General features: G+C 46.0%; 1 long non-coding RNA gene and 1 other non-coding gene across 3 annotated transcripts; both read left to right on the plus strand.

The window, feature by feature from the left end:
• The first annotated feature begins 29911 nt into the window (after positions 1-29911).
• LOC131485961 (uncharacterized) lies at positions 29912-57359 on the plus strand. Of its 2 annotated transcripts, XR_009249110.1 has the most exons (4): positions 29912-30782; positions 46114-46219; positions 49625-49679; positions 56787-57359. It is a non-coding gene; the product is annotated as an uncharacterized LOC131485961 (long non-coding RNA). The 2 variants fall into 2 exon arrangements; XR_009249109.1 differs by lacking the exon at positions 56787-57359 and having other exon boundaries at positions 49625-49779.
• TRNAH-GUG (transfer RNA histidin (anticodon GUG)) lies at positions 33822-33906 on the plus strand. Its single transcript has one exon. It is a non-coding gene; the product is annotated as a tRNA-His (tRNA).
• Positions 57360-60948: the final 3589 nt, after the last annotated feature.

Consider the following 60948-nt stretch of genomic DNA (forward strand, 5'->3'; position numbering starts at 1 on the left):
CACCCAGGCACCAGGAGAGCCCCACTCTGGCATCGGCACCCTCTGCGGTCATTGGAAGAGGCAGTGTGTTTCTGTAAAAGCCCTCGGAACTGGCCTGGAAGAGAGATGCTTCCTTTCTCTTTTCCCCTGACTGCCAATTGGAGAAGACGGCTTGTTTTACTTGTTAGGTTTTTTTTTTTTTTTTTTTTTTTTTTTTTAGAGAGAGCGAGCAAACAGGGGCATGGGGAAAGAGAAGCAGAGAAGGAATCTCAGGCAGGCTCCACACCCAGCGCCAAGTCTGATGCGGGGCTCGATCCCACCACCCTGGGATCATGACGTGAGCGGAAATAAGAGTCGGACGCTCGAGCAACTGAACCACCCCGGCGCCCTTTGCTTCTTGGTTTTAAAAACCTTTTCCGTGGCTTGCGAAAGCGAATGTTTCAGTTCGCTCAGAAAGAAAGACTTCATTTCATTAGCTCCTGAGTTTTTTTTATATCAGTCCCAGCTGGGGGTACTTGTCTATGCTGTTCACGAGTCGATCCTACAAAGCCCAGAGTGGCCACTCTGCCACCAAAAGATATATTGATAATTAAGAAGGATAATAAAATTAGAATACTACTGTGTCTTGAGAATTTATGGTTTTGCATGCATTGTCACTTTTAATTCCACAAGAACCTTGTGAGATAAAGCCGTTATTATGTATACGTTCTAGAAAGAAAACTGAGGTCTGCACAGGTTGAATTATCCCTAAGTTTCTGCAGCTAGTAAATAGTAGAGAACCTGGATTTCTGTCCAAAACAAATGCTCTGGAACATAGTCCAGCAGTGATTTTCAACCCAAGGGTGATTTTGCCTCCCGGAAGACATTTGACAATGTCTGGAGACATTTTTGGTTGTCACAACAGAGTGGGGAGTGCTGTTAGCATCTAGTGAATAGAAGCCAGGGATGCCGCTAAACATTCTACAGGGTACAGGACAGCTCCCCAGAACGAAGAATGTTCTAGCCCCAGGTGTCGAAGTGCCATGTTTGAGACATCTTGTGACACAAGGACAGGTAGTTCCATCCAAAGCATTTCAGATTGCTATTTGTATTCTCTATTTTGCTGGGACCCATGTACTCAAAAATTTAAAAAAAAATTTTTTTTTTCAACGTTTTTTATTTATTTTTGGGACAGAGAGAGACAGAGCATGAACGGGGGAGGGGCAGAGAGAGAGGGAGACACAGAATCGGAAACAGGCTCCAGGGTCCGAGCCATCAGCCCAGAGCCTGACGCGGGGCTCGAACTCACGGACCGCGAGATCGTGACCTGGCTGAAGTCGGACGCTTAACCGACTGCACCACCCAGGCGCGCCCCCATGTACTCAACTTAAATATAGTGTGATCAACATTACGAGACTTTGAATTATGTACACTTGTGTTTCTTTGAAATTTTAAAAATTATATGCATTTAAAATAGTGTTATGTAAAATATCAAAGGGGCGTCTGGATGGCTCAGTCAGTTGAGCATCCAATTTTGGCTCAGGTCACGATCTCATGGTTCCATCTGTGGGTTGGAGCCCTGCATCAGGCTGTCTGCTGACAGTCCAGAGACGGCTTTGGATCGTCTGCACCCCCCCCCCCCCCACCTCTCTGCCCTTCCCCAGCTCGCATGCTCTCTCTCTCTCTCTCTCTCTCAAAAATAAGCATTAACAAATTTTGAAAATAAAATACTAAAAATGTGTCATCGACCACAAAATTTGATGTATTGTGAACGTCCTCTCAAATTGCAAATTTGTCAAGAAACATAATTTTGGAGCCAGGAAGTTGAGGGAGTTATAAAGCGTTTATGGTATAGGCACATGACAATGCCGGTAAGCTGGCAAAGAGAAATGTTTTGAAGTGTCCGATTCATTCAGTTGCAAATCCCTTGCAAAAAATACACCGGCCCTGTGTGGAGAGCCGAAGGAAAGAACGGTAGGCATTCTTTGATTTATATTTTTGATTTATCTCAAATCTATATAGATTCGCCATAAACTATCCTTTAACCGATACCCTAGGCTCGTGCATAATGCTTCACAAATTATTCCTCAGATAATTTGCACTTATCAAACTTGTAATTATCTCAACAAATACGAAGTTGTCTTTGAATGAGACTATTTCCATAACATACAAAGCTGGATAATTTTAGATTGTTCCCGTGTGTGTGAGTCTCCCGGAACGTCTGTGGGCATCTGGAGGCGAAAAGTGTGTTTATTCTTCAGTGCAAATGATTGTCATTGTCGTGAGAGACACTGGAAGACGGCACAGGATTGCTCCGACCTTGCAGCAGATATCAGGGGAAATGCCTCTTCCAGCTCAGATGTTCCTTGAATGGTCTTTGTTAACGGGAGTTACAGCAAGAATGACGAAGAAACGCTGCGGTCATGATGGAGGACTGCTTGGTTCACCTGTTATATTTGGGCCTATTCGCATCTCAGCGAACTGAGTCACCCTGAGGTACAATGCATTTTCCCAAAGATAGAAAGGGAGAGAGTAAAACAAGGCCAGACAGGAGCTATTTTCGGGCTTGGGGGCCGGACAGCCTCTGTCGGAATTACTAAACGTTGCCTTTGTAGTGTGAAAGCAGCCATAAACAATAGATAAATGAATGAACGTGGCTGTTTTCCAATAAAGCTTTATTTACAAAGGCGGGCAGCGGGCCTCGTTGATCAAACCCTGGAGTAAAGCATAAATAGATAAAGATACAGATATGAATAGGTATAAATAGATACTTGGGCTGTGGCAGAGAATGTTAATTGCCTCTTTACCACCCATTTCTCCTTCTTCTTTAAGAACAGAACCTTCATGCTGTAGAGGCCAACTGTAGCCTCAACTCTTGCCAATAAAGGTGATTCTTGAAAGCAGAAAACCTAGATGAGATGTCTGGGAATGCTCTGTAAAGAGGCCTCATCTAGCTGGCGGGTGATATTTTGCCTTCCACTTTTCTTTTTTCTTGCTTGGAACATGGGAACGATTGCTGGCACTCCAGTGGCTATTTTGTGACTAAGAGGGCAAGTCCAAGAACACATCAGAAACCTCCTTCTTCTTCTTCTTCTTCTTCTTCTTCTTCTTCTTCTTCTTCTTCAAGTGTTTTGGGGCACCCTGGGTGTCTCAGTTGGTTAAGCAACTGACTTTGGCTCAGGTGATGATCTTGTGGTTCGTGAGTTCATGTCTGCTCAGAGCCTGCTTGGATCCTCTGTCCCCCTGTCTCTGTACCCCTACCCCACTCTCTCTCAGAAATAAATAAACATTTTTTCCTACAAAGTTTATTCATTTAAGTAATCTCTACACCCAACATGGGGCTCAAATTCATGACCCCAAGATTAAGACCAACATGCTCTACCTACTGAACCAGCCAGTTGCCCAGAAACCTCATCCCCTTATGTCACTGAGCCAGTGAACCAAAGCCAGCAGTAGCTGACCTCCAGACTTCTTAAAGGAGAAACAACCCTTATAAGCTTAAGCCACTGGTTAATTCAGGTCTCTACTTGCTGTATAACCAAACTTCTGATACATGTTGATAAGGATCACGGATGTAATCGTTCAACGTACAGATATTGGAAGCAATGGTTAGTTAAGGCTATGTTAACTATGCAGAGCCAGGATTTACAACTGAAGATTCTGAATCCATCAGATCTGGTGGTCAATCCTGACTCCACTACTGACCTCAGATAATTACTTTCTCTATGCCTCAGTTTCTTCTTCTGCAAAATAGGAATAATGTTACGTGACTTACGGTATTATCGAAAGCCTTAGATATAAATGCGTGCATGTATGAAGTGACTGGCACTTTATATTTGGGAGTAAGTGCTCCCAAAATATTAATCTAATCTGATTGTCACTGTTACCATTAATTTGTTGAATTACCATTGCCATCTGGTGAATGACCATTCGCCTCTTTGAAAGAAGGATATCACTGGGGACAATTAGTGATGGCATTTCTTCGCCACCACTCACTTTGTGGGCCTCCCCTCCATTATTAGAACAATCCATAGAAATCCACCCACGGTCTCCGGGTTTTTCGTAGTTATTATACGTCTGGCAGAGTGCAAGGTTCTGGGAGTTCCGAGGTGAGGAAGACGGTTCCTGTCTTCAGTAAGCAACAGCCACCTGCAAAACAATTAAACATTTGAAAAACAGTATTGAGTGGATGCTAGAAAGATAAATGGGCATGGTGGGGAGAAACAGGGCTTTGGTTCCACATCGTTGTGTGGAAAGGCTCTAGAAATATAGGGGAACTGGAATCTAAATGTAAGTAATGAAGAGAGTGGTTTCTAATATTATCTGTTATGAATAGCCAAAGATAATAAGAGGGAGAATTTTAAATGTTTATTTATTTGGGGGAGAGCGCCAGCGGGGGAGGGGCAAAGGGCAGGGGACAGAGGATCGGAAGCTGGCTCTGTACTGACAGGCTGACATCAGCGAGCCTGATGTGGGGCTGGAACTCACAAACTGCAAGATCGTGACCTGAGCTGAACGGAGCCACCAAGTGCCCCATAAGAGGAATACTGTTGAGATCACTGACATGTTATATATTGTTCTTTTTCTCCTCTTGATCCGCTTTTCAACCTGCCTCCCTTTCTGGCCTGTATGGACAGACTCTTCCGCTCTGGTTTCCACTTGGGTCTGGCCAGCGCGAGGCACCTGCGGGAGACTGGCAGAAGGGCAGTGAGGTCGGGGTATTTATTTGCCCAGCTCCCCGCCTGCCCCCGGCTGGCTGCTTCCTCTACTGAAGGTCGCCTGCTCTTATCAGGTGGCTTTCTCCCACAGCTACTTTCTTCGGGTCCTGGCCACCACACCTTACCCTTGTGTCTTCTGGCCTGGGGGCAGGTCAGGTTCCCTGACAAAATTGCTAGCCTCAGAGTGTTCACCGGGTCTTAGTCCTTTCTCTTAGCCGTGCTCACGCCTTTGCAGTCCTCCCTATTTCAGGAAGGTGTCCGGTGTTTGCGTGGGCCCACAGACGCAGTTGCTAGCAAGGGCAAGATCTGAGTGAAGTGGCCCGAGGACAGGGCGACAGGGAAGGGCGGTGACTGCGGCGTCCTGGGCAGCGCTGGACCGACAGCTGTTCCTCAGCTCTGGCAGCTTGTGCCGTTTGAAGAGCTGACCCTAGGGGCTGCCAGACCTTCTAAGTTGTGGGTGGAAACTAAAAATACGCATTAAAAATTTTTTTTGATGTTTATTTATTTATTAAAATTGTTTCAAGTTTATTTAGTTATTTTGAGAGAGACGGAGACAGTGCGAGTGGGGGAGGGGCAGAGAGAGAGGGAGAGAGAGGATCCAAAGTGGGTTCTGCGCCAAGAGTGGAGAGCCTGACGAGGGGCTCAAACTCACGAACCGTGAGATCATGACCTGAGCCAAAGTCCGATGCTTAACCGACTAAGCCACCCAGGTGACCCGAGAATTGCTCTAAGGCTGCACCCAGGTAAGAACCCACAGTAAGATTGTGGAGCCTGAATGCCTCATCTGGGGCTCTCACCTCCCTTCCTTCCTTCCTTCCTTCCTTCCTTCCTTCCTTCCTTCCTTCTTCCTATTTGTTTATTTATTTATTTATTTACTTATTTATTTATTGAAAGTAACCTTTATGCCAAATGTGGGGCTCAAACTCACGACCGTGAGATCAAGCCAGGCGCCTCCTCCCATCTTCTTCATTAACTGGGTCGCCTTGAGTGAGGCACTGGGCTTCAGCCTTTCTTAGCTCTCTATATCTGTGTCTGAATCAACTTTTTTATTTAACTCGGATTTTATGATGTTAACCTGGGGTCCATGGGTCCCCCAGATAATATATAGGTGGTTTCTAGAGAAGTCTTTATTTTTTAATGTTTATTATTTAGTTATTAAAGTTTTACATGTTTATTTATTTATTTATTTATTTATAATAACGTCATTTAACTTTATTTTTTCCAGCCTTTTAAAATGTAATTTATTGTCAAGTTGGCTAACATACAGCGTATACAGTGTGCTCTTGGTTTTGGGGGTAGATTCCCATGATTCATCCCTTACGTACAACACCCAGTGCTCATCCCAACAAGTGCCCTCCCTAATGCCCGTCACCCCTTTTCCGCTCTCCCCTGCTCCCCCATCAACCCTTTAAATACAGTTTGTTCCCTGTATTTAAAAGTTTTGAGAGAGAGAGAAAGAGAGAGAGAGCGTGCATGAGTGGGGGAGAAGCATAGAGAAAGAGAGACAGAGGATCCGAAGTGGGCTTTGCACTGACAGCAGGGAGCCGGACGCGGGGCTCGGACTCACGAACCGTGAGGTCATGACCTGAGCTGAAATCGGAGGCTTAACCCACTGAGCCACCCAGGTGCCCCAAAAAGTCTTAAAAATCATAGGCCAATTTTTTAGGTGCTTATGTATATTTTTGGGGGTGGGGAGCTGTGCTACAACTTTCCGCAAAAAATTAAGACCATCTGTGATGGTGTTGGAAGACAAATTAAAGAATAACTCAGACCTGTTAGGTGGCTATCATAAAAAAAAAGAAAGGTAAATAACAAGGGGTGGTGAGGAGGTGGAAACACTGGAGCCCTTGTACGTTGCTGGTGGGAATGCAAAATGGTGCAAGTATTTTGGGAAACGGTTTGCAAACTCCCATCCCCCCAGCACCAACGCTGAGTTGAACACCCGTGAGGCTATGTACTGTGCTAAGAGATGAGACTAAAAAGGTGAGCAAACACAGCCCTGCTTTTGCCCTCTGAGATCCCATGGTACTATGGCAGAGAAGGCCTCGATCAAACAAACAGATAAACACAAAAACTCCAATCTTGACAAGTGTGACGAACACGAAGCGGATGGTGTTACAAAATTATGTGAGGATCAGAGGAACCTAGCTTGGTCCCGGGGTGGGAGCATCAGAGAAAGGCATCCCCAAGGGACAAGGGAGGGGAGACCTGGGGGGGAAATAGGAGTGGAGTTTGGAGAGGGGAAAGCAAACCACTTGAGCAAAGGCCCTGTGATAGGAAGCAACCTGGACCATTTAAAAAGTCCTGTGTGGGTGGAGCTAAAATATATGACAGGAGGGTGGGGGAGAAGCCTAGAAAGGAAGGCAGAGGCCTGGCCAGGCGGGGGCTCAAAGGCTATTCTGGCTGAATTGTGTCCCCACCTAAAAGATGTGGTGAAATCCTAGCCCCCAAGGGACTCACAAGGTGATCTTACTTGGAAGCAGGTAGGCTTCAGGTCCAGTAAGACTGGCGTCCTTCTGAGACACAGACACGGACACACAGGGAAAGGCCCTGTGACAACAGAGGCAGAGATTGGAGTGGTGTGGCTGCCGTCCAAGGAAGCCAAGGGCTGAAGGCCAGCTGGGAAGAGGAAGGATTCCCCCTACAGCTTCCGGAGGGAACACGGCCCTGCCACCACCTTGCTTTCGGACTTCCAGTCTTCAGAACCATTCGGTGATACATTTCTGTACTTTTATGACACTCAGTTTGTGTGTGTGTGTGTGTGTGTGTGTGTGTGTGTGCGTGCGCTTTGCTATGGCATCTGTGGGAAACTAATGGAAAAGTTATTGCAGAATTTTGGTCTTTGTCCAAAGACGATGGGAGGAAAGGGGGTAAGAGCACGTTCAGGGAGACTAGTTAGGTGACTGCAGGCAACCAGTTAAGAGGCGGCAGGGAGACTGGTTAGGCACCTGAGGGGGATAGGAGGCTACAGGGGATAGGAGTTTGATGTGGTTTCCCGGGGGAGAGATGCCGGCAGCTTGGAATAGGGGTTGAGGATTAAAGAGGAAGCCACATGAACGGATTTGGGATCCCTAAAGGTGAGTGAGAGACGGAGGCACGTCAACAGTGGCTTCAAGGCTTCTGGCTTGCCCCCCTGGCCGGATGGTAGCACCGATCACCGAGCAGGTGAACCCGAGGAAGACCAGACTCTGCTCCGCACAGGGTCTGCACAGTCAGCAGAGGAGGTTCAATGCAGTAAAACAAACGCACACACAACAAAGCCCTTTTTATTCGTATAAACAGGATTGAAATACGCACAGGTCTGTAATGTTTTGTTTTGTTTTTTTACTTTTTACAAAATAATATATCTGAGTGGCTAGTACAAATCGGCATGTGGGAATTGATCTTTTTCTCATGAACAACTGCTTGATAATTCATGGGGTGGATGTTGCTTAACTTATTAAACCAATCTCCTATTGATGCATTTAGGTTGTTCCTAGGTTTTAAATATTCGATGGTGGGTTTTCCCATTTTTAACTTGACCCACTAAAAGAATTATGTACATTTTTACATAGGGACCCACTATACACACACACACACACACACACACACATTTATTTACATAGCAGAAGTTTTACAGAACAGATCTTCTCCTTCCTATGTATTCTACATCCTATCCTATCCTATCCAAAAAATGATAGTTGGGATCCACTAAACTACTCTCAGCACCTACTGATAGGTCACAGCCTGCAGTTTGAAAAACATTTCAGGGCATGTTTATTAAGTAAAAAGACAAAAGCGCTTACTTATACTCTGTATCATTCTGAACATTTTGTGAATAACAACTTATTTCATCCTTGCAAAGTCCCAGTGGGATAGGAACACGTATTATCCCCATTTTCCAGAGACGAAAACTGAGGCACAGAGAGGTTAGACAAGTGCCCACGGTCACAAGCTCATATGGTGGGGAGCTGTACTTCGGACCTGGACAATCTGACTGCTGTTTACACTCTTAGCCATCAGCCCACGTAGTCTTAGGAATTGATGTGACACCAGCCAACTGTTTAGGAATGTACGGTTCTAAATAGCCTCATTCAGTATTTCATAGTCCTCATTCAGGGTCTATTCCTATACAAGACGTTTAAACAGGACACGACAAATGTACGTTGCTATTCAATACCTTGATGACTGTAGAAGGTAAACAAAGAATCCCCAAATTTACCAGTCTTCTCCAGAAACTCCGCATCAGCAACACACACACACACACACACACACACACACACACACACACATCCCAAATCCCCAAATCCTCAAACCCCAGATGTAATAATATTAGAGAGGCACTTCTTATTCAGAGGCAGTAGGGAGCTTCCCTATTATTTATTGATTTCCCCCCAAAGTTATCAAGTTCTAAAGCCTAATTATTGGTGTAATAGTTAGCCACGATGTTTGGAGAATTGTAAGCCCCTTTAGCTAATGCATGGCATATGTCAGAGGGATTCAGCTAATTCACATATCTGTCTGCACTATTAATAGAGAAGGTTACATGCCAATTATCCAGGCTTCAATCAGCCTGTTTGGATACAATAGAGTCAGTGTTCACACACTCGATGTGCCACATTCCTTCTAGACATCAGAAGCAGCTGGTCCAGATAAAGACCACTGGGGTTTTGATATTTAGGGATCACATCCACCGAGGAGCTGGAATTGAGACTTGATTGCTACATCTTGACTGCAGGTATCTTTAACCTGGATTCTTTTGAAAACTGCCTAGTGGGTTTGCAGTTCACTGGTCTTTAAACGTTTCCTGCTCAGACTTGTTGGGTGGGTGGGTGGGTGGAGGTGCTAAGAAGAGGAGAGAGACAAAGGCACGAATAGCTGAACCGACAAAGGACAGAATAATAGGAACGGGTGAATGGATTCCAGGGAAATAAGGAACCCACACATATTCTTGTGCCCAGTTTTAGGATCAAAGAGGCTAAGATATTTTGCCCCCAAGATTTCGACCTTGCTTGTTGAAAAAACATATATAGGTGTTTGTATGCGTGTGTATGTGTATTTCACCTCCCCCCGCCCCTTTCATTTATTTTTTTCCCTCTGCTTCAGAAACTGGTCTGGAAGTGCCACCATCTCATCAGAAAATGCCGCTTCCGGTGGTATTTTTAACCAGGAACAGAAGCAGAAGTGTCTGGAATCACCCGAGAAAGCCCCAGTTCTCCGGAGAGCTGTTCTCAAATTTTGCTGGCACAGAGCACTGGATCAGTGATCAGGGAGTTAAAATGGCAGATGTTGGGGGCTTTGCGGGGGGAGGGGAAGCAGATACCTGAGACTCTCCAGCCGGTTTTCCTATCCTTCCCCTTCCCTCAGTGTCTCCTATCACAGCACTAAATCAGAGCCGCTGCCCACTTGCCTAAGGTCACACAGCCTGACTCTGGCACAAATGTAAACAGTCCGAAACAGCCAGTTGCGGGGCTGCTGTCTCATTACCCTCCCCGACACTATCTAAATACCGCCGTAGACCATCATACCTTCCAAAAAACACTACCAACAGCTAATAGACAACAGGCAGATACAACATGCCAGCCGTTGTTTTGTGTGCTATTCAGCTCAGTGTGTATTTTTTCCCACCCTCCCAGATGAAAATACAGTAATTAACTCCATGCAGGAAGGGGGAGGGGGGGAAGAAACTCTTTTTTTTTTTTTTTCTTTCCCTAGACTTGAAAAGAAATTCTGGCAGATAATTTGGCTGAACATGAAAAGAGAGAGGCTGCTTACAGCCGCCCAAATAAAGTGCTAGGTTGGTGAGGCTCTTCGGGCTGAGTTGAGTATTTCACGGCATGAAAAGCAGACATTTATCTGTTCCCATGGAGATGCGTTTTCTACTAGTCAATCAGACACTGAGGAGGTCAGACAATAGCCCGTGGATCCTTTTTGAATCTTGAGAGACAGTCAAGTCTTCCTTCATTTTAACATTCCACCGAAATTTAAAGGGGTCTAAATGATGTCTCAGATATACCTACAAACGCTGCCATTGTAATTTCAAGGGATGCAAAATAAGTGAAAACTCCATCTGTCAATGAGGAAGACGGGTGCCACGGACCCCCCCCCCTTCCAATTTCAAATCAGAGACCGTTCTGTCACAGTCCTCATTTGCAAAAATTTGGCTTCCAAACGGAACCCCTCCCTCCTGAATAAAATAATTCATAAGGTCATAAATTAAATGCTGATAATTTCCAAATGACTGTTGGAGACAGAGCAGGGGCACTTCAAACAGAAAACTTCCTGGAAGCAAGAAAAAGCTGCCCCAGAGAGACCGCCCCCCCTCCCCCAACTGCTGGAAGATAGATGCGTTGTAAACTTCATTCCTGGTATTTCCTTGCCTGAAAATGCATGCAAGGCTTGCAGAAGTGATTAGGGCTGCTATTTGACCTTATGTGTTTGTTATCAATCCCAGAGAACAGATGATGCTGGCTTGCAAAATATGTTTATTTCAGTAGGTAAATTACAATGTAAATGCCTGGAAACTGGGACTCGCATAAAGACTTTCGAAACAATCTTTCAAGTGTGTCTCTTCCTACATCATTCTTGCGCATGCCTAAGGCAGAAGAAAATGTAACAGAGGTCTTTCTAGAGCTAATTGAGAAGGGAGAGGGTATTTCCATGGGATCACGTTGGAGGCAGGCTATCAAATGGGTCTTAAACAGAAGCCTGTTCACAGAATGGCAGCTTCACAGAAAACAGCAGACGGCCAAAGTCAGGATTTTGTCATAGAGGAACCTCATTCTTGTTAATGGAGTCATTCAAGAGCGGCTCAACCGCGCAAGGCAGGAAAGTAAATACAAGTATGAGCCCTGCTTGTAACAAGACAGGCCTTTTCCTTGGCTTGGCATTTCCGTGTCCCTGAAGGCAGAGATTCCTTCTCTGCCTGCTTCTCCAGGCGGGCTATCCGGAGCAAAGACACCAACCGGGACACTTGGGACACCTCGGACACCTCGGAAAGCAATTTGGAGCAGTCCTAGCAAATAGCATTTGGGGGAAGGAGAAAAGCTCCCGTATATCTAATAATGTATAATATCCCATCATTAAGGAGGCAAAAAGCAGAAATTTAACATTCTTGGGAGTTTCATTTCTGTGGAAAGACATGGCCCACATTTCTCATGCATTATGGGTCAGTATTTGACCATTTCCTCCTCTTATTTTCTTTCTCTCTTTTTAAAGTAAGCTCTACGCCCAACCCGGGGCTTAAACTCACCACCCCGAGATCAAGAGTCACATGCTCTACCGACTAAGACAGCCAGGCACCCCTCATTTTAGTTTTTAAAATTTAAAATAGGAGCAGTAATAATCTCATTATGTACTAAAACACTCAAACAGTCTAAAGTTCCAGTAAAAGAATAAAAAATTCCTCTTTCCCTTTATTTAACTCCACTAGCTTAGGAGCTTACTAGAGAGAGCTAATAACTACTTTTAATAGTATGACACATATCTGTCGGGACATGTTCCATAAATATGCAAGTGTGTGTGTGTGTGTCTGTGTGTGTGTACATAAACTCTTTGTTTTAAATGTATCAGCAAAATCATATTTATAGACACCAGGACAACTTTTTGTTTAATCAAAGTATCTATCATGGGCAACTTTCTTTTCTTTTTTTTTTTTTTTATCATGGGCAATTTTCTATAATAACATGGAGTTTTTTTTAAAAAATTACCTATACATTTTGGGAAAAAGGTAATACAGGCTTCTGATTGGGGGGAATTCAAATCAAAGGGTTTGTGGGGAAGAGAAAGTCCTCCTCCTCCCCCACAGAAAATCACTAACAGTTTTCAGTGTATCATTCCAGAAATAGTCTACACACAGATCAGCATATATATATATATCAAATACACCTTTCTTTGTCTTTACCTTGCATTTTTCACTTAGATCTTTTGCAGAGCATTTCATGTTAGAAAAAATGTGCTTTTTAAATGGTGGCATAGTATTTCTCTGAAGGCTGTTCCTTAATGTATTTCACTTGTCCCTCTTGATGGACTTTGGGTGGATTTCAGTCTCTACCTCTGGAAACAGGGCTGTAATAAATACTCTAGTCTAGTGTACACCCTGTGATTCTTTGCTTAAACACGCCCACTGCTTTCTGAAAGCAGCAGCTTTACTCCACACTTATCCTTAATTTTTAAAAAATGTTTGTTTTTGAGCGAGAGAAACACAGAGCAAGCAGGGGAGGGGCAGAGAGAGACAGGGAGAGAGAGAATCCCAAGCAGGCTCTGTGCCCATAACAAGACACAGGGCTCAAACCCATGAACTATGAGACCATGACCTGAGCCGAAATCAAGAGTCGGATGCTTCACCAGCTGAGCCACCCAGGCGCCCCCAACACCTGTCCTTAACTTGCCTTAACCCGAAGGAGAACTGATTGAATTAAGTTCTTTTTTTTTTTTAAGTGAGGGTTAAAAACAGAATGAATAAGCCATTAAAAATCTATTATGAACACGTGCCCTTTCATGTAGTTTTTAGTCTTCCTCCAGCTTGAGGCTCATGAGGAAGAAAAAAAAAAGTCATGTTCCCTTCACCCCCCCCCCTCCCCAACCCCACCCAGAGGTCAGCCTTGCCAGATTCATTGCGTTCGCATCCCATGCCTGCTAGTTACAAATGCCGGCTACAGATTGTGTAATTCTGTCCCATCTACTGCTTTCATCGGGGGCTCAGAGCAGGATCACGGCTCACTCTTACAATTTAGGTTAAAGCTTCCTGTTCTTTTTTTGTGTGCAGGAGTGAAGCCTTGGGGATTTAGAACAAAGTGTGTCCTTGGAAAGAAGTGGGTGGGATTTTGCGTGCGCCGTAAGTTGGGGAGGGACCTCCCCCTCCCGGGGGAGGAGTCTGATTTCATTATGCAGTTGGAAACCTGGTGAAATCATGTCTCCAACTGAATCTTTTTGCTCAGCTAGTGAGGTCTTTTTGTTCTTTGTCTTGCAGTGTGTACAGCAAATTTGTGTTACGCCTGGGAAGAAGGAAATTTGAGTTAAAGAGGAGGGCAGCTCCCTACGCCTTGTAACAAGCAAGCTAATTGAAAGAGGAACTGGGCTTGCCAATGTTCAGAGCAGGAAAACCGAAGAAGTTAACATCCTCAAGTTAAAAATTACGTGGGGCTGGAGAACCTAGCGCCTGCTGTATTTGTCATTGAAATTCACGATCTTGTTTGCTGTTTATCTTGAGGTGGGAGTTGGGGGGGAGTGTGGGGGGTGGGGGGAGCTCTCCTGCTGGGTAGAAAAAAGGAGGCGAGGTCCAGGAAGAAATGCTAGTAATAAGAAAGGGAGGGATTAGAAGCCCCAGAGAGAAAGGGAGGTGTAAATCATACGTGGGCATTTGACAATCGGCACAAAGAAATGGGAGACAGAGCCAAGTGCCCGATGCCCGAAAATCCTAAAAACTTAAGTGGGTAACCCAGATGCCGGAAAAATGTCCCAAAGGAAAAAAAGGAAAGCAAAATCCCAGAAGATCTTTTTCCTCGGTGATGATGTTGTCCAACGGAGTCAATAAACACTGGTTTTGCCATGGTGCTCATGTGAGCAACGCTGGGCGCACAGGAACCAGCTGCCCCGATGCGTCTTCAAAAACGTTCTCCAGGACAGCTCGGGCCTTCTGACAAACCGGGGGAATACAGTCCTTCCACCAAAAAGGAGATTGGGGCAGAGGGAGCACATAGTAGGGGCAGAATGATCTTTCTCCCCCAAGAGCCCAATCTATTTAGATCCTACATCCCTCGGGTCCTCTGTTTTCCTCCCAGAACTACTTTGAATGGAATTGCTTAGGAAAGAGGGAAAAGGCATTTTTAGTCAAAAGCGAAGGAGGACAAAGTTAAACTCCACCAACAATGGAAACTTCTTCCGGAGGCTGCCTGGTGCACTGGAGTGTGATGCTTCCAGACTGCAGGATTGCCCTCTTTACTGTCAGAGGAGAATAATAATAAGGTAACGTTTACAGAATACTTACATGGAATAATTTATACGCCGATCCATTTTATGCTCAGAACCAGATGGGGTCGTATAGGTGTGTCCATTTTGCAGGTGAATGAGGGGTTGGCCAAATTATCGAGTAACTAGAAAATGGTACAGGCAGAATATCATTCGAGATCAAGGTTGACAGTTACCGAATTGTCAGCCAATGGCCGACTCTGATTCCATGCCTGTTTTTATAAATAAAGTTTTATTGGAACACAGCCATGCTCATTCGGGGGTACATCACCTGTGACTGGTCTTGAGCAACAGTGACAGAAACGCTATGCCCCGCAAAGCTTAACACTTTGTCCGTTCCTTTACAGAAAAAATGTGCAGATCCTTGCTCTGGTTACTGGAGCCCGGGCGCTTAAGCCTGTATGTTTCCTTCTGCTCAAAATGCCTCTTTTTTTTTTTTTTTTTTTTTTTTAATGTGATGCTGAACAGGAAAAAGAAGCAGTGACAGTTATCGGAAAACTGAATCTATTAGGGGCCCCAGAATATTAAAAACAAACAGACAGACAAACATTTCTTCCTTTATCCCTTTTTCATCTCAAACTTTTGTTGTTGTTGTTTTATTATTATTTTTTTAATGTTTATTTATTTTTGAGAGGGGGGAAGGGCAGAGAGAGAGGGAGACACAACATGGAAAGCAGGCTTCAGGCTCTGAGCCATCAGTCCAGAGCCTGATGCAGGGCTCAAACCCACCAACCATGAGATCATGCCCTGAGCAGAAGTCGGGTGCTTAACCTACTGAGCCACCCAGGCCCCGCCCCCCCAGGCCTCGCCCCCCCGCCTTTTTTCATCTCAAACTTTGAAAAGCCCTTATATTCTAAATTTAAAACAGACCAAAAAAAACCTTCACTGCCTTATCAGTTTAACGAAACTGCTTGTCTAAAGACCTACATTTGTCGGGTAATTTCCAAAATAATGAAGAAATAGAATACAGTGTTTCAGGAGACATACATACATTTCCCCCTCCCCCCCCCCCCCCGCCCCCCGGTGTATGTTATTTTCAAAACTACAAGTAGAATGAGTTGTTAAAGTAAGAGGCTACCAGATTTGATAGTAAGATACAGACTCTCGGCTTGTGAAGCTTTGGTTATAAATGTAAAACTTCTGTAACCAAAGGAGAATTGAACCCTATGGGTATTTGGGGTTATTTTCTCTTCTTTCCTACTAAGACAAGTTGCAGATCTTGGAAATTGATCTGTATTGCCAGGTAGGTTACGATTTTGGTGTTGTCACAGTGGCTTAGTTTTTTCAAGGTCTCTAGGATTGATCAGTGTAGTGACATATCCAGGTTAAAAAGAAAAAAAAAAACGTTAGCAAACAACATTCATGATAGTGTCTTCTGTGTCTCCCACATGCCAGGCACGGGACTAAAGTCCTGACTACGTGTTACCAAGTCCTCCTGATAACTCTACAAGGAAGGCATTCTTATTTTATTTTTTCGATGAGAACAATGAGGTCCTGGGGCATACCGTGTCCCAGCGAATGCATGGTGGGATGACCTCAAAGTCTTGACCCCAAATTCCATTCTCTTTCCCCTCCGAGAGGAGGTCTGTCATTGATTGTTCAACTAATCCTTTTGTTCAACTAATTCTTACCTACTTTGGGATCTAGCGCGTGTCACGCCCTGTGCTCCATTCTGAGGATTCGGCAGTGAACAAACCAGACACCTAAGTCCAACCCAGGATATTTTCAGACGATGAAGGATGTTAGCAAGGGAAGGAAACAGGACAGATAGGATGGAGAGTGTCCGAGTTGGGTGTAGCAATGCGGGAGGGAGGGAGGTCAAGGAAGAGGCTTGGGTGATGGGTGGAGGCCACAAGGTAAAGACCTAGACCCGGGAAGAAAGTTCCAGGCAGAGAAGCAGCAGAGGCATGTTCCTTGAGATGGGAAGAAATGTAGCATGTTGGGAAGCTAAGTTGATTCTTTCCGGCTCTCGCCAATTCAACAATCATTACCAGCTGTCCAAGCTGGAAGGTCATAGGTGCTTTCAAGGAACAGGTTAGCGGAGAGTTTATCCTCAGTTCTTGCAACTGTTATCTCCTTCCCTTCATCAGACAGGGAAGTAAGGTGCTCCTCCTTTAAATTTATGACTGCAAATAATAATAATAGTTACCAGTTACCGAGGGCTGACTGCTTACCTGTGTCAATCTCACTTAATCTGCAAAACAACCAATGGAATATTGTAGAATGGTCTTAGAATAGGACGACGCTGCCCTGACAGGCTTAAGGGAATTGATTTCTAGAATTTACATGTTTATATCACATTTACATACGCCTGAAACTGCCTGGGGATGCTGCTGTGTGCTTAAGTTCACATTCACCCTCTTCCTACCTTACAGAGAGGTCTGCGCCCAGCATTGAGCTGGTAGATGGTGTAACGGTTTTCAAAGTAACAGGTTAAAGAAACCCTCCTCTTTTTTTTTTTTTTTTTAAGATTTATTTATTTTTGAGAAAGAGAGAGAGAGAGGCAAGCAGGGGAGGGGCAGAGAGAGAGACACCAAATCCAAGGCAGGCTCCAGGCTCTGAGCTGCCAGCACAGAGCCCAGTGCAGGGCTCAAACTCCCAAACCACGAGACCATGACCTGAGCTGATGTCGGACGCTTAACCAACTGAGCCACCCAGGCGCCCCAAAGAAACCTTCCTTTAATGATTAATCAAGGTGCCTAAATGTGGACATCCTATATTACTTTATCTTACATACATTTCTTTCTAAGATGCATTCAGAACAATCACAGAAGGGTAACAATGTTGTTGGTTCTTAGAAATACAACTGGAATGTTTTCTAGAACCATCAAATATTTCAGCATACACTGGGGATAAAAACACCTGAATACCTCAGGATAAAAATGTGATATGGTTTTCTTTCATATTTAGTGAGTGCTATTCAATGGATTAGTTAAGAGTTATTTTACCAAATCATAGAATGAATTGTGAATTCTAAGCACATACACTGACCACAGGTTTTTCTTTTCTTTTCTTTTTCCTAATTTTATTTTTTATTTTTAAAAATTTACATCCAAATTAGTTAGCATGTAGTGCGACAATGATTTCAGGAATTAAAAAAACAAATGATTTCAGGAGTAGATTCCTTAGTGCCCCTTCCCCATTGAGCCCATCCCCCCTCCCACAACCCCTCCCATAACCTCAGTTTGTTCTCCATACTTATGAGTCTCTTCTGTTTCGTCTCCCTCCCTGTTTTTATATTATTTTTGTCTCCCTCCCCTTCTCTTCATCTGTTTTGTCTCACAGAGTCCTCATATGAGTGAAGTCATATGATTTCTCTGGCGGACTAATTTCACTTAGCATAGTACCCTTCAGTTCCATCGACGTAGTTGCAAATGGCAAGATTTCCTTCTTTTTGATTGCCGAGTAATACTCCATTGCATATACACACCACATCTTCTTTATCCATTCATCTGTCGATGGACGTTTGGGCTCTTTCCACACTTTGGCCATTGTTGATCGTGCTGCTATAAACATGGGGGTGCATGTGTCCCTTTGAAACAGCACACCTGTATCCTGTAGATAAATGCCTAGTAGTGCAAATGCTGGACCATAGGGTAGTTCTATTTTTAGTTTTTTGAGGAACCTCCATACTGTTTTCCAAAGCGGCTGCACCAGTTTGCATTCCCACCAGCAGTGCAAAAGAGATCCTCTTTCTCCGCATCCTCGCCAACATCTGTTGTTGCCTGCGTTGTTAATGTTGGCCATTCTGACAGATGTGAGGTGGTATCTCATTGCGGTTTTGATCTGTATTTCCCTGATGACGAGTGATGTGGAGCATTTTCTCATGTGTGGGTTGGCCATCTGGATGTCTTCTTTGGAGAAGTGTCTATTCATGTCTTTTGCCCATTTCTTCACTGGATTATTTGTGTTTTGGGTATTGAGTTTGATAGGTTCCTTATAGATTTTGGATACTCACCCTTTATCTGATATGTCATTTGCAAATATCTTCCCCCATTCTGTCGGTTGCCTTTTAGTTTTGCTAATCGTTTCCTTCGCTGTGCAGAAGCTTTTTATTTTGATGAGGTCCCGTAGTTCATTTTTGCTTTTGTTTCCCAGGTTTTTCTTTTCTTTTCTTCTCTTTTCTTTTCTTTTCTTTCTTTTTTTTTTAACAAAATATTTACTATTTTCCTACTAAAAATATGAACTCGTTTGAATTGTAATAAAATTTAAGATGTCCACTTAAAGACATGTAAGAGGGGCACTTGGGTGCCTCAGTTTGTAGAGCATGCAACTTTATCTAGATCTTGGAGCCTGAGCTGAGTTTGAACCCCACATTTTTTTATATATAAAAAATATATGCAAGAGGGACTCAGTCAATTAAGCGTCTGACTTCGGTTCAGGTCATGATCTCACAGTTTGTGAGTTCAAGCCCCGTGTCGCGCTCTGTACTGACAGCTCAGAGCCTGGAGCCTCCTTCGGGTTCTGTGTCTCCCTCTCCCTCTGCCCCTCGCCTGCTCATGCTCTGTCTCTGTCTCTCTCAAAAATAAATAAACATTAAAAAAAACTGAAAAAATATGCAAGACACTAGGTATTTCGTCCTCAAAATTATGTAAGAGAAAAAAAAAGATCATTAGTTTAGCATATACCCTGGTTGTTGTCTACCTAATCGTAATTGCTAATTATTTTCTTTGCAGATAAAACTCAAATTTACATGCACACACATGCGTATATATTTAGTTTGATTTTTTTCAACTGCTGTGTACTTCAGGAAAAGTTGAAACCTCAACAGTTCCAAGGGATGGAGTTTTGACTGGTCATTATGAATGGTTCTCAATTCTGGGCATAAGGTCAGCTTTTCTTCAGAGCTTTTAAAAATTGTCAATGCCTGGATCTCACCCCCAGCTATTGTGATTAAAGTAGTCTAATCAGTTAAGAGAATTTTCTTTTTTTTCCTTTCTTTTAGTGTTTATTTATTTTTGAGAGAGAGACAGAGACAGAGACAGAGTGGGAGTGGGGGAGAGGGAGAGAGAGAGAGAGAGAGAGAGAGAGAGAGAGAGAGAGACAGAATCTGGAGCAGGCTCCAGGCTCCGAGCTGCCAGCACAGAGCCCAACATGGCCCTCGAACCCATGAAACTCGAGACCATGACCTGAGCTGAAGTCAGACAGTTAACCAACTGAGCCACCCAGGCTCCCTCAAGATAACTTTATTTCTGTTGGTAATTACAGGTTCAAGAGTTATGTAATGTAATGATCACCAATGAGCAGGATAAAGTAAACAGGCTGGGGGTATATCTCTGGGAAAGTTATCCTTGCTCTTGAAAAGGTAAACAAGGGAAGGAATGTTCAATTTTTAGATTTTCTTTAGATGAATAGATGCCAGCTGCTCTGTGGCAGCCTTTTTGTGGCTATGAGGGGCAAGTCTGAAGTTCACAGCCAATACACTGAGGTGGGCAGAACAAGATCCAAAGAACTTGGGACTACAGCCATTGAATCAACCTACCCTGAAGGTGCCCTATCAAGGAGGACATTTATCGTATCTTTAGGTGGATTCTCTGTTTCCTGAAGGTCTGCCCGTTTTCAATTTTACAAAATAAGGAAACTGGAACACAGGTTAAGCTATTTGTTTTCAGTCGCATGCCTGGAAATTGGCAAAGCCAGGGCTTGAATTTGTCCGACTCTATCTCCTGTGCTTTTGATGAGTAGAGTATACATAGGGATTAGCAAATTATGTATGGCTTGTGGGCCAAATCCCATCCACGGCCTGTTTTTATAAAAAAATAAGTTGTACTGGAACAGTCAGACCTAGTTAGTTCATGCATTATCTATGGCTGCTTCTCTCCTATTCCAGCAGAGTTGAGTAGTAGTGAGAGATGTTATATGGCCTGTAAAGCCTAAAATATTTACTTTCCAGCTCTTTTCAAAAACGTTTGCCGACCCCTGCTGGTCTAAGCCAATCACGGTAATCATATCTTTATCTGTGATTGTATAGGGATGACTGTATGATCCAGTTTGGGCCAATGAGATTTAAGCAGAATTCGGCTGGGGGCGGGTGGTACCTTGGAGAAAGATGGTCCCCATCCCACCTTCCCATCAAAAGAAGCGTGCGGGAAGGCGGTCACCTCCCTGGCTGCTGCCCTGCCTCTGAGTCAGAATAAGATGACTGGAGCTGAGGCGGCCATCTTGAAACCACAAAGCGGGTATAAAATACATGGAAGATGGTGGAGAAGAAAGCAAGAGGCTAAGTATTTGATGACACTGCTGGTCCTATGCAATGCTGCACAATGCTCGAACTCCTTACCTCCAGATTTCGTATTTGTTAGACTAGAACTTGTCTCTATTTGCAGGCTGTCCCATTACTTGTGACTGCATCGGTCCCCCCCGATGCAAACTTTATGTCTGAAATTGCTGCTCTTATATTACACTTATGAAACCCAAAGCTCAGGGAGGGAAAAGGACTTGCCTAAGGTGTGTGCATCAAATGAAGTTTGTCTTCCTCCGATGACTCTCCCTGTTCCAGCGCCCTTCATAGTAACGCACAAACTCTCGGCACTTGGGGCTTGGTTTGTCTATGTGAAAATTCTGTAACCAAAGGAGAATGAACACTATGGCAAATGGAGTCCCCTGCCCTACAGTGATTTCTTCTCCTTCTTCTTCTCTGCTAACAGAAACTGAGTTTACTTTGGGCACCAATGTACCCAGCTCCAAGGGTTGAAGGATATTCGGTCTAAGCCAGTCATGGCTTTCCTCCTTTGTGGGAAGTTTTACCCTCTAGATGATCTGATTCCAGGCTGGGTCTGGGTGATGCATGAGAGTCCGCCTTTCTCATGAGTTCTCAGGTGATGCCAATGCTTCTGTTCCATAGAACACATGTTGACTGACACTATTCTGTCCTAGAGGTGACAAACTTTTTCTGTAGAGGGCCAGATAGCAAATATTTTAGGCTTTGTGGGCCATGCAGTTTCTGTGGCAACTGGTCAATTCTGCTCTTGCAGTAGCTTGAAAGAAGCCACAGGAAACACATAAATAAGTGGCTGGGGCTGTGTTCCAATAAAACTTTATTTATGAAACCAGGTGATGGGCCAGATTTAACTTGTGGGCCATAGTTTGCTGGCCCCTGGCTTAGATTAGTCATCTCCTGGTGCCGGGCCCATGCTTGCTCTCTGAACTGCTCAGCTGACTGATAGCTGAACCAATAGGGATTCTCTTAGGAAGGAAGACACGGGTGATGGCTGTTGGGTACCAGGGAAACGGTTGCGATCTAACCGAATTTGACATGGAACGATTCCTAGGTTATTTCTGGCAGAGGCGAGCGCTTCCACACGACCTAGCTACAAGTTACCATAAAATCCGGTCTGTCCACATTTTGCTACCCTTATAACCAAACACTGATCAGCAAAGCGCGCGCAAAACAGTTTATACAACGTGTCGCGGAAGCGCCATAAAGCCTCAGCACTCCATTCCTTCAGGGGCCCTGGTCGTACCTTAAATGAAAGGTTCACGCAAGGCAGGCAAAACAGTACATCAAAAGCAGGATTCTGTGCTGTCTGCTTGGCATGATGCGGTCAGAAATCCTCCTGTCCAGTGGCTGGACACAGGCTCAATCGGGGAAGGAGAGGGGAAGGGTAGTGGTGGGTAAAGGGTGGATTGTTGTAGCCTATGAAGCATGCTAGTCGGCTCACATGTCTTGAATACCTTTAATTTCACCAATGCAAATAAATACACGTCTTTCTTCCCCCCCTTGCAAATCTGTTTCTCATGTCAGTGTGCTCATGCTAGTTGTCATCAGTCCCTAGTTTCATCAATAAAAACCCTCTTTCTGGGGCGCCTGGGTGGCTCAGTCGGTGGAGCGTCAGACTTCGGCTCAGGTCATGATCTTGAGGTTCCTGAGTTCGAGCCCCGTATGGGGTTTTGTGCTGACAGCCCAGAGCCCGGAGCCTGCTTCGGATTCTGTGTCTCCCTCTCTCTCTGCCCCTCCCCCGCTCGCGCTCGGTCTCCCTCTCTCTCTCTCTCTCTCTCTCTCAAAAGTAAAATAAACAGGGGCGCCTGGGTGGCGCAGTCGGTTAAGCGTCCGACTTCAGCCAGGTCACGATCTCGCGGTCCGTGAGTTCGAGCCCCGCGTCAGGCTCTGGGCTGATGGCTCGGAGCCTGGAGCCTGTTTCCGATTCTGTGTCTCCCTCTCTCTCTGCCCCTCCCCCGTTCATGCTCTGTCTCTCTCTGTCTCAAAAAATAAATAAAAAACGTTGAAAAAAAAATTTAAAAAAAAAAAAAAAAAAAAAAAAAAAAAAAAAAAAAAGTAAAATAAACATTAAAAACATTAAAACAAAAAACCCCAAGTGCCCCATCTCTGAATTGCAAAAAGCACCTGTCATAGCTGCTGCTGGAGCGTGGTCCTTTCTGCCTTGGTGTTTGCCAGCCATCCCCGAACGATGCATTCTTGCTCGCCAGTTAGCTTACCACACTCCTGCTGAGCTTCAACTAACTGGACTTTGTGGACAGCTTATTGCACACAGGCGGAATAAAAAAACTTACCCCAGCCTCTGCCGTCAGTGAACCCGGGTTCAAACCTAGTCTGTCGCTTACTAGCTGTGTGCACCTAGGTAAAGTTGCCAATGCGCTCAGGGGGTGCCCTCGGGTAGAATATAGTGCTCTACGTTTTGTTCTCTGGAGGCCAAAGCGATGGCCTCATCCATAACATGGGTGTAACGGTGATCGTGGCAATTAAGGAAGCCGGGCATGGGCGAGCTCTCTCCGTAACTTGTCTGCTGGTACCCAATTCTTCATTGGTTTTCAGATAAGATCCAGAGCTGAAGGCATTTTCCTGAAGACAGAGGCAGAGCCAGTGAAAATAATAGCCACATGGTAGTTCCGCCCACACAAAAGTCATATTCCAGGGGTTTGGGTGAGTCTTTTAGCTTAGGTTTTTCTAGAAAGTGAAGACCATCTATCAGAGGTTCACGTTTTGCATTTGGAGGAGAAAGCTGGAACAATATAGAACGTGGCGTTTGGCCGGTATAGACGGAGTCAGGTCGGAAAGCCCGTCATCAGAGTTCTTGGTCTTCTGTGTCCAGCAGAGAAAGTTCCGAGATTATGTGTCTGCGTCAGGTAGAGTGTGTTTATCGTTTTTGTGTTTCCTCCACCATCTGAACCTGTTTCCTAAACCTGGGGAGTTGTTCCCCTTTGATTTTTGGAAAGCAGAACCCACCTATCACGGCAGGAGGGACAAATGTAGATCGATTTCCAGCGCTCCTTGCAGCCAGGGTGTGGACACATGGCCTAGGGCTTGCCAATCAGAGGCAGCTGCCCCAGACTTTGGTTGGGAACCCAGCGATGCCAAGAAGGACGGGCTGGGTGGAGCCCGCATTCGTGACTTGTGACGCTAACATTCCTTCATCCCTGGTGGCCTTGACTGTGGTTCTCATAGCAGAAGCCGACATCCACAACCGGTGTGGGTGGTGGGTCTGGTGCAGACAGCAGGGTTTAGACCGGGGGCTGGCAAACTTTCCTGGGAAAGGGCCAGATAGATATTTGAGACTTTGCTAGGCAAGACGCAGTATCAGGCTGATGATGCAGATACGTACACAACCATTTAAAAATGTAAAACCATAGCTCATGGGCCCTTAGACAATATGGCAGCCCGGTTCGGTCCACGGCTACAGTCGGCTGGCCCCTGATCTGGAGCCCTGAGAGGACATCAGTGCTGTTTTCACAAGATCATGTCAGTGTGACTCCAGACGTAATTCCCAGCTGCCCCAGGAAAAGGACCTTTGCAGATGTAATCCACTTAAGATGAGGTGATACCGGACTGGGGGAGGGGGGTTCTAATTCAGTGACTGGTATCTTTATAAGAAGAAGGAAACTCAGGGCCGCCCAGGTGGCTCAGTCGGTTAACTGTCTGACTTCGGCTCGGGTCAGGATCTCGCACTTCGTGGGTTCGAGCCCCGCGTCGGGCTCTGTGCTGACAGCTTGGAGCCTGGAGCCTGCTTCGGGTTCTGTGGATTCTGTGTCTCCCTCTCTCTCTCTGCCCCTCCCCAGCTAAGAAACAAGGGGGAAACGCTATGGAAGATGGAGACAGAGATTAAAGTGATGTAGCCACAAGCCAAGGAAGCCAAGGTCTCTCTCTCAGAACCTACAGAAAGAAACAACCCGCAGCAGCGCAGTGGGCTGGGGCCCAAAGCCAAAATGCTCTTTGCTGTTTCCACCCCCATTGTTCCACAAGCTGAAGCGGGTTTCCAGGGACGGTATGACGTGCGAAATTCAAGTACCTGAAAGAAAAGCTGCCTTGGGAAGCTGAATGCTGAAGGCATTTGTAAAAATGTAAAAACAAAGCCACTCTACTTGCTAAATTTGGGGGCAGGGGTGGAAATAGTTAATTTTCACGAAACTACATTATTGATATTAATATGTAAGACGTTATTTATTTATTTATAATGAACACTTATTCATTTTTGAGAGTGAGAGAGACAAGAGTGTGAGCGGGGGAGGGGCAGAGAGAGAGGGAGACACAGAATCGGAAGCGGGTTCCAGGCTCCGAGCTATCAGCACAGAGCCTGGCACAGGGTTTGAACTCACGGATGGTGAGATCATGACCTGAGCCAAAGTCGGATGCTCAACCAACTGAGCCACCCGGGGGCTCCTGTTATTGTTACTTTAAAGTGATTTAAAAAAATTAACATTTCAAAAATGTCTCAGATTTGGTTTTGAGCAGGTAAACATAAATAGGTCTAACTTGCGTAGATAAAACCTCCTAGGGGTTATCCGTGATTCTGAAGGGGGTTCAGGGGTCCTGAGACCAAAACATTTGAGAGCTGTTGGCTTGGGGCAATGTCTTGCCTCCTTTCTTGGAGATTTTACTGAAGGGAGACGATTTCCTGTCATTTCCCACAAAGCAAGAAAAAAAAATTGTTTTAGAGTGCAGGCTTGGGATTCTGAAGGCTTGCTTGAGTCTAAACGTTTCTTCCAGAACACGCAAAGCTGGTGATATGAAATCAGTGGCTTAAACCCTCGGAGCCTCGGTTTTCTCGTCTGTGAAGTGGGTATCATAAGACCCACCTTTTAGGGGAGTTCTAGAGATTAAAAGTCCTCCCTGACTGTGAGCTCAGTATAAAGCCCTGTTCTGTGGAAGAAGGGGGTGGCCCAGACCAGCACTTTTGAGACTTTAAAGAGCACACAGATCACCTGCAGATCTTGTTAAGTGCACATTCTATTTCCTTTCAATATTCATCATGATCAGACTGGCCATTTCCTTTTATTATTTGATTCATTGACTGTCTTCTGCATTCAAATGCAAGTACCCATGCAGAGCTCGAGTCATGTCCGTCTTGGTCAGGGGCTCATAAACTACAGCTTGTGGTCCAGATTTGGCCTCTTGTCTCCTTTTTTTTTTTTTTAAAAAAAACGTTTATTTATTTTTGAGACAGAGAGAGACAGAGCATGAACAGGGGAGGGGCAGAGAGAGAGGGAGACACAGAATCGGAAGCAGGCTCCAGGCTCTGAGCTGTCAGCATAGAGCCCGACGCGGGGCTCCAACTCACGGCCCGTGAGATCATGACCTGAGCCGAAGTCGGACGCTTAACCGACCGAGCCACCCAGGCGCTCCTCCTTTTTTGTAAATAAAGTTTTATTACAACACAGACCTGTTCGTTCTTTCCTGCTTTTGCTCTCTAACAGCGAAGGAGAAGTGTGATAGCGACTGTACTGTTCACAGAGTGAAGATATTTACCCTTTCCGGGGCGCCTGGGCGGCTCAGTCGGTTAAGCATCCGACTTGGGCTCAGCTCATGATCTCACTGCTCGTGAGTTCGAGCCCTGCTTCCAGCTCTGTGCTGACAGCTTAGAGCCTGGAGCCTGCTTCAGATTCTGTGTCTCTCTCCCTGTTCCTCCCCTGCTCGTGCTTCTCCCCCATCTCTAATAGAAAATAAAATAAAAAACAAAATTTAAAACAAGAGATATCTACCCTTTTGAGAAAACCTGTGCTGACCTTGGTTGTCGTCAGCTGCTCTAGGATAATCTGGCCATAGTGGACACTCAGCAAATACTTAACTGAACATGTATTAAGTACGCTTTACAGGTATCGTCCCATTTAATCCTCCATGAGGCAGATGCCAATAAGGGTCCACAAGCCTGAAATTCCAAAAGCTGTATATACTTTTAAAAAACAACTTTGGCAGCAAAGTGAGCTGACCTCATCTGGCTACGGAACACGACTTGAATGAAGGCGAGGCTGTTGACCGTGGGCATCCATTCTCCCTAATTCAGTCTTTGCAGGTTTCTCTGCAGACTTGTGGATGAGGCAGATCCCCGGCCGGAGATCCTGTGTAACAGGGCCGAAGCCCCACCTTACCTTTTTAAAATCTGAAAATTCTGAATTCCAAATCCTATTCGGCGCCGAGGATTTGGATGAGAGATTTGGACGTGTACTTTCCCTTATTTTAAGGCTGAGGAACTCAGAGGCTGAGTAACAGTGCTCGCGTGTGGCAGAGCCCCGCTTTGAATCCCGGAATCCGATCCCTAGGATGCATCCGTAACCGGGAGTCTGTCTTAAAAGAGGCGGGTGCTGGTGCTCGTCGACTGGTTGAATTAACCAGTAAATGCAGCTGACTGGGCCTTCTTCCAAACCCTGGGCTGTTTACCTGCTGCTGGAGAGACTCCTGCTTTTTCCGGGAAAGAACATCTTTCCAGGCCAAGCGCTGCCGCTGTTAATGTGCATGCGAAACACGCACGCATGCACGCTTGCGCGCACACACGCGCACGCACGCTCATGCACGCGTGCAACACGTTCACGCACACCCCCACACGCATGTGTGCACACGCACATGCACGTGTGCACACATTCTCATGCACACACCCACACATGCACGCGCATGCGCGCACACATGCACACACACACAGACACACCAAGACTCAGAAAGGAGCTCTGTGCTACTGTATTTCCTAGAGCCTTGTGGCCGCCTGTTGTTTCCAGCAATCTCATCTTTATGAATCAGGTGACAAAACCCACTAGTTACCAGGCGGGGGAAAGAAAACAGATGCTTTTCCAGCCAGGCAGCGTTGAGCTGAGCAGTTTGTCATTGTGGTTAAACCTCTTCTGCCTCCATCAGGGCACGGCACCTTGTAAAAAAACCAAAAACTATTACTGATTTCTCTCTCTGGGTTCGGGGGCTGCTCTGGTCCTGAAAACTCAAAGCCACGGCCAACAGGAAGAGTGTAATTTGTCTGTTGGGTACTCAGCCTGGAATAGGGCAATGGGGTATATAGTAATGCTGTTTCCAAAGCGTGAAAGCATTATTTCCTCTAGTCGAGAGAGGAAGTGAGCCCTCCCCTTGCGCGCTTGAAAGCTTCCTTGAGAAGATGTGAAGTTGCCTCTAGAAGGTAGTGGAAAATTAATGTGGTTCTAAGTGAGCCAGAGTGCCTTCAAAAAAAGCTTGGAGGCGTGAGATGGGCTATATAGCTTCACAGAGGCTGATGTTGATTAAAACATGGTTATAGACAGGTGACTACTATAGGATTTCCTTAAAAAGGCATGTATCTGCGTGTGTGTGTGTGTGCGTGCGTGTGTGTGTGTGTGTGTGTGTGTGTGTGTGTTTCTGTAAAAATATAGAAAAAAGAATAGGAAAGATACACTCCCCGTTAACACAGGAAGTAGGTGAGAAGCAGGCGGGGGCGGAGGAAGGAGAGGAGGGCAACTTTCTATTTTCACTCGTATATATTGCAATATTCTTCCTTTGGTTGTGGACTCTAAAAAAAAAAAAAAAAACAGATAAAATTAACTTGCAACAACAAACAAACAAAAAGCCCTCAGGGAATCAGCTTTATAATAATCTGAAAGCCCTATAGCTTCTAAGAATTAGAAAGCCCCAGGCACAATGACTTCCTGGTTTGGGCATTCCTAGTTACATCATGTTTGGAAACTTGACAGAATTCTACCTTGTCCCTAGACGGTAGATTACTTAAAACGGTTATCGACACTTCCTTGTTGAACAAAAGGGACACATTCGGTTCCCTCGCTCTCTGTCCTCTCTCCCTCTCTCGTACTCGGCTTAAAGTTATTAACCTTCTTTTTTTGAGAAATAAGAAGCATCTAAAATGATGGATGGTTTTTATAATGTATCTTTCAGAATACACATCCTACTCGCTTAAGGCCTCCAATTATATCTTTGCGGATATAATTCCGCAAATAATATAAACCCGATATAAAATCGGATCTCTTTCAGAGACCAAGACAGGGAGGCAGTAGATCCTGGAGGGGCCTTTAGATTAGGCACAAAAATATTTCGCCTTTGGTTAACCTGCTGTAAAGCAACCTGTTTGCCTTGTCACTTTCAGATGGTCATTTCGTAGAAGTTTCGCTAGATTTTTTGTGGCTTTTTTTTTTTTGGCTTGTCTGTTACTTTTGTCTGATTTATTCCTTATAAATCTGTTAAATAGAAAATAGGAGGTGTGTGAGGAGCCTGGGGAGGGTGGGATGGTGAAAGGGAGGAGTACACCCACCGCTATTTGCAAGATACCAGGAACTCAACACAAGGTGGCTGGTGACAAGCCCCGGGTTGAGAAGCGTTTCCAGCTTGCGGGTCTGAAACTGGCGTCTCGCGGGAGAACAGCATGCTTCATTACTGGAGCTTTAATCGTGGCGCTGGAAGAATAAATGACCAGCATGGGTGGATCTTGACTAGGATTTGTGGAGCGGACACATTATTCTCTCAAGGCTGGGATTTCTAACTATATAGGATGCACCACTGGTCGGAAAAAGTTTGTCTGTGTCCCTCGGGTTTCCAGACTTACAGAATAGTACCAGAAAAGCTTATTTGCACCCACCTTTTGGCATATGCTTCTATTAAATGAGAATCTTGCAAGAAACTTTGCTTTTATTCATCAAATGAGATGAAGATGTCCTTTGAAATGATCCTAATGTCAGATTTGGTTGCTTTTTCCAAGCATTATTCTCCTATTATTTCTTTAAAAAATTTTTTCCTTTAACGTTTATTTATTATTGAGAGACAGAGAGACACAGAGCATGAGCAGGAGAGGGGTAGAGAGAGGGAGACACAGAATCGGAAGCAGGCTCCAGGCTCTGAGTCATCAGCCCAGAGCCCGACGCGGGGCTCGAACTCACGCGAGATCATGCGAGATCACCCGAGATCATGACCTGAGCCGAAGTCGGACGCTCAACCGACTGAGCCACCCAGGCGCCCCTCTTTTTTTTTTTTTTTTTTAATTTTTAAAAGTTTATTTATTTTTGAGAGAGAGAGACAGAGTGTGAGCGGGGGAGGGGCAGAGAGAGGAAGACACAGAATCCGAATCAGGCTCCAGGCTCTGAGCTGTCAGCACAGAGGCAGATGTGAGGCTCGACCTCACGGACCACGAGACCGTGACCTGAGCCGAAGTCGGAAGCTTAACCGACTCAGCCACCCAGGCGCCCCTCCTATTATTTCTTATTGGATCATCACAGCAACCCAGAGGTTGTCAGAGTTAGCAACCTACACGCCATAGAAACTAAACTCATGCATGTAAACCATTGGCCAGAGAGCAGTTAGAATTCCCAATCTCTTGCTCAACACTTTCAGTAAAGACAGGCATACATTTTTTTTTTTTTTTTTTATCAGATGCTATGCAGGTGGAGTTCAGGCACCTCCAGGGTTCCTCTTATGCTAAAGGTTCTGGAAAAGTCCCAAGAGCACCCTAAAATCCAAAGAAGACGTTTACCGAAGCATGAGTCACCCTAAAACACCTACTTCGGACTTTGAGGAAGGGACTAATTTTCCCTCTGTCGTCAGGTACACAGCAGCAGCCTTTGCAAAGCCCCGCCAGCAACTTGTCTATTTATACTTTGTTTATTACCTTAGGTGGCTGTACAGCTGTGGATTTTTGAGGACCACACGAGGCTGCTGTGAGTTAATAATCCCAGACAATCACAGGCTCTCTTTTCCTCCAGGGGTGTGGCTCTTCGTTTACAGAAAGGAAGGCTGAATCACAGAATGGAAAACGGTGACACACAGCCCATCTCTAGCAGAGCGGGAAAACAAAAGTATGGCCGTTCTCTGCTTCACCTTGAGTCGGCATTGTCTTTAAAGGTAGACTTTGATCCCAAACTTGAGTCCTTTTCCATTGCGACGCTAACTCGAAGGACAGGATCTCCGGGTCTCTGTGGATGATCTCCCTGTCTCTGCTTGAGAGAAAACAGGTAACAGCGATCTGGTTCCTATGCAATTTAGGGAGGGCAAGGGATCGGTTTCCAGCACGCACAAAAGCGAGGTAAAGTGAACGATGATGACAAAATGTATGATAAGTAACCATCACGGCTCACTTACAGCTGTATGTTAGGTGCTGTAGGTGCTTTGCCGGTACTCATTCACTTCATGCTCGGATCAAACCCTCAAAGGGAGATGCTGTTATTTTTTAATTTTTATTTTTTTTAACATTTACGTATTATTGAGAGACAGAGAGAGACAGAGCACGAACAGGGGAGGGGCAGAGAGAGGGGGAGACGCAGAATCCGCAGCAGGCTCCAGGCTCCGAGCTGTCAGCCCAGAGCCCGACGCGGGGCTCGAACTCACAATCTGAGAGACCGCGACCTGAGCCGAAGTCAGATGCTCAACCGACTGAGCCCCCCGGGCGCCCCGGGAGAAGCTGCTACTCCCCGACTTTGCAGTTGAGATAGCCAAAGTTCAGAGAGGCTAAGAAACTTGTCCAAGGCTGGTAATGTCCTCATCTCTGCCCTGGAGATGATTAGGAACGTAAGTTTTGGCATCTACGATCGCAGTTTTAGTTGGCCGGGCCCATACTGGTCCATTTGGTGGCTTTGTGCTGATGAGAAAAAGCGGCTCCCTCAGGGCAGGTGAGCTGATGGCTCCCACTTGGCAAGCGGAGGCAGGACGAAGTGTGGGCAGAAACTCACTTCTCTGCCCTGGGTGTCCTTGCATAGGGCCACCCTGTACGCCTGCGGGGGTGCGTGGCTCCCGCACATGCTAGCTCTGAGACCACGAGCGGCACCCTCCGTGGCTTTGAGTCTCTGTTTCTTCGTTTAAAAATCAGGATGATGCTACGTCACCTCAGACAGAGGCCGGTGGTGAGGGTCCGCACTGAATCTACCTGGCCTGTGGGAAGAACTAAGGAGGCAAAAGCAAACATGAGATGGTTAGATTGCACCTTCTGTGGGGTCGTAAACTCCTTGGCAACAGGAAGGAGTCATTTAGAGACTCGTTTTGAAATGCCATGGACTGTATATCACAGGAAAGGCTGTGGTGCTTCCTAAGAAGCAGATCATGTCTTCCATTCTTTTTTATTTTATTGTATTTTATTTTTTATTTTTTAAAATTGACATCCAAATTAGTTAGCATCGAGCGCCACAATGATTTCAGGAGTAGATTCCTCAGTGCCCCTGACCCATTGAGCCCATCCCCCCTCCCACAACCCCTCCAGTAACCCTCAGTCTGTTTTCCGTATTTAAGAGTCTCTTCTGTTTTGTCCCCCGCCCTGTTTTTATATTATTTTTGCTTCCCTTCCCTTATGTTCCTCTGTTTTGGCTCTTAAAGTCCTCATATGAGTGAAGTCATATGATTTTTGTCTTTCTCTGACTAATTTCACTTAGCATAATACCTTCCAGGTTCATCCACGTGGTTGCAAATGGCAAGATTTCATTCTTTTTGATTGCCGAGTAATACTCCATTGGATATATAGACCACATGTTCTTTACCCATTCATCCATCGATGGACACGTGGGCTCTTTCCATACTTTGGCTACTGTTGATCGTGCTGCTATAAACATGGGGGTGCATGTGTCCCTTGGAAACAGCACACCTGTATCCCGTGGATAAATGCCTAGTAGTGCAATTGCTGAGTCGTAGGGCAGTTCTATTTTTAGTTTTTTGAGGAACCTCCAGACTGTTTTCCAGAGGGGCTGCACCAGTTTGCATTCCCACATGTCTTCCACTCTTACCATTGAAAGATGTTGGTGCTTGAATCACTTTACAATTAAGCTGTGTTCCCAGGAAACTGCCTTCTTTGGATTGCTGCCTTGAATGCACTATATTGAAGTAACAGGGTCAATAACACTAAATTTAGGAATTGTCTTCAGAACGGCTTTCAGTGAGTCTGAATCCTTACAGATATTATGTGGGGTGCTACACGCGAGAGTGTGGGAGTATCAGACGGCCCCCTGTACATTGCAGAGCCGCCCCTTAATAGCTGTGGGATTTTGGACACATTTCTTTTTTTTTTTAATTTTTTTTTTAATGTGTATTTATTTTTGAGAGAGAGAGAGAGACAGACAGACAGACAGAGCATGAGCAGGGGTGGGGCAGAGAGAGGGGGAGACACAGAATCCGAAGCAGGCTCCAGGCTCCGAGCTGTCAGCACAGAGCCCGACTCGGGGCTCAAACTCACAAACCGCGAGATCATAAGCCGAAGTCGGACGCTCAACCAACTGAGCCACCCAGGCACCCCTGGACACATTTCTTAGCCATGCTCTGTATTAGTTTCCTCTTCTGTGAAATGAGGATAATAACAGCCTCTCTCATAGACCTATGAGGGGTAAATGAGAAAAATCATCTAAGATGTGTCACATCATCAGTGGCAAATAGTAAGTGCTCAAAAAATGTTAGCTGGAGGGGGCACCTGGCTGGCTCAGCCGGTGGAACATGCGACTCTTTTTAATTTTATCTGAAGTTCATTTGTTTATTTTGAGAGAGAGAGAGACAGCACAAGAAGGGCAGAGAGAGAAGGGGAGAGAGAGAGAATCCCAAGCACTGTGACAATGCAGAACCCGATATGGGACTCAAACCCACAAACCGTGAGATCATGGCCTGAGTCAGAATCACGAGTTGGTTGCTTAACCTACTGAACCACCCTGAACCCTTGCTTTATAGCAGTTTGTACTGGCTCCCAAAGGTGGGTTCTAATTAGCTTAAACTATTTAGAGTGGTCCATTTCTTCTTATCAGTGATTAATTTATGTGATATATGACATCATTGATATATGACATCATTTTGGGCAATGAGATTTGAGGGAAAGTGTGACAAGGGTCTCAGGGAAAAGGTACTTTCTTCGTAAAGAGAGGCTCAAGAAACTGAAGAAAAAAAGAGTAATTTCTCTGCCTCTGGATGTGGTTGTATGAAGACGTGATGGCTGGAGCCATGCAACAGTGCTGCAAACATGAGGGGGACTGGCTTGGTAAGACCAGGCCCATCTGCTGGGGTTTGTAGAACAGAAAGATGGTAGGGGTGCCTGGGTGGCTCAGTCGGTTGAGTGTCTGACTGTGGCTCAGGTCATGATCTCATGGTTCGTGGGTTCGAGCCCCGCGTTGGGCTCTGGGCTGACAGCTCGGAGCCTGGAGCCTGCGTCCGATTCTGTGTCTTCCTCTCTCTCTGCCCCTCCCCCTGCTCATGCTCTATGTCTCTCTCTCTCTCAAAAATAAATAAACATTAAAAAAAATTTTTAATAAAAAAAAAAGAACAGAAAGCTGGTAAAAACCCATGTTATTCAAGAGGCCACTGAGCTGCTGAATTAGCTGAAGCTTCTTCCAGTTCTTCCATATTTTTTTTTTTTTTTGTCAGTGGACAGAGTCCATACTGCTTCTCTCTTTCTTTCTTTATTTTTTAATTAAAAAAATTTTTTTTAAGTTTATTTATTTTGAACGCAGCACAAGTGGGGGAGGGGCAGAGAGAGAGAGAGGGAGAGAGAGACTCTCAAGCAGGCTCCCAGCAGCCAGCACAGAGCCTGATGCTGGGCTTGAACTCCTGAAACCATGAGATCGTGACCTGAGCTGAAACCAAGAGTCTGTCGCTTAACCCATGGAGCCACCCAGGCGCCTCTATTTTTAAATTTTTATTAAGTTTATTTTCATTTATTTTGAGAGAGAGAGTGTGTGTGGTTATGTACGTGAGGGAGGGGCAGAGAGAGAAGGAGAGAGAGTATCCCAAGCAGGCTCCACACTGTCAGCATAGAGCCCATCTCGGGGCTCAAACCCACGAACCGTGAGATCATGACCTGAACTGAAATCAAGAGTCAGACGCTTAGGCTACTGAGCTATCCAAGTGCCCCTCTTTTTAAATTTTTATGAATTTTTTATATTTATTTATTTATTTATTTTATTTTTTTTTTTTTTTTCTTCTCCTTCTTCTTCTTTTTCTTTTTTTAAATGCCTATTTTTGAGAGAGACAGAGAGACAAGGTGCGAGCCTGGGAGGGGCAGAGAGGAAGACGCAGAATCGGAAGCGGGCTCCAGGCTCCGAGCTGTCGGCACAGAGCCCGACGCGGGGTTCGAACTCACGAAGCGTGAGATCGTGACCTGAGCTGAAGTCGGACGCTCCACCGACTGAGCCACCCAGGCGCCCCTTGGACTTTTTATTTTTAAAGTAGTCTCTGTGCCCAGTGTGGGGGCTCCAACCCACAACCCCGAGATCACGAGTTGCACGCCAGACTGGCTGAGCCAGCCAGGCGCCCCTCTTTACTTCTCGACTGCCTCATTCTGTAGCGTGTAAGGTTCATGAGAGCAAGAACTTTTTGGTTCCTGTTGATAGATAGGTCTAGCTCCCCATAAAGTGCCTGGTTCACAGTGGTTGTGTTCTCTCTCTTTCTCTCTCTCTCTCTGCATATAATGAATGTATATACTCTGGTGACTGAGTGCAGAATTAACTTGGTTCAAACACACCTGACTTTGAACTCTGACCCTGCCACTTGCTAGCAATGGGGTCCTGCTGGGCCTCTACTTCTTCATCAGGAAAATGTTTTCCCAAAACCTGTCTTGGGGTGCCTGGCTGGCTCCGTTGGTCGAACGCGCGACTCTTGATCTCACGGTTGAGGGTTCAAGCCCCACATGGGTGTAGTGGTTGCTTTAAAAAGAATCTCTGGGGTGCCTGCCTGGCTCAGTTGGTTAAGCAGCTGACCCTCGATTTCCAAGTGGGTCACGATCCCATGGTTTGTGAATTCAAGCCCTGCGTCAGGCTCTGTGCCGACAGCACGGAGCCTGCTTGGGATTTTCTCTCTCCCTCTCTCTCTCTGCCCCACCCCTGCTCGCGCTTTCTCTTTCAAAATAAATAAATAAAATAATAAATACAATAATAAATTTAAAAAGGGATAAAATAAATAAATAAAAATAAAAGAAGTAAACAAATTGGGGCGCCCGGGTGGCTCAGTCAGTTCAGTGTCCAACTTCGGCTCAGGTTCCTGAGTTCAAACCCTGCGTCAGGCTCTGGGCTGATGTTCAGAGCCTGGAGCCTGCTTGGGGTTCTGTGTCCCCCTCTCTGTCTGCCCCTCCCCTGCTTGTGCTCTGTCTGTCTGTCTCTCTTTCTCTCTCTCAAAAGATAAATAAACAATAAAAAAAATTAAAGTAAGGAAATGAAACTTTAAAAAGTATTAAAACAAATCTTCACAACAGCCTGCCGCATCCCCGAGTCGTTCGAGGTGTTCGAGACCAGGGCTAAGGAGTGCCAAGTTCTGAGGTGTCCTGGGGCCCCACACCTGCTCGGCAGGAGCATGACTGCTCAACGGGCAATAGTTAAAGGCGCTTGCCCTGGACCCAGGAGTCGCCGTCTTTGCTTTTCCCAAAGTGAGCGTTTTGAAATATTTCATCGGGCAAGATGTGGGAGAATTGAGAAAAAGATGTAAACCTAAACAAATATCTCAAAACTGCCGTCGGCCCAGGTCAGCGGCAAGAAGCTGTGTGCATTCCGCACAAACAGATGTTAGCACAGGGGGTGTTGCCGCAGCGTGGGGCCATCGGCCGTCTGCACCGCAAATCTTGGAATTCCTCTCAAGAAAGGCATTGCTGTCTCTCCCCCCCCAACCCCCCCACCTCCCCAGGTTGACCAGCAGAAACACTGCTGACAGCAATGAGGGGAAAGGATTATCCCACTGGGCTATTTTTAGCTCCCCCTTGATGTCTTACATTTCACATTTTGAGCTTGTTTGCAAAGTTCCCTTCCAACCCAAATAAACCAGGTTCAGTAATGGAAGGATGCAGGTTACTGCTTTCTGATTCTCCAGGGAGCAGGCAAGGAAGCCAGGTTCCCTGTGGAATGTTCTGGGAGGGTGTCGGCCTCCGAGAGGATCCTGTAAGAGGCCAAGCTTCCTTCAGCACCCAGCTTTCTCCGGCCCCCCAAGATAATCCTCTGGACCATAATCTTTCGGGACTTTCTATTCAGATTCCATAAAATCTGTCTTTGGATTTTCCTGTCCCCTGCTGGGAGTATCACTGCCATACCTGCTGAAAGAAAATACACCATTTTTATTCATTCATTCATTCATTCATTCTGCAAGTCAGCAAATAATTATCAGGTGCCTACTGCGTGCCAGATACTGTGTTCAAGAGTCCCTGTTTTCGGGGCGCCTGGGGGGCTCAGTCGGTTGAGTGTACGGTTTGGGTCATGATCTCACGGTTCGTGAGTTCGAGAGCCCATCGGGCTCTGTGCTGACAGCTCAGAGCCTGGAGCCCGCTTCGGATTCTGTGACTCCCTCCCTCTCTCTCTGCCCCTCCCCCGCTCAGACTCTTTCTCTCTCTCTGTCAAAAATAAATAAACATAAAAATTTTTTTTTTAAAAAGTCCCTGTTCTCATGACACCTCTTTCTTTTTTTTTAATTTTTTAATTTTTTAAATTTTAAAAAAAATTTTATTTTTTATTTAACTATTTAACTTGTTTTATTTTTTATTTTTTTTTAATTTACATCCAAATTAGTTAGCAACATGGCACCTCTTTCTAATAGGAGAGCTAATCAAGCACTAATAAGTAAAAAAAAAATTTTAAATCAATCCCAAATTGAACAGAATACTGTTATATTTATTCTAATTACAATGAATAAAATAACTATTATTAATACACGACAACCTCAATATAGGACTTATTACCTGCTGGGTCGTATCCGAAACTCTTCACATACCAACTCGTGTCATGCCATTTATAAAATAGGGGAAATTAAGAAACCAAAACGTAAGTATCTTTAAAAAAAAGTTTTTAATCTTTATTTATTTTGGAGAGAGAGAGAGAGAGTGAGTGGGGAGGAACAGAGAGAGAGGGAGACACAGAATCCAAAGCAAGTGTCAAGTATCTTTTAAACGTCCTACGCCCGGTTTACTAACCAGTGGGATTTGAAGGTCAGCCGCGTGGATTTTAGAGTGCATCTCGACCCCCTACCACACACTCCCTATGATCTTGAAGACAGCACGTTGAACAAGTGACAAGGTGGAGTCAGGACCTGCCACGTCCCGTGAAGACGTCAGCGGGGTGATGACGGGGACTTGGCTTATGGATGGGGAGGGGGCCAGGCACAGACCGCAAAGATAAGAAGGGGTCAGAGGAGAGCCCTGCAGGTGCAGAGAGAGAACAGCAGATGCAAACACCGGAGGCAGGCAGATAGGAGCCAAGCAATTTCAGGCACGGCGGCAGGCTCACGTGACCGGTGGGTGTGATGGGGACAGGCCTATTCTGGGGACCCGAGGGTGCACAGGTAGGCAAGGGGATCTAATTCAAACACCACTCCTGGAAGAAAGCTGCTCGATGAATCGTCTTGCTCAGGCTTTGCGTCGGCTCGTGGGGGCTGGCCTTTGGGGCACCGCTCCAGGAGATGCAGAAAACCTGCTTCACATCATCTCGTGGTTGAAAACCTTTTCGAATCTTTCCTTTCTGACTATCTGAGCATAATCGAGTCTCTCCGGAGTGATTGGTGGTCTGCCCTGGGCGATAGCTCCAGACCCGGTGACCTAAGATTAGCTCTAAAGAACTTGTAACGGTTTGCACCACACTTAAACGCTAACCTCAGGACTTCCCCGAAGCGATGTTTTCTTGGTTGTGGTTTAAAGACAAATTCTGAACCCCAGGTTATTTTCCTAGTATTTCTCTCCGTCTCTCTCTCTCTCTCTCTCTCTTTTTGAAGTAGGCTTCACACTTAGCGCAGAGCCCCACGGGAGGCTCGAACTCACGACGCTGACATCGAGACCTGGGCTGAGATCAGGAGTTGGAGGCTGAACCAACTGAGCCACCCAGGTGCCCCTAATTTACATGATTTCTAAAAATGGGGCCCAGGGGCCAAAAATAGGAAGAAAGGAAGGTGAACTTCATACAGTTGGTTTCCAGTGAATCACGATTTTACTGTCAGCTGTGTATGCTTCCCGAGCGGGGACTCCTTGTGGACCTCTGGCTGTCACAGGCAGGTAACAGGTGTGAATGCAGGCAGGAAAAAAGATAGCCCGGCCGATGACCAAATATTTTGCAACGAAAAAATTACGCACTGGCCCTGCTTGGAATTGATGTAATTGGTTAATAGTCTGAGGAGAACAGCTGGAAAACATTGGCCGTACTGACAGCCCATTTTCGTTGCTCTTCAGAGGGTAATATCTGGGGATTTTCACAGCACATTTGTTAAGAGGAAATGAAGAGTCCGGGCAGCCTGAGTGAGAATCCCCAGATTCCTGATTCTCAGCTATGTGACCTTGGGAAGTTACTTAACATCTCTGTGCTTCCATTTCCTCATTTGCAAAATGGGCATGAAAACAGCAGCTACTTTTTGCAGGGTTGTCCTGGGGATAATTGATACATCAATTCATAACTGATTAAACTGATCTAAAGAAGGGGGGATGCCTGGCTGGCTCAGTCAGTGGAGAATGTGATCCTTAGTCCTGGGGTGATGGGTTCAAGCCCCACGCTGGGCATAGAGCTTACTTAAAAACAACAACAACAAACAACAACATAGTGATGTAAAGAAGTTAGCTCAGAGCCTGGTATAAGACCTCAATAAACATTTCTATGCGGTTTTTTTTTTTTTCATGTTTATTTATTTTTGAGAAAGAGAGAGACAGACAGACCGAGCATGAGAGAGGGAGGAGCAGAGAGAGAAGGAGACACAGAATCCGAAGCAGGCTCCAAGCTCCGAGCTGTCAGCGCAGAGACCCACGCGGGGCTCGAACTCACGAAGGGTGAGATCATGACCTGAGCCGAAGTCAGACGTTCAACCGACCGAGCCACCCAGGCGCCCCTATATGTTTCCTTTTCCATCTCACCCCTTCTGGCCCTCCGTCTGTGGCTGTAGCACTGCTGTCCCATGGCACGTCTCTGGATGACCTCGGGAGGGGGTGGAGTGGTGATCTCAAGGTCCACAGAGCAGCAACCAGGGAGGCCCTTGCAGAGAATTGCCCCCTTACAGAAGGGGCGTTGCCCAATGGCAGGGTTTCTGTCGACATTCTGGGACAGATGATCCTTCGTTGTGGGGCGTCTTGTGACCTGTAGGGTGTTTAGCAGCATTCCTCGTCCCTACCTGCCAGATGCCAGTGGTACCCCTGTCCCCACAATTATGACAGCCAGTTGTCAAGTGTCCCTTGGGGGACAAACTACATGATACCTTTTAGCTTTATTGTTAAAAACAATATTGAATTATATACCCTTATCGCAGGGCAAAAAGAGAAAGAGCAGAAGAGTGAAGGATGAAAAGGGGAAGACGAGGGACGGAGGAAGGAAGGAAGGAAGGAAGGAAGGAAGGAAGGAAGGAAGGAAGGAATTGTACACAAATGGGCAGAGTAAAACCAAAACAAATTAGAACAAAGCACTCCTATCTATCACTACAAAAGTTTTATGAAATACCCTTGAAAACTAGTCTTCTTACGTCTGAATTTATAGATCGAAATATCCGTGGACCCAACCATAGCACGGATACTAAGAGCAAAACCTCCTAGATCAGCAATGATGGGGGGCGCCTGGGTGGCTCAGTCGGTCAGGTGTCCAACTTCAGCTCAGGCCACGATCTCACAGTTCATGAGTTCGAGCCCTGCACCGGGTTGTCTGCTGTCAGTGCAGAGCCCGCTGTGGATCCTCTGTCCCTCTCTCTCTGCTCCTCCCTCGCTGGTTCTCTCTCCCTCAAAAATAAATAAATAAATAAATAAAAATAAATTTAAAAAAAATGATAGACTTGAATCTGAGCTATGTGACGGTGGCCACGATACTTCACACCCCCAAACCTCAGTTTCCTCATCTGTAAATGGGAGTTACCATCGTACCTAACTCAGCACAGTGCCTGCAACATTCACTTATTGTGGGCTCTTCATATTTGCAAAAAATATTGCCAAGCACAGTGCTTTCCACAAATTAACTCAAGTACTGATCAAATGACCCTACGAATAACTACTGTTTTGTTCCCATTCTGTGGGTAATGGACCTGAAGCTTAGAGAGTAATGTTGGGGGTAGAGGGCTGGTAGGGGGGCGGCCGCACAACTAGGAGACACGAAAGCAGGCAAAGAGCATGGCAGTCAGCCCTCTCAACCGTTCTGCTCTCCTCCCATCTTGTTTGCTTTATATTATTCAGAATTCTTTTTTTTTTAATTTTTTTACATTCATTTATTTTTGAGAGACAGAGTGAGACAAAGTGAGAGTGGGCGAGGGGCAGAGAGAGAGGGAGACACAGGACTGGAAGCAGGCTCCAGGCTCTGTCAGCACAGAGACCGACCCAAGGCTCGAACTCAGGAACCTCAAGATCATGACCTGAGCTGAAGTCCGACGCTCAACCGACTAAGCTACCCAGGCACCCCTGTAGAAAGCTTTTTAAAAGTTTTTATTTCAGGGGCACCTGTGTGGCTCAGTCGGTTGAGCATCAGACTTCAGCTCAGGTCATGATCTCGTGGTTTGTGAGTTCCTGCCCTGCGTCAGGCTCTGTACTGATGGCTCGGAGCCTGGAGCCTGCTTTGGATTCTATGTCTCTCTCTCTCTGCCCCTCCCCCACTCATGCTCTGTCTGTCTGTCTCTCTCTCAAAAACAAATAAACATTAAAACAAAAAGTTTTTATTTCAATTCCAGTCAGTTAACATACAGTGTTGGAGAAAACTTTTTTTTTAAATTGGAGAATAATTGACACACAATACAATATTAGTTTCAGGTGTAGAATGTAGTGAGTTAATATTCACATACATCATGGAATGATTACCCCAGTAGGTCCAGTTATGATCTGTCACCATACAACTTGTTACAATATTATTGACTATATTCCTTACGCTGTACATTACATCCCCATGTCTTATTTATTTTTGTACCTGGCAGATTATAGTCTTCCTCCCTTCATTTGCTTTATCCATCTCCCCACCCCCTCCCCTTTCCACGTTGTCACAGATGGCAAGATCTCATTCTTTTTTTTTTATTAAAATTTTTTCAACGTTTATTTATTATTGAGAGACAGAGAAAGACAGAGCACGAGCAGAGGAGGGGCAGAGAGAGAGAGGGAGACACAGAAGCCAAAGCAGACTCCGGGCTCCGAGCTGTCAGCACAGAGCCGGATGCGGGGCTCGAACTCACAAACGGCGAGATCACGACCTGAGTCGAAGTCGGAGGCTTAACCGACGGAGCCACCCAAGCGCCCCGATCTCATTCTTTTTGATGGCTGTCTACTATTCCGTTGAATATATCTACCACATCTTCTTTCTCTGTTTGTCTATCGATGGACACTTGTGTTGCTTCCTGCCATGCCTTGGCTATTGTAAATAAAGCTGCGATGTAGGTGGGCTTTCAGTGTTTTCGTCGTAGAAAACTTTTATTTTTTGTATTTTAAAATTTTTTACATGTTGATTTATTTTTAAGAGAAGGAGAGAGAGAGAGAGAGTACAAGTGGGGGAGGAGCAGAGATAGAGGGAGACAGAGGATCCGAAGCGGGCTCTGTGCTGACAGCAGTGAGCCCAATATGGGGCTTGAACCCATGAACCATGAGATCACGACCTGAGCCGAAGTAGGACACTTAACTGACTGAGCCACCCAGGCGCCCTTTGTTGTAGGAAACTTTTAACGGAGTACAGACGTCGACTACAAAGTCCATTTTCATGACAGATTTAACCTCACATCGCAGATGATTAGCTCACTTGGAGAGGCGCTCTCGGGAAATATTATAAACTCCTTTCATGTAAAAGATAAGAAACACAGCCTATTAGGTCAGCCTCTACTTGAATTTAGATCTTAAAAAGCACATTAGCTAGAAGCCTCGACTTTGCTGAACAGAGATCAGACATGTGGTTCTAGAATTTACCGTATGTAATGTAAGAATATGGTAAATTAGTAAACATTAGTATATCCGAATCCTTTAAAAGTACATGTTTGCTTACCCTTTGAGGGTCTTACCTCTGCTGATAGGAAGACATGAATTTTTGACGATGACATTTAATTTTTTAGAAAGTTGTATTAGCTACAAGGCCTTGCATAATCTTGCTCCTACGCGGTGTTGTGACATAATCTCATCTACCACCGTCTAGCTGCCACAGGAGACTTTCTGACGCTCACATACAAGCCCTTTCCTACCTCAGGACCCTTGCACGTACCGTCCCGCTGCTTGGAATGCTAGTCCTGCGGACCACGTATCAGTGGCCGGGGCCTCCTTGAATTTCTGTACACTCATAATTTCTCCAGATGCCTTCTCCCAGCCCCTTCTTTTTCATTATCTGCTCTCGCTTTTCATAGCATCGTCACAACCTGATTTATCTTTACCTTTTAAATTGTTTATTGCCCATTTGCCCTAAAAACACAAGCTCCTTGGCAAACATGTTTGTGTATCCCCAGGATCCTGGCACGATATCTTGCGTACAGCAGGTGCTAAATAAATAATCTCTGACTTTGTTTTTGACTCTGTGAGTTTACACATAGGTGACCCACATTGGGTTGCGATCACCTTTGATTCATAGGCAACTGAATCTTGCTTATTTCCGGTGGCCAAGGGCTGCCTTCTTTGGCGTGACAGCACCAAAGCATTTGTCGTCTTGTGCAGCATGAGTGGGAAGCTGAAATGTCAGGTGACACCAGAGAAAGTATCGGTCATGGCAGCTCCTTGGACATAGACACATATTAAACATTCAGGGCGTCAGTAGAGGGCTGGCTCGTAGAGAATTCCATCCTTAACACATGACAAGTTGGGGTTACAGTCAAAGTCCACTTAGCAAATGTTTATTCTACCACACACTTTTCTTTTGTTTCCTGTAAGTATAGCCTCCCCCCCTTCCAGGATTTGAGGTTAGAGAAACACGAGGAGGCTATTAACATATCAATGGAGGGATCGCTTCGGAATCTAGAATTGGGAATAATATTTGCATCTCGAGCTCAGAAGCCGCCCAGGCAAGCCTGCTCATTGATTGCCTTTAATTTCCCCTTAAAACAGTGCCTGTTTCCGAATAAAAGATTAATACTGGAGGGCTCCGTCTGTCGCGTGATTTATATTCAAATGCTGCCTCCTTTCCTTTCAGGAGCACGATGCATACGCGACCCCACCCCTGAGCCGTTTGCATTCAGTTCCTCCAGAAAGATAGCTGCTGGTCACCAAAGCCTGCCGCTTAATTGAATTTGTGTTTGTCCCCTTGATCTTCACGCTGACAAAAATGTGGGGTGGGTGGGATGTATCCAGAAAAACCAGACCTGAAAAACACAGCGGATCGCTAGGAGACGGAGCTGAGGAAAGAGATACAAAGTGCACTTGACAAAATGAAACTCAGGGATGCCATTTGGAAGGTGGGTCTGTGCTGTACTTCTCTTTGCGTTAGGCATTACCAGCTTCTCCAGTATGGCCCCAGTAGAAACAGGGCGACCGAAGAAGTAAACTACTACTCTGGCTTGGAGCCCTTCTCCCATTTTTGTCTTGGCTGGAATTTCCATGTCGTTTTGGGGAAGAAAAACCCATGAGGAGAGGGAAGATTTCTGTTTTGTGGGAAGTTTGGAAACCTCTTTCTATAAATGAATGGATGTTAATAATACCAAACATCACTACTGGCAACGGGTTATCAAACGGCTATTTTTTTTAACCATGGCACTAACCGCCTTCTAGTCTTTATCTTGTTGGATATGGGCCCCGACACCGTGAGGAGGTCCTGCCAATATTCCCATGCAGACAAGGCTTGGAGAAGTGCTGTCCAAGTCTGTAAAGACGCAGAGCCAGACTGTGAAGCTGGGTGCATTTGATTCGAAAAATCTAAGGAGAAGCGGATGCAGGCAGGTGTGCCTCCAGGTACGTTTATTTCTTTCACGTGGCAGACGGAGGAAGTGTTAGCTTTTCAGGCAGGCAGCCAGTTGGGACTAAAGGTCTTGAGCTTTGAATCCTAGGTGTGGATCCCGTTAACCTTGGCTTACCGACTAGGCACCACCATGTCCCATGGCCAGGTAGGATTCCTAAAGGCAGGTTTCTCGTAACGTGTTGACTTTGGTCATTCTACGTGGTCACGTGGTGACTGACGACACAGCAGAGATGCCCTGCGCAGAGAGGGAAGCTAGGTCGGTAAGAATCGGAATATGACAGTGACCCAGAGCAGAACTCCCTCTGACCCCGGCCGACAAGGACTACATCCCAGGGACTGATCGAAGGAATGACACTCCCAAGATGTCACTCACTGAGAAGTTCACAATTTTGCTCTGATCTTGGATAAACCCCACGATGCCCAAGGTTGGAGCTGCGTGTGTGAGAGGCAGCCACTGTTTCCTGTTTCCCTCCTTGGTGGGGGGCACGTAGAAGAGTTTGCGATCTAGGGATCACAGTCGAGCTAGAATCAAGGCGCTGGTAGAAAGAGTGAGATCAGATTTGGGAAGCTTAAAAGGGAACGTGCCTGCTTTTCTAGTTTGGGATAATGAGTCCTAACTCCCTAAGTTTGTGACTCTCTGTACTTGCCATTCACCTTTCCATTGATTGCTTCATGGACTCAAACCGGAAAAAAAAAAAAACAAAAAAAACAAAAAACAACCCAAAAGCAAAACGAGATATTGGTGGAGCTTTGCTATGTGTAGCCTCTGTTACAGATACTGGGTCTAAGACAGGAGGAGAGACCAAGCTGTCAACAGATAACTAACACAGAACAAATAACTCCACAAATAATAACTTAACGGCCATTTTGATGCATGCTTTGAAAAGAAATGAATACAGGATGCAGACTCTATTTGAGCTGCATCTAAACCTCTGTTTATACGTCCTGTCTGCCTGGGGTCCCTTTTCTGTTTCCTTCCCTGCAGCATGTTGCCTAAACTCGTAGACTTACTGTTCAACCGCAGGGTTTTGAGTCCTATATTATCACTCCGTGGCTGCGTGACCTTGGAAAAGTTACTGAACCTATCTGAGCCTTAGGTCCCTTAGGTGTAGAGTGAAAATAATACAAATGCTTCCAGAGTTATCATTAGCACCAAATGAGATGATTTAAGTAAAGCACTTAGCCTCCGAAACAGGCACAGAGAGGGCGTTCATTAAGTCTAATCGTTGTCCCCGGTCTCTGAATGTGATAACCGTGTTGTTTTCCCTCCCCCGGGGCTGAAAGGCACCAGACTGCTTGCTTAAGATGTGACGAGGAGGGGGATTTAGGCAAGAGGGTCCAGAAGCCTGGACCCTGCCCAACAGCTGTGTGTCCTTGGGCAAGTCAGATGGCCTCTCTGGGCCCCCGTTTCCTTCATCCATAAAGGGAAACTCATAAATCTACTGGAGAATTCGAGTTAATTTAGCTCAGTAAGTGGCAGCTGCTATTATTCTGACTTCTTATTACTGTTTGACTCCGTGCAAAACATAATAATGCCCGACTCTGCCTTTTAATCCCACAGTTTGGGTGGTGTTTATGCATCAGTCTACAAAATGAGATTTTGAAAATCTTTCTCCATAAAGTGAATTGTCTTTACCCCTGACGCTTCTCCTGAGACCTCTTATTCGGTGAGTGAATTGACAAGAGGGGTGTTAGATAAGGGATTTCGTCCTTCAAACACTTCCTTAATCTCCACAGTTGCCATGGAATTTGTGTCGTTTTTGCTTGGGCGATCAGATTACGTTTCATAAACAATATCCCCTATGTTTAAAAATCTTTAAACGGCCACTTGTAAGCGGCTTGACGTGGACTACAGTTAATGCCTTGTTTGACTTGGCTCTTCCTTTGTCCGTGGGGCTGACGGTCAACTGGTTATGCCAGCGCTGGACTCCGAAGCAGAGACCCACGTTTTCCAGAAGCTTCTTGCTTGAAATAGTTCCTTCGTTTTCAGCACATCAGCTATCCCTTGTAACTTTCCAGCGATGGGCATTTTTGCTGCTTTCGTAGATTTCTTGTTTTCCCCGGTATTCACCCTCAGTGTCCTTCTCCCGGCACTTTCCAAGTCAAAATTGTCAGCTCACCTGACCCGTCAGCACCCTGGGGCCACTGGGGAGAAGTGGGTATCTTAAGGTGCGTTTGTCACTGCAATTTTCACTAAGTTTTAATTTTCAAACTGAGGGATTAACCCCCCTTTTGTTTGGGGCGCCTGGGTGGTGGCTCAGTGGGGTAAGCGTCCGACTCTTGATTTCGGCTCAGGTCACCATGTCACGGTTCGTGGGTTCGAGCCCCGTGTTGGGCTCTGTGCGGACAGTGTGGAGCCTGCTTGGGATTCTCTCTCTCTCTCTCTCTCTCTCCCTCTCCCTCTGCCTCCTCCTGTTCTTTCTCTCTCTTTAAATAAGTAAACATTTAAAAAAAAAAGTCTCCTTTTGTTCATTGGAGCTCGTGTTTATGGGCTTCTCCCGTATGTGACTCGCTGGATCTGAGCTATCCACTTAATTCTCCAGTTCCCCTCTCGACAGCGTCTAGCGGGTTCTACCTGCAAAAATGTGTCCCCCCCCCCCCCCACTCCGCTCCCACTACCGCGATCCGCTCTCAACCTACCTGCTTCGTGCTGACTCTCCTCGATCCATCGCTCACAGAGCAGCCCTAACGGCTCTGAAAAACGCACAGCGGATCATGCCAGCTCAGTGTTGAAAACCTTTCCATGGGTCCCCATTGTACTTCAGGCAAAAATGAAAATTTCTCTCCAGGAGGTCTGGCCCTTGCTCCCTCAACACATGGATTCCAGCCACCCTGTTCCCTCTTGGAGCCACACTCCCCTCCTCTCTCCTGGACAAGTCAGACTTGTCTTGGCCTCAGGGCCTTTGCCCTTGCTTTTCTTTGAGCCTCAAGAGCCCTTGTCCCAGACACTAGCTTGCCGGGCTCCCTAGTACCTGTTAGCTGTCAGCAACACTGGCCTGTCCTCCGAGAGCCTTCTCTGGCACGGCCTGTCCCTGCCCCAGCTCAAACAGCTGCCCTGGTCATTCTGTCCCAGAGCACCGAACAACACGTGGCATTGCCGTTTATTTGTTTATTCTGGCTTCGTTTCCTCTATTTCCTTCTAGAGCAGGCTGGAGCGAGCTCTGAGCCTCAGCCCTACTGACATGGGGGGCGGGCTAACTTTTCGTTGGAGGGACCGTCTTGTGTATCGTGGGGTGTTTAGCTGCTTCCGTGGCCCGCTAGGTCCTCCCACCAGATCCCAGTGGCACTTCTCCTGTGCCCCCCACTCAACCCCCCGCCCCCGACTTGTGACAACTAAAAATGTCCCCAGACATTGCCAAATGTCCTCTGGGGGGCAAAACTGGTCTCAGTGGAGACACGCCAGTCTAGAATCTGAAGTCTTACCTTGGCCTAAAACAACGCCTGGCACAGGAATGAGTAGGTAGGAGTTTACTTGTTGGAGCGAAAGAGCGTTCTTACCAGGTACGGTAGGTGATCCCGTCTCCACCACACAGAGCTGCGGAGGCCCCGGAACCCGCGTGACCTGCCTGGGGACACAGCCGACAGGTGTTGGAGCTGGAGGCCACCCAAGGCCGTCAGACATCTAAGTTCAATCTCTTTGCTTCAGGCCACGTGAACACGCAGCCAATACGATGATAATGCTTTCTAGGCCTCTCCTTATCAAGCACGATGGAGTGCCACCATCAATGGCCTCAATTTACCCTACATTCTGTGCAGGAGAGACCATTCTCAGCACATTATTCAGCGGATTTCATCTACTTTTTACCTAGTGCTGAGAAATAAAAATAGTGTTTTGACATCTGGTAGCAACACCTTCTTACAGAGAGAATTATTGTGGTTGTAAACACGTTGCTAGCTCTTTAAAACAATTCAAGCTTTGGAATAGTTGTCACGTCCACATGGTTTGAAAAGAAAACCGTATAAAGAGGAATATAGTGAGAAGCCCTATTCCTGTTTCCATCGGACCCATCCTCTGATTCCTTTTGATGAGTTTGCTGGGTGTCCTTCAGGGTTGTCTCTTCGTTTTTGTTTTTTTCAGATTAAAAAAAAATTTTTTTTAACATTTATTTATTTTTGAGAGACAGAGAAAGGCAGAGTATGAGCAGGGGAGGGGCCGAGAGAGAGGGAGACAGAAAACCCGAAGCAGGCTCTGGGCTCCGAGCCGCCAGCACAGAGCCCGATGTGGGGCTCGAACTCACGGACCGTGAGATCGTGACCTGAGCCGAAGTCGGATGCCCAACCGACTGAGCCTCCCAGGCACCCCTGTTTTTTTTTAAGATTTTATTATTTAAAATTGTTTTTTATTTTTTAATTTTTTTTTAAAGTTCATTTATTTATTTTGAGAGAGAGAGAGAGAGTGGGGAAGGGCAGACAGGGAGGGAGAGAGAGAATCTGCACGGTCAGCACACAGCCTGACGTGGGGCTCGGACTCACAAACCGTGAGATTGTGACCTGAGCTGAAACTAAGAGTTGGACGCTTCACCGACTGAGCCGCCCAGTGGCTCCTTCCTTCTTTTTTAGAGCTGCAGAATACTCCACTTAGGATCACAATCAAATGTATTCAACCAGTTTTCTGTTGCGGGGTATTTGGGTTGTTTCTTTCTTGTCTGTGATGAACAGTGCTGACACGAAGAACCTCGGTGTCCATTATTTTCCCGAACCTATCGGAGAGACACGTGTGCGCATGAGCCGGTAGGGGCAGAGAGAGAGGGAAAGAGAATCCCAAGCAGGCTCTGCGCTGGGGTTCGGTCTCATGAACCGTGAGACCGTGACCTGAGCCGAAACCAAGAGTTGGATGCTTAGCTGAAGGAGCCACCCGGGGGCCCCACCCCCTGTTTTTTTAAGCGCTCTGCCATGGTACATCTGTTAAAGGCTGTTGGGCAACAAATAAACAAATCTTACGTTAGCGTTCAAAAAAAAAATACAAGTAAACCTGCCGAACGATGTCTAGGCTTCTGTTATTGTTACACATGTCTTTCTATGTCATTAGAACCAGCTCATTTTTACTGTTTATATTTTCTCTTTTGCTAAAGGTTAAAGCAACCCACCAGTTTGCCTGAAAGCTGTTTACACCGGGAAATGTTAAGGGTAAGCTGGCCACACGCTTGTATGATAGCCCTTCCTGCCAAGTGCCCAGCCCATGTTGGGAGGGCTTGCATTGCCTGTTAGCAAGAGGACCTGTCTCTGGAGATGGGTCTTTTCAAGTTGCTCAAATTCCTAGTGGGGCTCCGGTCCTGATTTCTTCCACCTGCTTTTCAAAACTGCAGGTGACTTCTCTCCCGGGTGCCTTGGTTGGTTACGTCTGCCATAGGACATCCATCGTGCCTGAATTCAGCTTCTTCACTCTGCTTCCCCGGGGCCATTTCCCTGTAACTTGCTTGCATGCTAATTTCCAGTGGAACACTTTTTTTTTTTTTTTTTTTTTAACGCGTGTGACTCAGGACTCAGGCTCAGTGCAGCACTTAGGTGTGCGTGAGGGAATGCTAAAACGTTCTGGCCAGAGGAGAACAGCATGGCCACGAAGAAGCTGAGATCATATGCTGGGCTCAGATCATGGTGTGTATGTGTGTGTGTGTGTGTGTGTGTGTGTGTTGGATGGCTACAAATTTATTTGGGGACTTGTGGAAAAAGGTATTAAAACAAACAGCCTCACGAGGAATTACTGCCGTGCAGGGCAGTGTTACATAGATTGGTGAATCTTTATGTATTTTGACATGTGTCAGTCTTGCTGGCTTTGGCTATGATCTACACTAGGCACTGACTCAAGGTTCTTCAGTGAGATGCATTAACCTACCAAGTCAGAAGGCATGATGGTTGAGATGGGCCAGCAAGCTATGACCCACGGGGCCGAATCCCATTTACGTCCAGTTTTGTAACTTAATGGTCATGTGGGGGCTGCATATTTGAGCAGGATTTTGCCAGGCAGGTTGGGGAGGAAGAACAGCCTCGCATGGGTTGGCAGACTACAGTCTGAGGGCCGAATGAGGCATACCGCCTGTGTTTGTAAATAAAGTTTTATGTGAACACAGTCAGACCCCTTTGTTAAAGTATTGCCTACAGTTGCTTTCGCTCTGCAGAGGCAGAGACCGTATGGTCCCCCAAGCCTAAAATATTTGCTGTCTGGCCCTTTACAGGAAAAACTGACCCTGCCCACCGCTAGGGTTGGGATTAAGCACTGAAGCTGTGAATCAACAGCTTGCCTTCCAATCTCAAGGCTACTTGTTTCTGCGTAACCTTGGTTACATACCTATAAAGTGGAAATATGAATATTCCTGGGTTGCTGTGAGAAGTAAATTCAATAATTATCATGATTCATTTTAATGAAAGACTTCCAGAGTTTTTCCCATATTCTTGATGCCCTGGATTATAATCATGCTGGATCTTTTCTGTCGTTATAAAATTTAAACGTCAAAAATATTTGAGGAATTTGGGCTGCCACCCTTCTCGTTCCAGGAATAAAAGATCCCGAAATGCTTGCAGTGTATTTTCGGTATATTTGATGTTGATTAGTGGAGCCCGTGGCTGCTTAGGAACTGTCCATTGGTATGTCTTTGGTCTAGTTGGGATCTCGTTTCGGTTAGAGACTAAACCATTAAGGTATACAGGTGAAATTTCTAGGGCACAAACAAACTGGTATGAGGGGATCAAGATTCACAGTGGTCTCCGTAGAGTCAAATAAAGGATTTGGAGGAAACAAGAGAATATTTACCAGGGATTGATGTGGATTCTGGCATCAATTATTTAAGTCTGGGAATTGGGAGACTTGGCCAGACAGCAGTTCCTGGGAAGTAGATCTGGGGCTTCTAGCTGGCCACAAACTCAATTTGAGCCAGATGTATACAGCTGACGAGGAAACAGTCTTAGCCTGCATTAATGGAGTCGGTATACGCCTTGTGGGTTCAAGGAAGGTAAAGCAAGAGAACAACTGAAGTGAGCTAGACAGCCCACATTTGAAGAAGCAACGTTAGTTATGGAGACAAATCACACGTTTGAGTGGAGATGTTGCCGAAGTTGTGTAGGCTGAGGGGGAGCTGGAGGCATAGTCAGGCTGTTGAGTAATCTGGGAACCGTCATACTGAGGAAATGCCTGAAGGTTCTACGGATGGTTCCCAGGAAAGGAGATGACCACAAGGGAAGAAAGGGAAGAAAGAGCTTTTCAAAAGCTCTGAAGCTGCTTTGCTATCTTTATTGGGTTTTGGGGGGGAGGGTGTGGGGGGGGACCTTAAGGAGATAAATGGGAGGTACTCAATTTTGAGGGTATCAGCTCAGCTCACACTTTCCCCGCCCCTCCCCCTTGCACCCAAGCTCACAGTTGCAAGTGAGAAATCCCTGACAGCCATGTTTGTTCATCACAATCCTGCCTTCCTGTTGATAGCTGATCGGACAAGGGAGGGGGGCCTGCTGGAAGCCAGAGGTATCGGATTCTGTCTCTGGGGAATTTGAGATTTACCTTGAGGTACTGCCAGGCAGTCTGTCCATCGAATTGGACCTGTAGTGTGTCAATCTGGGGCACCTGAGCGGCCATGTGCCAACATGACAATGGAGTAGCGAGAAAATCGATCTACGGAGAGAAAAGAATGAGGCAGCCATGCCGAGAAGCAGAGGTGGAAGACAGCGGGTCTTGCCTGGCCGGATTCTTTCCAGCTTCCCATTTCTTGGTTTCAGTTCTCCCTAAAGCCTAACTGCCTTCCTGGACATGGGCTTCACGTGATATCCTATGTCCTTGTTATAAATGTCCCCTTCTTACTTACGCTAGGTCCACTGGGTTTCTGCGTTTGTAACTGAAAGCGCCTTAACTCCTTCCGAGTGCCGCAGAAAGTAGCTCAGTGGGCAGAAGACATCATGGTAAATCCTGTCCAGCCGTTGAAAGAGTAGCCTCGGGAAGGAAGGATATTTCTGTTTCTGGGATCATTCAAATAGAAGCTGAATGACCAGAGAACTGGGAGTCACTTGGGTTGGGCCGGGCTTGGTTTTCAGGAGGACCTGGAATTGATTCTGGGCTCTGCCACTTTCTACTTGGGGCAATGTTCTTCTTAACCTTTACCGACCCCACTTCTTCTGTAGGATGCAGACAATAGACCGTATGGAATTGCAGTGAGGACGAGACGGCCTCGTGTAGAGTTTCCTCTTGCTGCTGTAAGAAACGGCCGCGAAATTAGTGACTTAAGACAGAAAAAATGTATTCTTTTATGATTCCGAAAGTCGGAGACCCCCAAGGGGCCTTACTGGGCTAAGGCCAAAGTGTTGGCAGAGCTGTGTCCCTCTGGAGGCTCTAGAGGAGAACCCACTTCCTTGGCTTTTCCTGCTTCTAGAGACCAAGTGCATTCCTTGACTGGTGGCCCCTTCCTCTGTCTGCATGCCCCGCCCCTGCAACCCCTCTTGTCTCACACTCCTCTGGCACTGACCTCCGGCCTCCCTCTTTCACTCGCAAGGACCCTGTGGTTACATTGGACCCATCTGGATCATCAGAGATAATCTCTCCATTTAAAAATCCTCAACTTGGGGCGCCTGGGTGGCTCAGTCGGTTAGGCATTTGACTCTTGATTTCGGCTCAGGTCACGATCTCACAGTTCGTGAGTTCAAGCCCCACGCGGGGCTCTGCCCTGATGGCACGGAACCTGCTTGGGGTTCTGTCTCCCTCTTTCTCTGTCCCTCCCCTGCTTGCCGTGTGAAAGAAATAAGAATAAATAGATTTAATAATCAATCAATCAATAAAAACAAGCATTAAAAAAGAAAGCTTTCTTGAAGCAAAATGAATGAATAAATGAATAAATAAATAAATAAATAAATAAATAAAAACCCTTCCTTTAATCACATCTACAGCATTTCTTCTGCCATACAAGGTACCCTAGGCACGGGTTCCAGGATTAGGATGGGGACACCTTCAAGGAGGCCATTCTTCTGCTCCCCACGCCTAGTGATGCAAAGAGCTAACCTTTATTGAAAGCCATCCACGCCTTGGGCCCTGAGCTCCATGCTTTTAGGCAGATGGTTTTATTTTGTCACTACAGTTCCGGGAGATGGACCTAGAAAGGTAAAATTATTTGCTCTAGGTCACCCAGCTGGGCAGCGGCACTGCAAAGAACTGAGACTCCTCATTTCACTCCGGAGCCCTCCTTCGTAACCACCAGTGACAAATGGCAAACCCACAGGCCTTACTTCAGGCGGGTGGAGAGTCTGCGGTAAACGGGGAGGCCTCGCGCTGTCTTACGGGGGCAGTGGTTCCAGAACCCCAGCCCAGAGGCGCCAGTTTTCCAACAGATGCCGTACGTTGGGTTGTTCATGTGAAACGTCCCCGTTTGGAAATGCCAGAAACCAACCCAAATATTAAAAAAAAAAAAAGAAAAAAACGTGGTGCAGCCACGTAATACAGGCAGATGGGTTCATCTTGCTGTACATGACCAATGGGAGCTATCTTCAATGCTATACTATTTTTAAACATTTTTTATTTTTTTTATTTTTTTTTATTTTTTATTTTTGGGACAGAGAGAGACAGAGCATGAACGGGGGAGGGGCAGAGAGAGAGGGAGACACAGAATCGGAAACAGGCTCCAGGCTCCGAGCCATCAGCCCAGAGCCTGACGCGGGGCTCGAACTCACGGACCGCGAGATCGTGACCTGGCTGAAGTCGGACGCTTAACCGACTGCGCCACCCAGGCGCCCCAATGCTATACTATTTTTAAAAAAATACTTGAAGCTATGTGACTCATCATAATGGTTAACAGTTATGTGGCATTTATTGTATGTCTGGCATGCTGTCACAGGCTCTGCTGTCTTATCGTATTCACTAGGACGTTCTTTTTTTTTTAACAATTTATTTTTTAATTGGCATCCAAGTTAGCTTCGAGTGCAACAATGATTTCAGGAGTAGATTCCTTAGTGCCCCTGACCCATTGAGCCCATCCCCCCTCCCACAACCCCTCCAGTAACCCTCTGTTTGTTCTCCATATTTAAGAGTCTCTTCTGTTGTGTCCCCCGCCCTGTTTTTATATTCTTTTTGCTTCCCTTCCCTTGTGTTCATCTGTTTTGTCTCTTAAAGTCCTCGTATGAATGAAGGCATGTGATACTTGTCTTTCTCCGACTGACTAATTTCACTTAGCAGAATACCCTTCCGTTCCATCCACGTAGTTGCAAATGGCAAGATTTCCTTCTTTTTGGTGGCCGAGTAATACTCCATTGTATATACAGACGACATCTTCTTTCTCCATTCATCCGTCGATGGACATTTGGGCTCTTTCCACACTTTGGCTACTGTCGATCGTGCTGCTATAAACACTGGGGTGCATGTGTCTCTTCGAAACAGCACACTGGTATCCCTTGGATAAACACTTTCCACTAGTCTGTTCTCAATGAAGAATTTAACTCCTTGCCTGGGGAATTACTTTTAGTTTTTATAGGCTTTTTGTTGGCAAGTTGAAGACTTCTATGGAGAGTCTGAAAGAGTAAAGGCTCAGTGGATCTTGGTTTCTGAACCTGGCTCCAGCATGTGTGACGGTGGGCAAGTAAGTGAATGCACCTTGCCAGAGTTACGTCTTCATCTGCGAAATTTGTTCCTAGTTCTCTCGTAGGGCTTCTGTGACGACATGAATGTAGGTAGAAGCACTTACAAATACTGCTTGTGATTCATAGATAATTCACCCCAAGAACATAATCAGCAGGCTCTCTTGTAAATAAAAATTGGCGATTCAAAAACACAACGCGACACAAACACAACACAAAAACCCTTGAGATGAGAGGCAAAGTTTTCAGCTAGAACTGGGCACACGTCAGGGCTCAGGGCTGTACGGGAGCCTCCACGGCACAACTTCAACGGCCCTGAAGCAAAGATGAACACGTGCTGAGTGGAAGTTGCTGGGGTTTTACTTCAGGGCCCCAGGCAGTGCCTCCTTGAGCTTCTACTCCCTTGGAAAGATCCGCTTTCAACAGCGGACACAAATCTGAAATGGCAGTGAAGGCCGGGTCTCAGGGCCTCTGGGCGCTAGCTGCCAGAGTGGTCGCTAATTGGACGGGCTTAGGACTTCTTCCTTTTTGAGGTTCCATTTCCCACCCGGCAAAATGGGCCAAATCGGAGGAGCTTACGTAATCCGTGATCGATTCTGTTATTTTTTAAAAAAGGCTAAAGGGGCACCTGGGTGGGTCAGTCGGTTAAGCCTCCAACTCCCGATTCTGGCTCAGGTCTTGATCTCCCGGTCCATGAGATCGAGCCCCGTGTGGGGCTCTGTGCTGATGGCTCGGAGCCTGCTTGGGATTCTCTCTCTCTCTGCCCCTCCCCGCCTTGTTCTCTCCCTGTCTCAAAATAAATAAATAAACCTTAAAAACAATTCTTTTTTTAAAAAGACAAACTAAGAAGACACAAGGAAGCTCCTTGCCAGTGTATCTTAGAAGTTTTTATATTTTCTTAAGTGGTTTCTGTTTTGGAGAGTGGAATGGTGGTGACCAGGGGCTGGGGGTATGGTGAAACGGGAGACGTTCTTTACCATTACAAACTTAACAACTGCTAGAGAAATAAATCCTGGAGGTCTAATACACAGGGAGGTGATTATAGACAACAACACTGTTAGAAACATCAAGCTTCCTTAGAGACTGGGTCTTAATTATTCCCACCGCAAAAAAAGAAGCCTTAATTATGAGTCGTGATACAGGTGTTAGCTAAGGCCACCATGGCAGTCACACACGCCATATATTCATTTATCACGTCGAAATGTTGTGTGCCTTAAACTTACACAAGGTGATATATTTCAGTGTTTAAAAAGTGGCTTCCGTTTTGAGGTATCTGGACACCGGGAAAAAAAACGTAAGCCGAACTTTGGTAATATTTATGTTTTAAGAGTCAAAAGTTGGAACAGGTGAAAATGAAGTTTCCCTTCCTCTCTCGGTCACACCACAGTTACAGGTTTCTAGTATGTTCTTCCAGAGGTGTTCTAGGCCAGCGGTTCTCAGCTGGGGAGGAGTTGAACTCTTGGGGACGTTTGGCAATATCTGGAGACAGTTTTGGTGGTCACAGCTGAGGGAGGGGGGCCACTGGCATGTGGAGGGGGGAGGCCAGAGATCTTATGAGGCACAGGACAGCCCCCCATAGCAAAGAACTGCCTGGCCCCAGATGCCCCTAGGGCTGAGATTTAGAAATCCTGCTGCAGGCATAGATGAGCAAATACGAGTGTTGAATCATTATGTTGTACACCTTCTGTCTTTTAGGTGACCTAGCTTCAAGCAATTACACGCTGCAAGCTAATTCTAATTGCCAGCCATTCATTTTTCTTTCTTTTTTTCTTTCTTTTTTTTTTTCGATGTTTATTTATTTTTGAGAGAGACAGAGGGAGAGCATGTGCAGGGGAGGGGCAGAGAGAGAGGGAGACACAGACTCGGACGCAGGCTCCAGGCTCCAAGCTGTCGGCACAGAGCCCGATGTGGGGCTCGAACCCACGAACCGCAAAATCACGACCCGGGCTGAAGTCGGATGCTCAACCGACTGAGCCACCCAGGGGCCCCAGCCATTCATTTTTCGGCAAATATTTGTTCTTCGTGTCGGGCACTAGGGCGGGGTCAGGGGGAGAAGAACAAATCCTAGTGTCTACCTTCAAAGGGTACTCAACGCACAAGAGACAAGCCCAGGCACAGTTTGCACGACAGTGCGATAAATTCTGTGAATTTGGCTGGCGCAGAAAGTCACTTCACCCAGCTTTTTGTTTTCATGTGGGCCCTGGGTGTGTCCGATCTTCTAATTTGTCAAAAAGTCCCCGGAAAATAGATTTTTCTGTGACAGCTCCTCATTTTTTTTTTTTTTTTTCCAACGTTTTTGATTTATTTTTGGGACAGAGAGAGACAGAGCATGAACGGGGGAGGGGCAGAGAGAGAGGGAGACACAGAATCGGAAACAGGCTCCAGGCTCCGAGCCATCAGCCCAGAGCCTGACGCGGGGCTCGAACTCACGGACCGCGAGATCGTGACCTGGCTGAAGTCGGACGCTTAACCGACTGCGCCACCCAGGCGCCCCGACAGCTCCTCATTTTGAAACGCCGGCAAGAAATTCCACAAACTTAAAACCGTCTGAGGGTCGAAGAACTCAGATCTGAAGGTCCAGCCCGTGGACTGCCAGCTCTCAGCTCTCTCGTTCGGTATTTTTGTTGCTTCTCGAGGAAACTGATGGATGCAGAACCTCCTGCCGCCGGCAGCAGGGCTCCGGTGTGTGTTTGCAAGGGGTTTTACGTCTTCAGGATACATCTTCAGAAGGGGAATTGTTCAATAAAATAAAATGAGAGGTTTCAAGACACACACTGTGAGTCCGGACACAACGCGCACCCTGGCTCCCAGAAAATGATGCTAATTTTCATTTCCACCCTCAGTAACAAGAGTACTGGGGTGCCCGGGGGGCTCAGTCTGTTAAGCGTCTGGCCCTTGGTTTCCGCTCAGGTCATGATCTCACGGTTCGTGAGTCCGAGCCTCACGTTGGGCTCCGTGCCGACAGCCAGGATCCTGCTTGGGATTCTCTCCCAATCTCTCTCTCTGCCCCTCCCCTGATTGCTCTCTTGTCTTTCTCTTTTAAAATAAATAAGTGAATTTAAAAAACCGAACAAAAACCAAGAGTACTTTCCTCTGTACCCTTGCCAACGCTGGGTGTTAACAATGATGATTTTCTTCTATCAGCTTTACAGTTAAAATATTCTCACTGTTATATTACTTTATTAGTTATGGTCTTCTCTGCTAAAATTAAAATACTGACCTTACCAAGGGTTGGCAAAAATGTAGAACCGAAACACTCCTTCACCACCGGTAGGAACACAAAAGAGTACAACCACTTTGGAAAATAGTTTGCCGGTTTCTTACAATGTTAAACATACACCTAATCTAAGATACAGCCCTTTTACCCTTAGGTGTTTACCCTAGAGAAGACGAAATATACGCCTATAACTAGGCGAGCATAAACGTTTATAGTGGCTTTAATTGCAATAGCCCCGAACTGAAAATAACTCACATGCCCGTCAACTGATGAATGTGATAAGATTGGATGAATCTCAAAATCATTATGCTGAAAGGTGCTAGACAGAAAAGAGCATATATTATTTGATTCCATTTGTATAAAACTCTAGAAAGTACACACTAATCTGTAGCAACAGAAAACAGATTTGATTGCCTATACTGGAGGGGTAGGAGGGAAGGGAAGGATTACAAGGAAACTTTTGGGAATGAAGGATATCAATTGATTGAGGGTGATGGTTTCCTATATGTCCATATACGTACGACAGAATATAGCAAGTTTTATCTTTTAAATATGCACAGTTTACCGTATGTTATGTACATACCAATAAAATCATTTTTAAAAATTCTGCCAAGTACTGGGGTGCCTGGGTGGCTCGGTCGGTGAAGCGTCCGACTTCGGCTCAGGTCATGATCTCATGGTTTGTGAGGTTGAGCCCTGCATCGGGCTCTGTGCTGATGGCTCAGAGCGTGGAGCCTGCTTCTGCTTCTGTGTCTCCCTCTCTTTCTACCCCTCCCCTGCTCATGCTCTATCTTTCTGTCTCTCTCTCTCAAAAATAAATGTTAAAATCCCACCAAATAGGGGCACCTGGGTGGCTTAGTTGGTTGAGTGTCTGACTTCAGCTCAGGTCATGATTTCACAGTTTGTGAGTTTGAGCCCTGCGTGGGGCTCTGTGCTGACAGCTCAGAGCCTGGAGCCTGCTTCTGATTCTGTGTCTCCCTCTCTCTCTGCCCCTACCCACTCACCTTTTCTCTGAAAAATGAATAAACATTAAAAAAAAATCCCACCAAATGTTACAACAGGGGTGCCTGGCTGGCTTAGTTAGGAAAGCATGTAAGCTTTTTTTTTAGTTTGTTTTGAGGGAGAGAGAGGATCCCCAGCAACATTGCACTGTCAGTGCAGAGCCTGACTTGGGACTCGATCTCATGAACGATGAGATCATGGCCTGAGCTGAGATCAAGAGTCGGACGCTTAACCGGCTGAGCCATCCCGGCACCCCAAAATATCCTTTTTAAGTGAGCCCAGTGTGGGGTTTGAACTCATGACCCTGAGATCAAGAGTTGCATGCTCTCCCGGGGCGCCTGGGTGGTTCAGTCCGTTAAGCATCTGACTCTTGATCTCGGGTCAGGTCCTCACCTCACGGTTTGCGAGTTCGAGCCCCGAGTCGGGTTCCACACTGGCAGTACAGAGCCTGCTTGGGATTCTTTCTCTCTTTCTCTCTCTCCCTCTCTCTCTGCCCTTCCCCTGTGCGTGTGTGCTCTCTGTCTCTCTTTCTCACACGCAATACATAGACTTTAACAAAAATATTTCAACGTTCTTGTTCTCACTTTCATTACTCTTATCGCTGTTGCAGTTTTCTAAGCAGGAATACCGAGTATGGTTACGCTGGCTGTGAACAACACGATTCTGGGAGTGTAGCCCCAATAGACTGGGGTGCAAGCACCCCCCCCCCTCCCGCCCCGGAGGCGCGCAGTGGGTAAAATTGCCTTACTAACGAGCTGAGCATTACAGTGCATTCATTTATTAGCCTCCCCGGTTTCTTTTTACGGGTGTTGCCTTTAAAAAAACTCATCTATGAGCTCTCTTTACATATGAGGGCTGGGAGAGTGTCTGTCAGAACAGTCACAAAGAAAATGCTCTCCAGCTTTGTGGTTTGGAGCTGAGTTTTGATGCTGGGGAACCAGTGACATCGACTTCTGATCTGATAAATGATTTCTTGGCAAACGCTGCCCCGTGAATTCCTTTCTTGGCACCGAGGAGCACTTGTAATTTGGAAACGGGTTTGTTCAGCAACTTGGCTTTTCGATCTTTGTGCTGCGGGCTTACAGGCTGAAGGCATTAGGCTCCAATGGACATTCTGAGGGACTTACCAAAAAAAAAAAAAAAACAAAACAAAACCAACTCAATAAAATAACTGCTAAGAGTGTTTCCTCTTTTCTCTTCTTCTTCTCTTCCTTTCATTTCACTTACAGTGATTGCCATCATTTCCTGAGGGCTCACCCCCCGCCCGTGTGCCTGTGCCTGGCCCTGGGCTCTGGGCTTTGTATGTCTTTTACATCTAATTCTTGGAACCCTTCAGTCTTGGTACCGTGGGCTCCATTTTTTTCAGGTAAGGAAATGAAGTTTTTGAAGAAGTAAACGAAAAAAAAAATCTTATTCAGGATCACAGAGGGAGGAGGTGGAGGGAAACTGAGTTTTGACTCACATTGGCCAGACTCCAAGATTCAGACTGCCTCCCACTTAGCCACCCTGGGTTTCCGTGAGCTGCTTATGAGCTCGTCTTTCTTTGTCTCAGAAGACCAAAGACAGAAACGGGCTTCATCTTTTTACCCCCGATAACGAACCTGAGATTTTTGTGCAGAGTAGGCTTGAGATCTAACC

The sequence above is a fragment of the Neofelis nebulosa genome, chromosome 9, assembly GCF_028018385.1.
Source record: "Neofelis nebulosa isolate mNeoNeb1 chromosome 9, mNeoNeb1.pri, whole genome shotgun sequence".
In the NCBI taxonomy this organism is placed as follows: Eukaryota; Metazoa; Chordata; class Mammalia; order Carnivora; family Felidae; genus Neofelis; species Neofelis nebulosa.